Below are 60,948 nucleotides of genomic sequence, written 5' to 3'. Positions count from 1 at the left end.
CAGATAGATTTTAAACCCTGATCAACTGATTTTACTATTGGATTCGTTGGGAGACGACTTGGGGACATTTGTCCACAATTATACTATCATCTCTCTAGTGTTAGACAAGTCTACGCTAGAATCATATTAATTTGACAGCAAAACGACAGCTATCAAATTTGGCGCCGTTGCCGGGGAATTCAATTTGATTTTGGTTATCAGGTTTTTCTTTCTTATCTGCATAATTTTTTTTTTCTGCATATTTAACCTTTATTTTCTTCCTTTTAGTTTTTATTTATTTATTATAGCAATAAAAAAACGAAAAATAAAATAAAAAAATAAAAAATCTAATATTTAGGATATCTGTTATTTTATTTTATTTTGATTTGTTTTTATTTTCTTTATTTATATTTTTATCTTTATTTTGTTTTGATTTTATTTTATGTCATATATCTTTTATCTTTATTTTATTTTTTTTGTTTTTATTTTATTCCTTTATATCTTTTATCTTTATCTTATTTTGCCTTTATTTTATATATTTTCTTTTTTTAGTTATTTCTTTTGTTTTGTTTTTGTATACTGTTTTTATTTTCTATATTTTATTTATTTTTACATAATATTTTATTTATTTTTTCTTTTTTTCTCTCTAACTATTTTTTTTAAAGCATTAAGTGTAGCATTTGCATTAGTTTTTATTTTTATAGGATTTTGCATTTAGGGTAGACACTTCAGTTGCTACTCTTTAAGTTTTTAAATTGAAAGCAATTCAGGGAAGACTCTGGCTAGGAAAGACTTGGTTTTTAAGTTTGTTCGCTTGTGACTCACCTCTCTTTCCTGGGAGTTTACTTGGTTTGCTTTTCAATTAAAAAAAAAAAAGTTTGCTCTGAGACGTCTAATAGGTGTTGGTGTCCATTACATATCTCCCCTGTTTTCAATTCTAAAATGGAAAGGAAATTAGCTGAACAAATTTACAATTATGATAATCATTGTGAGCCATATTTGCAGCAATCTTCACAGTTTTATAAGCAGTTTTTACAGCAATGTGAACCCTACTTTCAACAGCCTCAAAATTATAATTTATATTATCAACAATGTGAGCAGCCTTTGCAACAATGTGAACCCTACTTTCAACCGCCTCAACATTATAATTCATATTATCAGCAATATGAACAGCCTCTGCAGCAATGTGAACCTCACTTTCAGCAGACTCAACGTTATAATCCATATTGTCAACCGTCTTATGAGCAACCTCAACAACAATCATATTATCAGCAAAACTATTTTGATGAAAGTCAAACATCTTTTCAACCATTTGTGCAAACTGATAATACTCCTCGTAATCTTGAAGAACCAACTTTAGAGGAGTTGATGAGGAAAATGACGGAGAGTAACACAAAATTTCAAGAATGGACGGCTGAAAAATTTGCAATTCAAAAGGAAGAACCAAGGCAAATAAAGGAGGTCAACATGAAATATGATCAAGAATGGGCGGCTAACAAAATTGCAATTCCAAAGGAAGAACCAACTTTAGAAGAGTTGATGAGGCAAATGACGGAGATTAACATAAAATTTCAAGAATGGGCAGATGAAAAAATTCAAGAGGCTGATGTTGTAGCAAGAAGAGAGAAAACTGATCAAATGATTGGAGAGATTGCAGATTATGTTCAAGAGATGAAATCACCTCGTGATCCAGATATAACTCTTGATCCAGGCACTGAAGCACCTACCTCTGCCATAGACACTCTCGAAAAGAAGTGGGGCATATCAACTGTTTTTAAAGCTAATCCGAATGATTTGCATGAAGCTGAGCTGGCTGAACCTAAGATTGCTACACCATTGAATGTTATTGTCCAACCTTTACTGATGGAGGAGAAATCATTGCTAAATCATGAGGGATTAAAAGTTGTGACATGAAAATGTGCTTGAGTTTGTAGGAGATTTTAACTTCTCCAATCCAATTAAATGTACAAATGTTGAGATAGAATGCACTAACTCTTGTGATGCAAGTCTTGATAGAGAAGTTGTTGATGCTGATATACTTGCCGAATCTACTAAAAAAGATTGTGCACTAGCAGATGGCTCTGACATAGTTTTGGAGGTAATACAAGAAGAGGAAGAGCAGATGTTACCCATCCTTCAAGTAGACACTGCTAGTGGAGAAGAAGATGATATTATTCTTCCATCCTTAAAGCTTCAAAGAATACAACCTCCACTATTTAAGGTGAAGCCCATATCACTCATTCCATCATCTCCACTGGCTACACCTTCTACCATAATTGGAACGTTTGAAAGCAGCCTTTACCAACCACCACCACCTTCTAACTTACATTTCATTCCATTTCCCACCCCAACTAGACCGTCTACCCTAGCTGGACTGTCTAGCCTTAGACCACCACCCTTAGACGATCCCCAAACAGCAAACCATATCAGATCGTCTATGATGAATAAATTTTTGTCTTCCATCTATACTCTAGAAAGTACCATCATCCATTCATGGAAGAAACTGTACCATTTCACACGTCCTCCAAACCTACCCCAGTTCCATCCATTATTTCAAGGCTTCTTCAACATAATATTTTTGTTACATAGTTTACCAAGGTACTGCATGCTTTGGTTAGATGCTCCAGCTAATAGTGTTTCTACACCACTGTGGATGAAGAGTCTTGGCTTATACTGTAGAGGGGATGGTTGAAACAGCTGCGACTGCCACTTCCCTCAAGTTGAATGAGGGAGTACTTCTTCTCTCACTTTTATTATACACATTTATTTATTGATTTTACATTGAGGACAATGTATGATTTAAGTGTGGGGGAGGAGAATCATAGTTTAGGATTTATCTTTTGTTGATTTGTTTTTGTGTTTTTTGTTTTTCTTTTATTTATTTGAATTTCTTTTTGCTTTTGTTAAAATAAATAAGCTTTTTAGGATTGTCTAATGGCTGACATGTTTTATAATTCTTGAAAATCTTGGTTTCTTGATATTTTTCGTTTGGATTTTCTTTAAAATTGATAAATAAGTTGGTTATGAGAAATTTTGGGTTGAATCTTTTGATAGAATGTCCCTAGTGAGTTTTGAGCCTTAATTGATTTATCATTTAATACTCTTTTTAGTGTGTTTTCACTCATGTTTGCTTATACTCTAGAACTTAGCTTGATTCTTTGTTTTACAATTGTGATTTACGTGCATGAATTGATATGATAGAGACATTCTTTGTTTAAATTAACCCACTAGCCATATTAGCCTACCTTTATGATAATCCATTTGTTAGCCCTTTGAGCCTATAGCCTTTTTCTTATTTTTAACCCTCATTACAAGCCTCAAAACAGAAAAACCATGTTTGTCCATACCTTAGAAGATAAAGGAGCTTTGAAATTATTTGGGAATAGGTTTTTGAATAAGTGTGGGGGTGTATCTCATTTTCATAGTTTACCTCTTCAGTTTTAAAAGGAAAAAAAGAAAAAAAAATGGATATAAAAAAAGAAAAAAAAGGAACACATCAAGAAAAAGAAAAGCAAAGCAAAATAAAGAAAATAAGAGCGGAACCTCTAATACATTGGATTGACTTTCTATTATATGAAAAAATGATATCTTGAAATAAAAAGAGGAGTTGAATTGTCATAATACTTACACTTGTTTTTAGACCTATGCTCTATTGCTCCTTTGTTTTTCTATGGTTTTTAAGCCTATTTTCCCACTTTTTACCTACCTTTACCTTAGCCTCATTACATCCCTTATGAAGACCTCTTGATCTTTGATTGCATGTTTTTTTTCGATTGTTATGAATATTAGAGTCTTGCTAAGCATATGGTAGTGTTTGTCTGCATGGGTGCTGAGTGTAAATACAAACCCTAAACACTTGAGAGTATGAGAGTGTCCAGTGAAGTTTTATCAATTTTGATTCAACCTTTGATTTCAATTACCTACTTGTATATTAAAATATAGGAATTTCCATTCACATTTTTCTTGATTCCTTGATTTCTTGAAATTATATCATGTCTTTCATTATGCATTCTTAGAATTTGCTATTTGTTATTTGCACTGTTTTTCTTTTATTTTTAAACCTTAGAATGTTTTGCCCAGGAGTGCAAAAGAATAAGTGTGGGGGTATTTGATGAGCATATATTTATTCACACTCACTAGCCTTATTCATAGATTATTGGACTATAATAATAAAAAAATCCATTGTTTTAATTAATATTCTTATAATTGGGTTTATTTGGGCCTTAACTATTATTATTGTTAATTTTGTCTTTTTAGAGTAAATTATCCAGAGGAAGCATCTACCTTTGTGAATGGGCCAAATATGCAAAAGTCCAAGTTGCTTCTTGAACCAAAAAAAGGAAACAAATTCTGAGGAGGAGAAGAAAGAGAAAATAAAATCTACAATATCTCAAAAACAGAATTGGAAGCAAATCTTCTGCAAAATACAAGAATTATGAAAAGATAGAAACTTGGAAACGGTTAACAAAATATAAACCACAATATTCTCTCAAGATCCTTGGAGCAGAAAAGCCTATAAAAGGACACAAGCATCAAGGAGAAAAGAGAGAGCTTCATAGGGTTTTCTTAGTTTATTTTCTTCTTAGTAATTCTTTTGTTTCGCCTCCGCATGGAAGGCTAAACCTTTTTGGTTGATTCTTTTGTAATTCCCCATTGAGTTCTGAGGTTTTGTTCAATAAAAGTTTCGATTTTTAATTCTCTATAACAGTTGTTTTTATTGTCTAATCTTCTGGAAAACTGGTTTTTGTGAGAGGTTGTACTTGAACGCATGATTGAGAGTCTTCCTTATCTTAAACTTTGGTTTCTTAGTTAGTTCGCATTGTTCTAATTAATTTCTTGGGCGCATGATTCAAGGGAGAGGAGGTAAGCATTCCCATGGAGTATACGCATGGAACAAAGTGGGTATGGATTAAACCAGTAGACGCATGCTTTACTGGTGAGTTTCAGTTGAATCAGATCGGCGCATGTTCAATCTGGTTTAGCTCTGTTGGAGGATTGAGAAAAGATTAATCTTTAGACAACCTGTGAAGAATTCAATGGTGGAAGAACTTGGGATCAACAACTTTTTATTTGCTATTTTAATTTATTTTATATTTTTTGCACAACTATCTCAAACCCCCTTTTCATCTTTATTGTTATTGCTAACTTTTATTGCTTGCAGATAGATTTTAAACCCTGATCAACTGATTTTACTATTGGATTCGTTGGGAGACGACTTGGGGACATTTGTCCACAATTATACTATCATCTCTCTAGTGTTAGACAAGTCTACGCTAGAATCATATTAATTTGACAGCAAAACGACAGCTATCAATAGACACTTGATGGTTTGAGAAATTGTGTGAGACTTGATGAATTATGTTTGTTAAATTAAAATTGAAATTGGAATTATATAAAATTATTTTATAGTTAGCTTACCCTATTGTTTGTTGTGTTGCGTTTTGTTTTCTTTATATGTGATGATCGTGTTTTTATACGGTAATAAATCTCCTCAGTGAGTAGTTAGAGGATGAGATGACTTTAATTTGAATGTTTTGCTTTTAATCCGTATGAAGAGAGATATTTTTTTTAGATATAATCATGAGATAGTTGTATATATTCATATGTTAATTAAATATATTTTTATTTTATTTTATTTTATTTTATTAAATATGAGTAAAAATAGGAATGTTACCATTTGGTTAATAATTGCTACTGTTAAAACTTTTTAAGGCGAAATCATAAAAAAATTTCTATAATAATGAAACATAGAGTGAAATTTATATAAAATATTAATAGTATCTCTAACTCATATCTTTATTGTAATTAATTTATGGATTTTTTTTCCAACTTTCTCATAATCGATGCGGAACTTAGATTTAACTTGAATTCCTAAAATGATATATGTTCTTACTAGGGAGATGAGACCTAGAGAACTATTAAAGTCTTCTCCTCCTTCCTTCGATCGGTCAGGTTGCTGGGTGATGAATTGGGGTTCTTCTCGTCCTCATGTTACTCCTTCAGCCCTCGGTCTCTGGTGAACACCAGATGGTGGGGTACCTGCAAAGACACTCCGACGGTCAGTAAAGCGGTTGTCAGTACTCTGGTAGGTAGGTGAACAATAATAAATGATGTACCTTTCTCCTTGGGATGTGTGCTATTTATATTATTCTAATTGACTTATTTTATTGGGCCCGATTAGCGAAGTGGATCTCACTTAGGGTTGTATTACCTAATTCTTAATAACATATTAGTTTCACTGACCTTGGTTTGAGCGTTAACGGTAATATGGATCGGTCGGCCGTGGTGATTCTACTCGTCTCGACCAAGCTTACCTGATTTCGACTAAGTCTCTTAGGTGTCGGCCGACTCGATCAGGACTCTCAGGATTCGACCAGATTCCCCTGATCTTGATCGAGTAAACCAAATTTTGGACAATCAAAAGACTCTTGGTCAGAGAGTTCACGTGTCAACCTTGCTCGTACCGATACAATATACATGCAACGGGTGAAAGAAAAAGGTGAGTTGATGCACTGAAAATAAAATGAGTAATTTGTTTCACCTGAGATGGATCTTCCACCCTATTGAGTCGCATCGAAGATTGATTTATTTACATGAAGAGAGCAGATGAGTATTTTTTGTAATATTAGATCTATACATGCATGCGTCAAATCATGGGCAATTCCTTAGTGTGGTTGAATAATAGATGCATCATTTTGGTTGTGTCAGAAATGGAAAGTGGGATGTCTTGAGATGATGAGCTTGAAGTTTGTGGACGGATGCGAATATATATGGTTGCTTATCTTCAATTTTTGTATCAGATATATCTCCTCGACATGCAACTGTTCCCAATGCAAAGACACACTCACATGATCAATTATATGTCTGCCTAACTCCTCTCTATTCTGCAACACAGCCCAACTCGACCAATTTGGTAGCTCATTTTTCCAAACCTTATATATCATCATTAGGAATTGTGAAGTGGTTGGTCGGTGGGCTGTATCATTTAAGTAGATACATAATTTTTTAATTCTTTTGATTTGTATTAGTTCGATCTGTCTAATCTATTAATATAATAATAGTGGGTTATAGATGGTCTAATTCTGTTTGTTCGTCTTTTTTATATGAATTTTATGTTTTTAGAATTAAAATTAGTGGTGATCAATGTTTTGTAAAATTTTTTTTCATTTCTATATTTTCTTCTTACACCTTCATATTAATTGTGAAAGTCAGTTTAAACTTTTTAAAAAATTTAAAGAACTTTAAATAGAGTATAATCTCACATTTTTAAACAACATCTGTTGCACCCGTACCCACAAACCTTTCTTCCAGCTGCATACCTCCTTTCTAGTCGCATATATGTCATTCTTTTTCAGTTGCATCGTTTGAGAGAGCAATCACATCATTTGAGTGTGTGTGAGAGGGTTGACTAGAAGATTCGTTGTATTTGACATTCCTTGGTGCAAAAATAATTTTAGTTTGGCTTTGTACTCTATTTTTACACATTGTTGGGTTTCTTTCTTCTAGGTTTCGTGGCTTCTAAAGAAATGAAAAAAATAAACAAACAAAAAAAACTCACCACTAAAACATCACAAAACTTAAAAATGAAAAAAAAAAAAAATACACTCTCCACTATGCTCACAAAGGTATAGTTAGAATTAAAAAAAAGTATAGAGGTACAAGAGGAGATATGGAGGTGCAAGGATAATTTTTCTAAATATTTATATAAAACTTTATTTACATTAATTTCTTTATCCATAATTTGATTCATTGAAGTATTATTGATATTTATTTTGTTAAGCACTAAATTTTCTATTAGAATATTAAAATTTGATTTAATTTTCTTAATCTTTCTTGTATTTTTATTGATTTATTAAAAAGTGATATCAACAACTACAACTAAATAAATAATCCTAAAAAAAATTTAAAAAAGAACAACTGATTTTTTTTTTAAATTAGTAGACCAAACCTGCTAACTCTAATCCATCATATAAAAGGTTATTAATTTCAGATCTTCTTATAACTATGAAGGGCCAACCCAACCCGACAGAAGAGTCTCCAACACAAACACCTGTATATCACTCATGCGTTAATACCCTAATTTTTTAATGGATTATGTACCTACTTTTAGGGTGCATATTTGGTAGTGAATACACTTATATAAAATATTAAAAATCCATAAAAAATCTAATCTTTATCACAATAAGAAATTATATATTTTTAAAATATTTAAAATTAATAATTAATAAATAAATTTATATAAAAGATCAAAATACTATCTTTAATTTAAAATTTTATTATAATAGATTGTTAATCTTAATTACTTTTTACCAATATAAAATTTTCAACTCACCTTAAATTCATAAGAGAATATATAATATTATAATTTAAATTCATTGTAAAACACAATATGCAAGTTAAAATAATTTTTTCTTATATAGTGTTATGAAAATTTTATAAATTGAGTTAAATTAGATGAAAAATTGTGATTTAAACTTATTTATATAATTCTTTATCCGATATATATAAATTTTGGAATTAAATCATTTTTATAAAATAATAGTTATATTTTTAAAATAAATAATATTATTTCATTAAAAATATTTGTATATATATTTATTATAACTTATAAATCATAGTATCTAAAATTAAAATTAATTATATTAATATAATTTAAATTTAAAATATATATTTTTTATTTAGAATTAGACTGATCAATATTAATTTATTGAGTGGCTTTTTAAATTAGACTAGTTCAACCCATTCATTTAACATATCTGAAAAAATTTATTCCATTATTTTAAAATAATTTGAATTCCGCATAATAATTTTACAATATATAAATATAAAAAATATTTTATAATATCTATACCTATATATAAAGGGGATTCCCTCTTAACTGCTCTTAATTTTTTTTCCTATTTTATCCTTATATTAATATTTAATTTTAGGGATTCCCCTCTTAACTGCTCTTAATTTTTTTTCTTATTTTATCCTTATATTAATATTTAATTTTATTATTGTATTATGGTCATTGTGTCATTTCTTATTCCCCTCTTAACTGTTCTTAATTTTTTTTTCCCATTTTATCCTTATATTAATATTTAATTTTATTATTGTATTATGGTTATTGTGTCCTTTTTTATTTTTTCTACAATATTTGGTATACGCAGTGGGCAATTTTGAATTGAAAGAGAGGTGGAAAAGTAGTTATGAATTGAAAGAGAGGTGGAAAAGTAGTTATGAATTGAAAGAGATGTGGAGGAACAATTATGAATTGAAAGAGAGGTGGATGAACGGTTATTGTGTCATTTCTTATTCCCCTCTTAACGGTTCTTAATTTTTTTTTTCATTTTATCCTTATATTAATATTTAATTTTATTATTGTATTATGGTCATTGTGTCCTTTCTTATTTTTTCTACAATATTGGTATACGTAGTGGGCAATTTTGAATTGAAAGAGATGTGGAAAAGCAGTTATGAATTGAAAGAGATGTGGAGGAACAATTATGAATGGAAAGAGAGGTGGATGAACGGTTATGAATTGAAAGAGAGGGGGAGGAGTGGTTATGAATTGAAAGAGATAATTTATTTTGAAAATTAATTGCATAATGAGAGAGTGTCTGAGAGAGAAATAAATTTAATAAAATATTTGAAATAAATGGAGCAACCGTTTGAATTGGAAGAGATAATTTATTTTGAAAATTAATTGCATATTGAGGGAGTGTCTGTTGTATGAGAGAGAAATAAATTTAATAAAATATTTGAAATAAATGGAGCAACCGTTTGAATTGAAAGAGATAATTTATTTTGAAAATTAATTGCATAATGAGAGGGAGTGTCTGTTTTATGAGAGAGAAATAAATATTAGAAAATGTGAGTAGTGGCCAAACGTGAACAATTTGATTATTACTGAGCGGTTACCACTTTCTTCAATAGTTTTCAGTCACCATTTACATCCACTTTCCACATACTTATAAGGAGTAGTTTTCACCCGTTGCATCCAAAGAAAAAAAAAATGCTCATAAATTTTGACACATTTTGAACCATCTTCCTTCACGCTTCATGTTCTTCTCCTACTCTCACCCATCTTAGTCCCTCTTCAATCTTCAATCACGTACAACAACAACCACCATTGTTTGCTCCTTTTCGCATTTCCCAAAGTGTTTGAAGCAGAGACGTGTCTCATTGTTATAGGATTTGAACATTTCTGTTTCTATTGCTTTCTTAATTTTTTTTATATTTTTGTATGAATCATAAGCCCAGCTTTGCGGGCAAAGTTTTTATGTCTACTTGTGCTTTGATCTATTAGATATTACATAAGTTGGAAGTTTGGTAATTTGTATTTAGTTTATTATTTTATTTTTTTCAACTTCTTTGCCATGGAAGATGTGGATTCAATTGATATGGTGATAGATTCTACAACTTCCAACATACAACCATTTGCATTATATTTTGACATTGTTTGCTGGTCCATTTTTTTTAAACCTTAATTTTAATCTTGATAACCTTACAAAGTTCAAGATTACACCCCATATTAAATCAAAATTTAATATTCAAAAACAATAAAATGAAAATATAAAAAAATTAACATAAAATCTTAATAAAAATATTATTAATGGTGCATTTAGATAATTTACATATCTTCTCATATAATTTAATATTTATTAAAATTATATGAATATATAAATAGTAAAAATGAAAAATGCGAATACACAGGCACTCACGTGCAAGTGCATGTGTTCCCGTAGTATAAATAATGTGAATTCTATTTTATAAATTGAGTAGTATTTTATAGTATGATTATTAAAACTATTTAGATTATATTTTATGGAGAGTTTGGTGGTACGAGTTTATTAACTTTATTGTTTTGGTATTTTTTTTATTTATTTAGGGAAAGTAATTTGTTGCGAAATATACAATAAGTACCGTGACTCTTTAATCAATTGAGTAAACTTCTAAATAAAAATATTATTATTCTGAAATAATTATTCGCATACTGTGTTATTTAACATTTCACATTTTTCTCACAATTGTTGTTGAGACAGTCTCCTAAACTAGTATTGACTTGGCCACAACACAATTAAACTGCAGAATAGTAAGTATTTTGAATAATTTCAAAATTGACTACCAACAATCCTAAAAGCAATGATTGCGATTTTAAGTGGAAAATTTTAAATTCCAAGTTGAATAGAAAAAAACAAGATAGACAAAATATATATAAAAAATATAATCACAAACTCATTATACTTTTAAAAATTGAATCTCTCCAATAATTTTTCCTTACAAGATTAACTTGTTGCTACATGAAACATGGTTTTAGTCCATTCTCGAAATAACCAATAACCATCACCAAAGATAAATAATATTAGTTAATTTTTTTATCATCAGTAAAATATAACTTAGATTTAATAGTAATTAGAGAGTTGTTACTAAATTAATTAATTTAGTAAATCATTCATAAATTCTTCATATAAGGGAAGTTCTACAATCCCCACTTAACTAAATAATTTTTTTGCTGAATATTTCAATACCCAGGGACATTTTAGCATAATTGTCTTGTATCTGACTACAATTTGTTTTTGGTGTATAATAAGTTGTTTACAAAATTTAGCAACTTATTTTATGTCTATTTTCTCATTTTTGCTTCTCGAATTTTTATTTAACTCGAGCAGCTACATTGTTTTGGTTTTTTCTCATGCCTTCATCTGAATTGAAATAGTATAAAATTTCGTTAGGAAACTTCAAATTTAGAAATTCATAATTAGAAGTAAATTCTGGAAGTGCAAAAAGAGAGAAAAAAAAGTTTTGCCTTTTCTTTATCTCCATCTCCCTTTGTGATTTAGGGAAATAAGTATAAGAGTAATGATATATTGATACTTGATCTGCCGGTTGACCAAGCGCAAGAACGATGCCTCGTCACGATCTTTCCTCACCAGCTTTGATACCACGTGCGCTTCAAGTCCACGCTACATATTGTCTCTCTAAGAACTTGAAAACACAGTATAGCGCCTCTGCGGCCGGTGGCACTCTGACGCTCAAGTCAGCAACAGGAACACCCAAAAACTGAGAGAAAATTAGGTGTTGTAGAACCGTGCTCAAGTGTTCTCAACAAAAAAAAATGAGTCGTAATGAACGTACCTCCCAAATTCTGTTAAGTTTACCTTTTATACCTGGGTATTTTCTCTCTCCAGACAATTACACTTTGGACGCGTGGCTCGCATCCAACTCTACACGCGTCATCATCTGGGCTGGGGTAACTTAAGCGTCATTTCTATGTAGCATCCAACTCTACACGTGTCATCATCTGGGCTGGGGTAACTTAAGCGTAATTTCTATGTAGCATCCAACTCTACACGTGTCATCATCTGGGCTGGGGTAACTTAAGCGTAATTTCTATGTAGCATCCAACTCTACACGTGTCATCATCTGGGCTGGGGTAACTTAAGCGTCATTTCTATGTAGCATCCAACTCTACACGTGTCATTATCTGGGCCGGGGTAACTTAAGCGTCATTTCTATGTAGCATCCCGTTACGCGGCCAAGTCTCCTATTCAAGGTGTAACCTAGCACGTAACACGCTCTGGAACGCCACCCGACAAAGCGAGTATCGGATGCAACAAAGTACATCATCTTTGTGATATCGCTTGTCGCAGGTGCCACTGATAACTGTCGTTTTGCTGTCAAATTAATATGATTCTAGCGTAGACTTGTCTAACACTAGAGAGATGATAGTATAATTGTGGAAAAATGTCCCCAAGTCGTCTCCCAACGAATCCAATAGTAAAATCAGTTGATCAGGGTTTAAAATCTATTTGCAAACAATAAAAGTTAGCAATAACAATAAAGATAAAAAGGGGGTTTGAGATAGTTGTGCAGAAAATATAAAAGAGATTAAAATAGCAAATAAAAAGCGGTTGATCCCAAGTTCTTCCACCATTGAATTCTTCACAGGTTGTCTAAAGATTAATCTTTTCTCAATCCTCCAACAGAGCTAAACCAGATTGAACATGCGCCGATCTGATTCAACTGAAACTCACCAGTAAAGCATGCGTCTACTAGTTTAATCAATGCCCACTTTGTTCCATGCGTATACTCCATGGGAATGCTTACCTCCTCTCCCTTGAATCATGCGCCCAAGAAATTAATTAGAACAATGCGAACTAACTAAGAAACCAAAGTTTAAGATAAGGAAGACTCTCAATCATGCGTTCAAGTACAACCTCTCACAAAAACTAGTTTTCCAGAAGATTAGACAATAGAAACAACTGCTATAGAGAATTAAAAATCGAAACTTTTATTGAACAAAACCTCAGAACTCAATGGGGAATTACAAAAGAATCAACCAAAAAGGTTTAGCCTTCCATGCGGAGGTAAAACAAAAGAATTAATAAGAAGAAAATAAACTAAGAAAACCCTATGCAGCTCTCTCTTTTCTCCTTGATGCTTGTGTCCTTTTATAGGCTTTTCTGCTCCAAGGATCTTGGGAAAATATTGCAGTTTAGATTTTGTAAACAGTTTTACTTTCCATAATTCTTTTTATTTTGCAGAAGATTTGCTTCCAATTCTGTTTCTGGAATCTTGTAGCTTTTATTTTCTCTTTCTTCTCCTCAAAATATTTTTTCTGTTTTGGTTCAAGAAGCAACTTAGACTTTTGCATATTTGGCCCATTCACAAAGGTAGATGCTTCCTCTGGATAATTTACTCTAAAAAGACAAAATTAACAATAATAATAGTTAAGGCCCAAATAAACCCAATTATAAGAATATTAATTAAAACAATGGATTTATTTATTATTATAGTCCAATAATCTATGAATAAGGCTAGTGAGTGTGAATAAATATATGCTCATCAGCCACCTTCCTCGCTGCCACGCCATGCATGTTCTAGCTAAGGAAACCTCGCCATCGACGAATGTCCACTCTGGGAATCCCGTCATCGATGAGCAAGCTGTTTCCTCCAACTCACTTAACCTCCATGCTTCATGCTGATGTAACAATCATCTTTACTGAACTTACACGCCTGAACTTACTCGCCTGAACCTCCAACAGCTTCAACTAAGTTTACTGGGAAATCCGGCGATGTGCCTCTTGTGGCGATTCCTGACCACCTGATCTTCCATTATCTAATACGACGATGATACGAAAACCTGGCGACAACCGACTATGTACACTGAAGAACGCCACTTCCACAAACGGCGACTATGTTAACTTCTTGACCACTCATCTCTCTCTCGTCCACGTGTCCCGCCAAGCACGCCCCACGTAGTCACTTACTGTTCACGTCATCACACCCGATGACCTGATCGGTACACAAGCCCCCCAATCTTAAGCTGTGACTTGTCCAACGAAAAGACTAAGAAGTTGAATTTTCGGCGATCTACGTGGCTTTGCGCGCTAGCGCCCATACTATTTACTGATTTGACATTTCGCCAACCCCCTCCGATCAAATGACACGTGGACTTATCAACGACTATTATTCACTGCCGTTTGCGCTTCTTGCAACGTTCAAAACTCTTAAAACCTTCGCGCCACTTCACTGTTTCGTTACCTTCTTCATTCATAACGTTCGAAATATCTTTGCGAATTCTTCATCTCCTTCAATCATCATCTTGCTCAACACACTTTTGATCATCAAAAGGAAACTTTTTTATCTCTCCCACTGACATTTGCTTCATTTTAATCGGTTTACATCATCCATTAACTGTCTGGAGCATACGTTGTGGGCTGTTTTGTTCTTTGCTTCGCTTTTTCCTGCGTTTAGGTTTTCTAGCTTTCTCTCTACGGGCCCCCCTTGTTCGTTCTGTCTTCTTCTTTTCAGTCGAGTCATTCTGTTTATGAACTCTCATCTCTTTCCTTTTTCATCTTCTTTGCAGTTCTTCTGATGGCTCGCACCAAAATCACTCCAAACCCTCCTTCATCTTCTCAAAACCCTCCGTCGAAAACTCGTAAGGTCATCCCTTCCTCTTCTCGCAATCCACCAAGGGATCCCAGTATCCCTTCGAGCCAGGCCGAGAGACCCGCATCCTCTCGACCCAACCAACCGCAACCAACCCCACCTCAAACCAGCGTAGCTGTGAGACCCCCTCCTGATTACAAACAGTTGTACCCTTGGGCCACTTCAGCTTTGCTGGGTGAGACCTCTTCCATCAACATCGACATTGACGTCCTTCGCCTCAAGAAAGGTGATAAAGCTCATCTTCCTTTAGCAAGGAGCATGACGACAAGGTGACCGTTCGTCCTTGTCCCCCTAGGGAGCCCATCTGCACCGACGACCAGGGGAAGAATGGCGAACCCTTATGCTTCGTCTATGCTACCATGTTCAAGAAGGTCAAGCTCCGCTTCCCCTTCCCTCGCTTCGAAAGGGAACTCTTGACCGAGCTCGACATAGTTCCCGCCCAGCTACATCCCAACAGTTGGGCGTTCGTCAGGGCGTACCAGATCATTTGCGCACACCTGGGACACCCAGCCTCCGTGGACGTGTTCCTCTTCTTGTTCGAGGCCAAGAACCCAGGTGATTGTCTATGGGTCAGCCTCAACGGGATTGTTGGGAGGTCAATCCTCTCCATCTTCTAGCAATCCTACAAGGACTGGAAAGACAAATTTGTGTGTGTTTGCCGCAACGACCAAGACCCCACTCTCCTCGACGGATTTCCCTTGTACTGGGTGAACAAGGGAAAGAAGGAGCCCAAGGACAACTTCAGGAGGGCTAGAAGTCCAGAAAAAATGGGAGAGCTTGACAAGGATCTATGCAACTTCTGGAAAGGAGTTGCCTCCTCCAACATAACCCTGGCCACCTCCTCCATCATCACCTACGAATTCCACGAAAGTCAACTGAACTTTCATATAGGTTTGTCTTCCTCTCATCTCCAAGTTTCCCTTTCCCTGAATTCGCATCACTCTATCTTTTATTAATGTTGCTTGTGTTATTCTGATTTGCGCGTAGTCTTGATTGGTTAGCTCACGCATTAGTTCACACTGCTTATTTTCCTTTGCATCATCAACTGCTTGAATTGGACTGTTTTGTGATCATTGATTTCTTTATGCAGATACAATGTTGGGAAAGGAGCGTATGGCGAGACTGCGCTCAATAGCCAAGCTTCATAATCTGGCGACGGGCTCCCAAACCATTCCCAACTCTGCCGCAGAGGTTGCTGCTGCCCAAGGCAGATCTCCACAGGTTGGCCCATCCCCTCCTACCGCTCTTCCTGCATCTAAGCGAAAGAAGCTGCCACTGAAAAGGGCAAAGAGGAAGACCCCCAGAGTGGTGTCAGATGAGGAAGAAGATGAAAGCACTGAAGACGGGCTAATCTGCAAGAGAAAGAGGGTGACTGTAGCTGAGTCACCAGCAGCTGAAGGCACCAACCCCAACTATGCCGAGAACCCCCCAGTGCCTCCACACTCTTCGAGTCTGTTGAGGATGCTCTCCCTTCAAATGCCTCAGTTGTTGGAGCTACACAAGAACAACTTGCAGATACGCAAGCTTCCCCTCAACCTACAGCAGAGCTACCTGCCTCACCACCACACCACGAGGCCCCCCTCGCCATCCAATCTTGTGAGGGTGGTGGCAAGAATCAAGTTACAACGCCTCCTCCAACTCCAGCTCTTCCAGCCCCTCTCGAAGAAGCTTTGAAGGCTTACGCCGTTCACCTCAGCATCATAACAGCTGAGAGTGTGGAGAAGCGCCTTTCCAAAATGGTTGGTGAGGCTCTAAAAGACTCCCTGAGCAAATATGAACTTGACAACCGCATCCAACGGGAAGAGGCCAGCACTGCGAGGGCCCAGGTCCACAAACTTAAATGTGACATGATGATGAAAGGACTTGAGTTATCACGGAATGCCCTTAAAGACGAGTTGCGATGTGAGCGCAACAATAACGTTGACCTGCGCCAAAAGCTTAATGCCAAACTTACAGAGACTATTGAACTGGAAAGCGAGCTCGTGCCTCAGAGGGTGAAAATAACTGAGTTGGAGGGGGCTCTTAAGGCGAACAAGGCTCAAGTGGCTAAGCTTGAGGCTAAGTCAACTGAGGTCGAGGCAAAAAGAGATCGAAAAGCTGAAGAGCTGAGCAAGTCTTCAGCAGAGCTTGCCCAGATGCACGAGGAGAACAGTGGGCCGAAGAAGAAGATTGAGGAACTCGATCTCAGCGCCGCGCATGTTCCACTTCAGGTTTTGGTGCTGCTTTGGAGCAGATTGCCGGCGAATATCCTGACCTCAACCTCTCCAAATTCTCCGTTTACAATGAAGTGGTGGATGGCAAGATCGTGCCTTCAGCTTAACTGTTTTCATCTGCCACTTCAATCTTATCATCTTGAAAACTTTTGCATTTAACTTTTGATTTATCTGTAATAGCTTTCATTCCGTTTAAACTGCTTTGATATATATATATACATGTGGCTTTATCTTTATCTGTTGTGCGATCATCTGATGTAACTGGCTAATTTTGCTTAACCCAATTAACTTAGCACAAACTGATGCTTAATTCTCCGGAAATCGACTTAACCTGAACAAACTGTTAGTTTATAGCAACAACATTTAACGCAAAATCACTTACTGGGCAGTAGGCGTAGGTCAATCTTAGTGCTTGAAATGTCACTTGCCTGATCTGCCGAGTAACATGTGTATTTCTATGTTATCGCCTAAAACTTTGTTGATCTGGTTCTCGCCGTGTAATCTTCTTATTATCTCAATCTCAAAGCCATAGGCTTTCGGCGATGCCATTTTCCTTTTAACTGAAAAGCGTTCTCTGCGGAGCTACCTTATGACTTCATCTTTGCTCAACTGGAAGGAGAGCTGCCTTTCAGATCTCCCTCTACCTCCCAGAGCTTTCAACCTTTACTTTCCTTCACTCATCTGGGAAGGAGAGGTACCCTTTACGGATCTCCCTCTACCTTCCCTGAGTCTTTAACCTAAGATAACTTGATCATTGTTCCCTCATCTGGGGTAGAGCTGCCTTTCGGATCCTTCTCGAATTTTTATTTAACTCGAGCAGCTACATTGTTTTGGTTTTTTTCTCATGCCTTCATCTGAATTGAAATAGTATAAAATTTCGTTAGAAAACTTCAAATTTAGTAATTCATAATTAGAAGTAAATTCTGGAACTGCAAATAGAGAGAAAAAAAAGTTTTGCCTTTTCTTTATCTCCATCTCCCTTTTTTTCTTTATCTCCATCTCCCTTTGTGATTTAGGGAAATAAGTATAAGAGTAAGGATATATTGATACTATACAATCCTATTTTGTTATTTAAAATTTTAGTTTTTACATAAAATTGATAAAAATATTTTATTTTTTATATTATCAATTAAATATTGTATATTATGTCAATATATCACTTATCTAAGTATAATATTTGAAGATGAGATTAATCTAAAGATTATAAGATATATTACAAAATGTTTTCTAGAAATAACTTTTTCCCTGATTTATGGTCTTACTTGTGCATGTGGAAAATTAAATATCTGGTAGAAAAATGTGCAGTGACCTGATTTATATTTTTCTGTCTTTATTTATTTATTTATTTTGTATACTGCTTCCTTACCTTAATAATTTAAAAGTAATAATGAGAGAAAATATTTTTAGAATGAAAGATAAAGTGTGGAAATATTATTGAAAATAATTTTATCTGTTGAGTAGTCTATGAACTAGGCTCCTGAATTGCAAAGGTTATTGTCATGCCCCCACACACCGCCGTCTAGTCTAAGGTCCATGCAGTGTCATCATATTCATAGACTCTGCTCCTGCACTGCACCCACTTTATTCCTATTTTCAACCATGCTCTAGTTCATGACGCATCTTAATATTCCTTCTGCCACCAAATCTTATGTGACCATATACTTTAAAATAATAATACCAATCAAATTGTGTCTCTCATCGATAACAGGGTTGTGCATGACTCCTACGAACCAATGCCAGCTTATTCGGGAATATGTCTTGTTAAATTTTTAGTTTTTTTTTTTGAGCTTCGTGAATACCGGCTTGTCCCCTATTCTTTAATCAACTTCAACCTGAATTCATGGTGGTCCAAAGCACAAGACTTAGATTAGTGTTCATGCAATCTCTTCTGTCTCGTTAATTCTAAGCCCACTTTTATTCAGACTCAACACGGTCTCAAAAGCTTGGTCAAAACTCAAAAGCTGCTGTTAAAGTTGCAAGCTCTGTAAAGCGGGTACTTATTTTTTAAGATTAGTTTCAGAAATCGGATTATTATATATTCTGGGTTCAGCCCTTTGAAGTTTCTAAGGGACTTAATCTGTTTTGTCAGTGGGGTTTTTTTCTCTCTCTTGTGTTTTCCAAAGTTTGATGTTTGCTAGGATGTTTTGTTGTGGCCTTTTATGTATCGTTTCTTCTTTTCGTTGATCAATTCGGTGAAGATCAGGCACGGTTTGCAAAGGATTTTGGAAGTACTTATCTGCTGCTGTTGTTTCCATAAGCAACTTCTCAGCCAGTTCTTTCAAATCACACCAAACTTTTACCTTTACCTTTTTCAGCTCTCGAGTCAATCACAAGTCGAACTAACCTTCTTTTATGTGCTTTTTGGGTGGTGTGTAGTTAGTTGTCTCTGCCAATATAATCCAAATTCTTGAGTTGGACATTCAGTACCAAGGGTAGTAGATTCATAGAAAGTGGAAACTAAAATGGATGGTTGTTATTTTCCACCTGCCAAAATTGGTTCGTGGCATGGTTTAGAATTAGAGGACGTGCAAGAAAATGATGAACTCAAACTGGTCCCATCGTTACCGTCCATTCCTCAGCCACCTACCCCACATGAGCCTATGGAGTTCTTATCCAGGTCATGGAGTCTCTCTGCTGCAGAAATTTCAAAGGCTCTTTTGGAAAAACAGAAGCACACTTTCCATGACAAGAATCAAGCCACCTTGCAAGAACCTATTTTCGCACCTCAATTAGCAGTAAGTCATGCCTCTTCTCATGCATCATGCCTCTTCTCATGCATCATGCTATGCCCATTTTGCATTAATCGTTGACTGAATCTCATAATCTGCCAAAACTCTGAATGATAATTGCTTAATAAAAAATTATCTTTTCAAAATTACAGACTAATCTCTAATTATAAGTTCATATACATCGAGAACGTGTGGATCAATCGGTGTTTTGGCCTATTCTCTACAAGCTCTAACTTCAGTACTCTTACTTTTGTAGACAGGTAAGATCATACCTTCTCCTAGAAAGATGGGTACCATAGGAAAATGGTTTCATCAGAGGCATCATGGGAACACTAATATTACTGTAAGGAAGAAAGATCGGGCACGGTTAGAAAATGCACGTTTGCATTCTGCTGTGTCCATTGCTGGGTTAGCTTCGGCCTTGGCTGCTGTTGCTGCAGCAGAGAACTCTAGTGGCTCTCACTCGAAGTTGAACCTTGCTCTGGCTTCAGCCACACAACTCATGGCATCACATTGCATTGAAATGGCTGAACTAGCCGGAGCTGATCATGATCATGTGGCTTCTACAGTAAAATCTGCTGTTGATATTCAAACCCCTGGTGATCTTATGACTCTTACAGCAGCAGCTGCAACTGGTACTTGCTTTATTTGTATTCGGTTCAAACTTAGAAAAAGTAATTTTCTTTTTAAATTTTACCACCCTTATGAGAGATTTTAGTGGGAAAACTTTTATTAAGTGATTTATTCTTACCAATTTTGGAAAGTAGTTTTTAAGAGTTGATCATTCATGACTAGCTTTTTTTTCTTTGCAAAATAAGCTATGAGAGGAGAAGCAGCTTTAAGAGCAAGATTGCCAAACGAAGCAAAGAGGAATGCATCTATAAGTCCCTATGATAGAGTACTTCTACCACAATCTCATTGGTTTAATGCTTTCGATGGTCAAATGTGTGAACATCATCCTCCATGTGTAGGAGATTTATTGCAGCTCAAACCAAAAGGTGACTTCATTATAGTCAAAATCTGATTCTAAAGATCCAATAGTACAAACATACATGACCAATAAATAATAGGAATTTGCTTATCACTATTTTTAAGGCTGCTTTGATTAACTTTTTCAGGTGTATTACGATGGAAGCATGTTTCTGTCTACATCAACAAGAAGTGTCAGGTATACCATAGTAAAATTCTAGCTTAAACATATATTCATGTGATGAAGTTTTCAGACACAATAGTGATAATAAGGACGGAATTTTTAATTCTTTTACTTCAGGTCAAAATCAAGATCAAAAGCAAGCACGTTGGAGGAGCATTCTCCAAAAAGAATAAATGTAAGCATTAATTAAAAACTCCCACCACCTTTATCCAAACATCTATTTGCATTACTAAATTCATTTATTTTTTTCTATTCCATTTGGAATAAAAAAAGTTCTATTTTCCCCAGTTGTCTCTGTTTTTGGAGTTAGGTAGTCTAATTTTCATTGCATACATTGTTATACTAGGTGTGGTTTATGGAATTTGTGACAAAGATGGGGCATGGCCATACAGAAAAGAAAGGAAAACCTCAGAAGAGTTCTACTTTGGCCTCAAAACTGCACAAGGTCTTCTAGAGTTTAAGTGTGACAGTAAACTCCACAAGCAAAAATGGGTTGATGGGATTGGGTGTCTACTTCGTCGAGTTAACTCTGTTGAGACAACAAAACTTTCACTTGATTTTTTAAGTATTAACAGCGACACGTGACTGGTTTGTTGTAGAGAAAATTTTAAGTGTTGAAAAATAATTGAGAAGACATTTTTTTTAAATCAATAGTAGTGTATGAGGTCACCGAAGTTTTCAAGACATGTTGAGGTGTAAAGAAAAGGATTGGAATGACACTTCAAAAAGATATTAATATAAATCAAGGTTGTAAAATAATTTTTATGTGAAATGCTATTATGTATAGGTAAAAGTTGGTTGTAAAAAACCTTTGAAAATGGGAGAGAAAAAAAAACCTTAAAGGGACTTGAGAAACTACATATCTGAGTAAGATAATACAATTTTTCTAATAAAAGAAGATTAATATTTTTTTTGTGCCGAACAAAGTATTTTCATGTTTGAGATTAATTCTCTTATAGTGTAGAAATAAAATATATAATACAATAAACCCTAAAGTGTAAAAATACAATAAACAAAACAACCAACCAACCAAGTCTTATTTTTTATCCTTTCTTATTTTTTAATAATATAAAATTTTATTAAAAAATACTTAAATGAAGTGAATTCTGAAAAATCTTTTCAACTCAGATTTTTTTATCTGTCAAGCTGAAAACAAAAAAGTTGAATTTATTAAATGTTTTTGAAGGGCTACTTGATCCTAAATTCCTTATTTTAAATCTTAAAAGTTATTTTGTCCTTCCATATTTTTCCTTCCTTTTAAAAAAAATACTTTTCCTCAAAGTATCCATCCATACTCAACATAAGAAATGAATGATGAGTTACGAAAGAAAATAAATTTTGGATCTAAAGTGCATAACTTTACAATAAAATAGGGGCCAATCAAAGTATTTGCCTGTTCCCCTCAGTTATGCACGTCACTGTGTAATGGTTGCAAATGAAAGCTATTTTCTTCCCTTTAACGTTAACATGTCGAGAGAAAGCATTCAGTAATTACAAGTGACAATCAAGGTAACGAAGTCCAGCAAGTTGCAGAATTCATTTCACGGAATTAGCAATGCTACAAGGACCCAAAGAATCAAGCTCAATCTCTTCTTAAGCTCATACTTTACAACTAAAGTGGGAAATTTTTGAATTTTGCACGTAAATGAATGATTGATTAGAAATACAAAAGCACCCCACTTGGTGCGCACTATATTTTGGTTATTTGCTGTTTTCTTTAAAATACAACAGTCTTCTTTTCTTCGTAAGGTAACACTCGAAGTTCACAATAAGATCTGATAGCCTTGGAAAGGCATTGCTTCTCTAGGTTTTCTGATTTCTGTACAAAGCTCTGCAAGTTATCTCTATGGGAAACCCTCTCAACCTGCAAATGAAATTAAACCATTTTACCCACAGATGAATAGTATCGACACATACTTGAGGCCGTGCATTAAGTGTATGTTATACTATACTTGTGCGCAGTTAAAGTATGCTTGATTTACAATGACACAGCAAAATAGTTACAGTGTAAAGTAAGACTCAAATGTATCTGGGAAGTTTGGTCTGCCCATAATGTAACTGAAACAGAAACCTAAAAAATTTCATGCTGCTGACATTCTTCTGCAGCGGTATCAATTACTATTTTATCTATCGGAGGGGGGCTCAGCAAATGTAATCTAGAGCATTGTAGTAGTATTATAAAAATTTATCAATATTTGGACAGATGTCAACCATTGATGCAATATTTTCCCACCATTAGTTCCGTTCCTTTACTGCATTGAAATTGGAATAACTAACCACAAATTGAACCCACCTTCAAAAGTGTGGATGCTCAAGTTGCTTTTATTTTAGAACACAAGAAAACAACAGAAATGTTGAGTAAAATCTAGGAGGAAATTCACCCTCAAAAAACACAAATCTTGCATGGTAATGTGTAACTGAAAATAGCATTGCAATTTGATCACCCTTGTTAATTGCACATATATCATGCTAATTGCACCTGTATTTTCTTCACTCTATGTTATCGTCTCAACTAACTTTAAGAGGCTCCAGACTAGGGTCATGGATGATGGATCAGAATTTCAGAAAGCAGATGCAGAAATAATGCAACTGGGTAATGATAAGTCTCCAGCACAAAGTGTAATAAAAAACACCATAAATAAATGGCACTAAACATGCTAATGTGTATTCCCACCAATGTCAATTCAGAGCAACCTTAGTATTCAAATATAATCACAAAGGAAGCAAGGCAATGTGAACAACAACAAAGCAAGTATGAAAGATTGTATGTTCACCATTTGTTCAATTATAGGTCCAGCATCAAGTTCTTCGGTCACAAAGTGACTTGTAGCACCAATTAATTTAACACCTGCCTCAAAGGCCTGCCAAAATAATCTAGCATATTAAACATGAACACAAATGAAGAAAAAAACTACAAAAAGCATAAAAAATGGTTAAAAGTGATAACAGTTTAACCTATAAAAGTGCAGGAAGACCAACCTGTTTAGATGGACTGCCACCTTTGAACGATGGCAACAGGCCATGGTGAATGTTAATTATATCGTTCCCGTAGCTCCTTAAAAAGTTTCCAGATAATATCTTTGCATACAAATCAATGCTGTAAGTATTAATAGTTCAATACTATCAAATATGAACATTGGTTTACAATCCAAGATAATTATAAACTACTCTCAGATTTTCATAACGAGCAGATGCAGAGAAGAGCCAGTTCTTCCAGAAGCACCCAAATTTCAAGAATGAGTCCAATTATCAAATCTCTTTTAAATTTAGAAATATAATAGATACGCTGAGAACAAGAATTGAATACAATTATTTACCTGCATATATCTCGCAAGTACTAAAAAATCAGTATTCTGAACCAGCTGCAACATCTCCCCTTCTCTTTTATTTTCATTTGTTGTGCATAAATAATGATAAGGAATATCATGCCTTTCAAGAAAACGAATTACATGGGTGTTTGAACCTCTATAATGGTTACTGGTGAATGCATCAGAGAAGACAATAAATAAATAAATAAAAATATAAGACAAAGAAACATATAAATCAATGTAGTGGTGCAGTTACTGAAATTTCACCTTATTACACAAGTGATATCTACCGGAAGTCTTCCATCTTGCCATGCATGTAATAAGTCAACCAGACAGTGGTCCTGCAGAAAAATAAAAATATCTTCAAAATATATTGATCTTCAAAATGAAGGAAAAAAAAAGATGACAAAAAGTGATAATGCCAACCTGCTTTGATGCCAGAACTGCTATTTTATATTTAGGATCCAGGGCTGGCACTCTTACAACAGATCTTATTGCATTGAATGTTTGTGACAGCTTCAGGAAGTCCTCCTCCATTTGCACACGTGGCCATTTAACAGGATCAAAAACAAAATCACTGCAATAATTAACACAAGTTATTGAATCTCTGATCATTGTATTGTTTCCATATACCCATTCCTTCCAGCCAGCCATCCATCCAAACACTACAGTTCTGACGCTTTTTAGCATGCATTGGGTTATGGAGCTCAAACACTACAAACTGGACATCGGTACACGATAAAGCATACACACACGGTATTAGCATTTGTTAAGAATTGTCCTAAGGGAGAAGGCTAAAAAAATTCCTTCATATACATAAGTGAAATAAGATTAGAAGAATTTCGATAGTAAGCAGAACCAGTGTTCGTACTTGGCAACAGAGAGAGAGATTCCTTTTACCCTAAAAGCTTAAAGATAAAAATAATATTGGTAAGGATAAACCTTAGATGCTTTTAGTGTTGTTCACCAACCAAATTGGCATTTCGTCCTAGTAACCATTGCTTTAATATAAAATTATCAATATCTAAAATTGGCAACGATATCTAATTTTGATTAGAGACAATGACTATTGAATTATGTTTGAGTAGACCCAAATGAATCACTGCATGCAAATCATAGTCAACTCACAGGACAGAATCGGTGATATTTTTCTTTGGTTTTACACAAGTATGTTCCTTCAAAGGCAATCTTATTCGAGATAAGGTTAGACATTAAAAGTGAAGACATCTATGAGTAAGGATTCGAACATTGTTATGTGTGTGTTGAAAGCGTGATGGAAGTGAGAGAGGGAGTGTACCTTCTGGAGTAGAAGACTTGTTTATTTTCCGGAACAAAAACATCAGCAGCTAGAATGTTTCCCCCTCTGGAAGCGATACAATCCGATAGCTTGGCTACAATTCCAACCGCGTCCTAATCACAGAACCAATTTCAATTCCCTTTGGAATAATAACACAGTGAACAATACACGAACCAAAGCATGACCTAAAAACCATGAAATGTAGGTTACAGGGCAATGAAAGACGTGGATTCCATGGGTGAGGGAGGAAGGGGGATCCAAAGATTTGAAGGAGATGTTCCTGTTCCTGCACATTTTGGTCAACCCCATAACGCGAGGGAAACTTCGGGCCATTGGCTATTCTCTGTCGGAGTCGCTATGTCAGGGATGAAGTATCAACCACCAACTTTCCACATCTTCAACCAACACCGCACTCTCTCAATCCACCACCAACCTTTTGCTTGTCCTCTCCTCTACAAATGCGAAGAATCTTTTGAATATATAATTTATAATCATATCTATAACATTAATAAAGATTCTTTTTTTTTCGGGCGGAAGCAATTATTCTTTAAATAATTGCTATTTTAAATTCAATTAATTATTTACAATAAAAAATTACTTCATGAAAAAATATTTATAATAAATTGATAAAATTGTTTTTTATAATAATTATTATAATAATATTTTTTATTTTTTGTTATCATAAGAAAAAAAAATAGAGACACATGTTCCCACTACTATAAATTTTCATATTAGTTTCTATTTTATTTTTAGTCATAATTAAATTGTGTGATGTAAGAGTGAGATATTAAGTTTAAGGGAAAATAAACCTCAATCAGTCCATTTTTTAACCAGACTTTTCAAATTTTCTTACAGTTCAAATTAAACAAACTCAATCAATAACATATTGGTATAATAAAATCTCTGAAAAAAACTATGATTTTATCTGAATATTTATGCATAGTCCTTATACTAAAAGTTATATACAACACATTTTGTCGTTAAAGAGAGCTAAATAATCACAAAATTTGAAATATAAAGTAAAACATCTAAAGATGTGTGCTTGTCACTAAAGTACAACCTTTAAAGATAAACAACCTATTTAGAGTATATTTGGTGAAGTTAATACTCTAGGTATAATTTATTTAATTAGTTTATAAGTTGGTTTGAGTAATATAAAAATATTTGGTACATAATTCAAAGTAGTTTACTACTTTATAAACTATAAGTTACTTTTGCTAGTTTGCAATGTGTAAATTATTTTCATTTTTTTTTCAAATTTTGTGTTTATATTTTAATATATTTTATCGTTATTCTTAAATTTGTTTACGTATTATTACTTATTTTAATTTTATGGAGATAATTAATTATTGTAGTGTTTTTAATATTTGATGGGTTTTTTAATATATTATATAATTCAAATTTAAAAATGTAACATTATAAAGTAAAAAATGTTTTATTACACTGTTATGTGAAAATTTCACACAATAAAAATTGTAAAAAATAATTTCAATTTAACAATAATTTAAATTGAGAAAAAATAAATAAATTTAATTAATACCCATTAGGTCAACTAATTTAAATAAAATTTAAAAAATAAGTAAAAGTACTAAAAAATTTAATGAAATTTTAATTAATTCAAAACATATAAAACTATTATTATATAATGATATATTTAATATGTTTTTATTTTAAAACACAACTTTTATTTATATAATAAAAACTTATCTAGTTATTTCCTCTTTATTTCTTTTTACATTTATCAACTAGATAACCAGACTTATAATTAAATATGCTAACTTATCAGCTAAAAAGGTAGCTCATTAGTTAAGAACTAGCTTAACAGCTAGTTTTATCAAACACAATCTTAAAAAAAAATCGAAACATGATAGAAAATTTCATTAAGATAAAACTCAATAGGAAATGTCACCAAATCACACTGGGAAGTATGCTAAAAAACAAGTTTCAAAAGCAAAATTTAGAAATTCTTCAATTTTAAATTTCTCGGCAAATGTTTTGATAATACAGAAAGGGAATAGTGTTATAAATATTAAGTTATGATGTTCATTGGATCCTTTTGCTATTGAACAAAAAATGTAAAAAAAAAAACTGTTTGTATGAATTTTGTTGTTTAACTTGACCAAAATTTAACAATTTATTATATAATCATTTTAACCTTTTAATGTCATGATAATATGATGTGATGTTAACAAATTATATGCTTTGATGATATCTTTCTATATATGATATATGATATGGTGATCTTATCTGATGCTTTTATGCGACTTGCTTTTATGGTGATCTTATCATATGATCTTATAGATCATATGATGTGCTTCAGTTTTTCATAAGTTTAGATACAAAATGTTTTGCGGATTCAATAAATCTCTTAATAGCATAAAAAAAGAGTTCATAATAGTATTTAAATATATTTACTCTCTTTTTAGAAACAAGTAGTGGCATAGACGAATTACACTCTTCAAAAGTTTTGAAAAAAATTATTCATCTCATAATCTACCATATGTTATTATGAACATCTGTGTTAATAAGGGTGAGATTGCTGCATGAGAACCTCTTATTAATAATGGATTAAAACTAAAAAGAGGCCTAGACGTACTAGAAAAGTATATTACATTTGATAACAAAATCAAATAAGATATAGATAAAAAAATATTTTAAATATGATATGATAAAAAAAAAATATATATATATAAAATAATTAAAATTTAATTAAAATGCTTGAACTAATGAAAGGATGTTAGATGGAAGAACTTGATTAAATGTTGAAAAAGTGTTGTTGCATTTCTTAAATCGAGAAACTAAAATAAACATTTCATTAATAAAGCAATACAGAGAAGGTACTTAGTGCATTTATAGTTATAAAAATAAGAATGAAAACAGAAGGCTCCAGAAAACTATTTCCCGCGAGTATCTCCCTCTCTGCAGATCCTCTGCTGTCTCTCCAGCTGGATTTGTTCTACAGCAGAACCTGTGTGGCTATTGATCACATTATCTAACTGTTAACCACCACTGATTCAATGAATGAATGGTCCAGATTTACAGGACCGTGACTGTAAATAAAGTTGACTTTAGAGGATCCCGTTCGCGTCGTACTGTCCACGTTTTGAGTTTAAACTTTAAACCATCGTAGCGGGTAAGTGCCAACACAGTAACGCACATTGCAGTGAATCAATAAAGTATGAAGCATTGATTGAACGATTCAACCTCAAAATCGAAAGCAAAACCCAACAGAAACCGAGTCAAAGCAACACTCACTCGGTCACTCTTCCTTAGTGTTAAGTTTGTGCTTCAAGTAACTGTGGAGGTTAATCGACGATCATTGAATGCGCCCAACCACCCAAACCCCTTCCAATTCAATACCGGGGACACCACCTATCTTGTCTCGTTGCCGCACTCATTCGGTAACCTATCTCACCATTTCTATTTTAGCTTTCGCATTCACATTTACATTCACATTCTTCTCTTCTTTCAGATTCGATTAAATTCAATTATTCTTCCTGTGGAACCTTCCTCTCTTCCCATTCAATTCACCCAGGCCCACACACTTTCTTTCTTCCACTCCTGCGCCTTAGATATTCGTACTTGACATTTATGATTTTGCATCCACTTCAAACTTCTCCTCTTCATACAAAATCATATACCACTCTCCAAACCAACAACTGTGCATGTGCATTCTCACAATTAACGATGACGGAGTTCCGCGTGTTGGAAAAACAGACCCACGCACAAGCGTGCAGGCACCAGGATCACGGAGATTATCGCTACGGCGAAACTCGACACAGGCGATCTAAGAGGTTTTTTTTTTTTTAAATTATTTGTTGCGAGATAAATAATAACGGCGTTGCGAAATACTAATTTGTTTCTTTCTGTGCTTTGAGTAATGTGTGGATGTTAATGTGAACTTTTGTCGGTGGCAATTTGCGGTTTGCTTTCGTTTCGAGTGTAAAAGCAACGTGTAAAAAATAAAAAAGAGTGTGAGAGGAAAGTTTTGCAATGTTTAGAGAAGTGATTTGGATAATGGGAGCTCCATTTTCAAGTAAATATGTTTTCATGAGAAAACTGAGATCGAGATTTTTGGTTTTTTGGGCTTCAGTTTGCTTCATTGGTATTCCTTGCATTGTTGCTTTTTCTTCCTTTAAAATAACTGGTTTGGTTTGGCTAATGGAATTTTAGTTTTCAATGTGTTAATGAAATTTTAGTTTTCCTGAGAATTGGAAAACATGGTGTGAGCTAGATTAGGTCATGGAAAAATGTTGACCTTGTTTCTTTAGATACATTGTGTTATACTTGTTGACTTAGTGTCTTCAGCTGATTCATTTTGTGCTCGCCATTTTTTTTTTTTACTTTTATTTTTTTCAGTGCTTCTGAAAGGAATCTGAAAAACGAAAGAGGTGGAGCCTCGCATCCAGTTGAGAAAGACCACAAGGAATCCTTTGTGAGACTGAAATTTTAATTTGATGTTTAAACTTTCAAATTGTATTATTCGTCTGAACAAACAATTATTGCATTGCAGTTGCACAGTGTAGTCGTTTTGTAACTTGATTTTGAATTTTACTCGGAAGATAATTCACTGGTTTTATCATGATTTGAACAGGTATCACCTTCAGTGAGTGCTTCTAGGTTACGAAGTCCTTCGCATGGCAATCTCTCTTCTGTAAACAATAATACATTTTCAAATCATAGAGCAACCTTAGAAAAAGATGTAAGCTCTTCTCTCCTATTTTGCCGTATCTCTGGACCTGTAGGTTCTTTACTTTATTTTCAATTATTCTCTCTGGTTGTGTTATCTGAATTTCTTTCCTCTTCTAGTCAATACGCATAACAAAGTTCAAATTGAGAATTGGGGAAATCAAATAAAGGGGTCAAAGCCAATCCGCTGGATGTAGAGCTCGGGAACCATCTTTAAAAAGGCGAAAAATATATCATCATGGAACTTATTGAAAAAAAAAACGTATTTCTAGAATAAATTTAGAGCAATTTCTTCAGTCTTCAAAGGAAAAAACTATCAAAGTCCTTTGGTGTGGAATTACATACGCAAGTAGATTTTTGGAATCATCTTCAGTCCAAGAAAACACAACTGAAAACGAACACTATAAGTAGGTATATGAAGACAAGCAAAGTTTGATTTGAGTCCCTCATTCTAATGATTTGCAGGTTGAGCAACTACAGCTACGCCTACAACAGGAGAGGTCCATGCGCATTCTGCTTGAGAGGGCGATGGGTCGAGCCTCAAGCACTCTATCTCCTGGACACAGGCACTTTACTGCCCAGGTAATTTGACATTCATGACTTATGTTCTGGTGGCTTTTCAAGATTTATTCTATAGGTTCCTTTCCTTTAGCTGTTTAACATTAAATGTGACTGGTTATCATGTTAGTAAATCTTTATCCCGTCCCAAGTATGAACCGACAGTCCTTATTTTACTTTGCACCATGTCAAGGATTCATATAGATAAGATGATATCCAAACTGCATTATGAACAATCCTGATGATCTCTGTAAAAGATACTAAATCTGAAAGTGACCGCTTTCTTAATTTTGATAACTTTCCTTATTATATACCGCAAATGGTATCGTAAGTCCCTCCTCAGCTAACTACTTTAAAGATGAAACTCAATTTTATGCCTCTACCTAACACATTAAGCTTCCAGGATGATTTTGCTTTTAAGATATTAGAACTTCTATACCAAATTATCAGAAATTTTATATTTGCTCTGCCACTCTTCTAATCTATTTAATTATGAACCTGTATAAGATTTTATTGGTCCTGTGCTTTGCGTATAGTTTAAGCTATAAAGGTCAGCCACTGCGTGTAGAGATAAAACCTTTCTTGGTCACGATCTTCTACTTAACTGGTCTAACTTTTGGAAAACCACGATATGCAGTTCTTCTGTATGTTATATCCTTTGAGAAATCTGATGCACAACTTATATACTTAGGTTCAATGGATAGGATTCAACATGATTTTTATGAAATGAGCCTCGTCGAAGGGTTATTTATAGGAATCCTTTGAATGAGTTAACTTCTTCCCCAATACTTCCACTCACAAAATAGAAGAGAGAGAAATTGGCTATCGTGAAAGGATCATAGTTAGATGATAACTAACTAAAATGGAATCAATGGCCTGTTCACTTTCACTTGATAGGTAGATTGTATAATTTGATTTTAATGTGAACATGAACGCGAAGGGTTCCTGCTTGATGTCATTTTTTAATTTATTTTATACTTTTTGATATGGCTCATCTAACACATGGTTACAAGTGTATGTTTATTGAATATAAATAACTATTTTTTCATTTTTCCCTCCTTTTCCTTAGACAAAAGACTTGATTGCTGAAATTGAGTTACTTGAAGAAGAGGTTACAAGCCGCGAACAGCAAGTACTTTCCCTCTACAGAAGTATTTTTGAACAGTGTGTTAGCCGGCCATCTTCTCAACAAAGTTCTGCTATTGCTTCACCTGCTCATATTAGGCAAGGATCTAGGAAGCATCCGAGTATAATTTCAAGCGCATTCTGTTCATCAAAAAAATCCCCTCTACGGCCCCTTCAAGCTCTAGTTTCCAATAATGACTTGAGGAATAGAATCTTTGGATCTAATCACACTCCTTTATCACGTGGTAAAGGCAACAATTATTTTAAGAAGGCTTGTTCTGATTCCACCAAGGTATGATACGTCGATATTGATTTTCTGTTATTTATATGCACTTTGATTGTTTTCTTTGCTTTTGCTATTAAAAATATGCCTTTTATCTCAATTATATATATCCTGGTAGATGGATAGCATTTGGCTCAAATATAAATTCTATGTTAAAAGATGTCCGGTGTATACCAGATAGCATTGTTCAGAAAGTGCACCGATACGTGTTCAGTGTCAGTTTAATTGGCATTGAATAATGATCAACCGAAATTTTAAAATCAATATTTTTAAGAGAAAATTGTTTAAAGATGTGGTTGTTGCTCTAGTCTCTCACGACTTGAATTTAGATAGTAGAGCTCAATTCTGGATGACGAGGGGGATTGATATCTTGGTCACCTCCACTGGCATAGCTAGTTGATTAATTCTAGAACTGGTATCAATTTTATGTGGCAGATTCAAAAGGTCCCACAACACCATGCTGGGACATGTAATTGTCTGGTTCTCTGATTTATTGCTAGAACTGAGTCGTTTGGTTCATTTCATACTGGTTTATGAAAAAAAATGTTTTCAAGAGAGAATTAAATCAGACACGTGGGCTGTGCCAGTTCGCGAATTGTTCCGATCCCAATTTCCAATTCTAATGACCCCGGAATTTAGAACACCAGAAGAAATCAGCCTTTTCTTTACACTTTATAAGTTTGGTATGTTTGGTTATATGATTATAAACCAATGTTCAAGTAGTCGAAGCGCTATAATGCATTTTGCCAAATCAAATCCCGAACGAATTGTAACCAAAGGAAAAATAATTCCCATATGGATTCATGCAATCAAGTTATGTGATATTTGTACTGAACATTCTCATTTAAATCATTTGTCAGGCACACGAGAAGTTTTCTTCGATTGAGAAAAGTCCAATTTTGCGTACTTTGAAAGACCATTTGTATCAGTGTCCAAGCAAGCTTTCTGAGGAAATGGTGAGGTGCATGGCCACTGTATATTGTTGGCTTCGTAGTGCAACCTCTGTAAATGCTGAAAATGGTAGATCACCATTATTGTCAAGGTCGTCCACTAATGCTATACAGCCTCGACATGGTATTGGAGACGATCGTGACTGGTCTTGCAAATCATCAGTTGAAATTTCATGGATATCTACTCACAAACGTCACTCTTCTCATGCTTCTTATGCCATCAACAATTACAGGTTGGTTTTGTAAGTATGACAAATTCAATTGAAATATTAAAAAGCAGTAAATAATTTATAGGCAGTGATGAACCTTCAACTTATTTCCTTGCGTGGAAATTCATGGAGTTGGAGTTCTTAGATAATTATAGCAAAAGTTATAAACAATTACATTCTTCCATATCTTTATTGGGAATATGGGATGTGTGTACATTTTTTAAAACACGATTCTCTAGGTACTTTAATTGTTTATTTATATGTAATACTATGTTCACGCACTAAATTTCCTATTGAATTGGTGATCTGACGTGTTTTTTTCCCTCCCCGTTTACATTCAGAGTTCTAGTTGAACAACTAGAAAAGGTCAAAGTCAGTCAAATGGATAGCGATGCACAAATTGCGTTCTGGATCAATGTGCACAATGCTCTTGTTATGCACGTAATATTTATATGACGAAACAATGATTTTGTTTAAAAATATTTCAAGCATACATAAGTTTTATTCTGGAAGTCAGCATGCATAACTTTGATCTCCTGTTGTCAGGCATATTTAGCATACGGAATTCCCCAGGGCTCTCTCAGGAGGCTAGCCTTGTTTCACAAGGTAGCTCGCTTTTTTTATTTAATTTTATTTGTTGTTCAGTTAGAAGAAAATTGTATTTATGAGTTCAGGGAGAATATTTTTCAGATAACATCTGACGGTTAAGAATGTTAATGAAGCTTTGGAAGGTTTGTGTTTTCTCTAAATTATTCTTCTAGCGAAGCTCAGGCCAGTAACAACCAAATAACTTATTTATTTCTCATAACCAACTTGGGAAATCAAAATAAGCAGAAAGAAAACAAAACCCCTCTAATTGCGTTCAGAAGTAGCATTTGTATATGAATTTTCTCTGTTGACAGCATATTCTTTTGGTTTACTAGAAATCATACTCATTGTAAATTGATGAGTACAATTGTATAGTGCAGGCTGCTTACAACATTGGCGGTCATATCGTATGTGCAAATGTCATAGAACAAATGATATTTTGCTTCCGGACGCCTAGGATTGGCCGGGTACTCTCTTTGACGTCATCTTTGAATTTAAAAAGCTCTTAATAGATATTGTCTGGGTATGTTTAAGGATTAATCCTGTCAAACGTGTCCGACTATTAAACTTCACCCCTGGCCAGTAGAGGGCAAATCATAGATTCTTTGTATGATTTGCATCTGCTGCCTCCAGTCCTATGTTATTTTAGAAAGACATCAATGTTTTTAATTTTGAATCTATGTGGCATCATAAATTGGTAAGCACAGCTATGATTCAATAGTCACCCACGCCCTTGTAAACTTGTCTAGGTTTTGCTTCTTCACTGGAATGAGAAGAATGCAAGACAGTAATCAACTTTATTCTTTTTCGCAAGTGAAGATATGCTTAGGCCTTTATTTCGACCTTTATATTGTTTTCTGATATTGTTTTGCTATATTTCAAAGTAAAATTTTCTAACACCTAATTTAGTGCCTAATCAGGACAAAATCAAAATTATCACGCAATTATTCTTGTCTGTTGTTTTATCAATTACAGTGGCTTGAAAGCATTGTGTCTGTTGCCCTGAGGAAGAAAAGTGGTGAAGAAAGACAACTTCTCAGTTCCAAGTTGTGTCTTACTAAATCCGAACCCCTTGTCTGCTTTGCCCTTTGTACTGGCGCCTTATCAGATCCTGTGGTAATTTTTCTCTCACAAGCATATTGCTATAGAAGTATTTTTGAATATAAATGGGAAACTTTTCTCTGGAGCCTTGTCCTGTGGTAAAAGAGACTGATACCCTCATGATTTTTTTTCTCTGCTAAACTAATTGAATTTCTACTTTTTGGCTTATGAAGAATGTAATTGATCATCTTCTACACTAATGATGGAGAACTGTGATAGTAATTTCACTTTTCATATATAATACTCCCTGCGCTCTCTGTTACCCTGATTTTAAAAAATTGATTAAGAATGTTATTATAGTTAAAAATTACAATGCTGCAGTTAAAGGTTTATTCAGCAACAAATATAAGTGAAGAACTAAATATTGCCAAGAGGGAGTTTCTCCAAGCAAATGTAATTGTGAAAAGGTCAAGAAAAGTATTTCTGCCAAAATTGTTGGAAAGATTTTATAAAGAAGCATCAATAAGCATAGATGATCTCTTTGGATGGGTCATGGAGAGTGTTGACAAGAAGCTGCGTGATTCAATGCAGAAGTGCCTTGATTCTAAATCCATCAAAAAGCCATCTCAGATCATAGAATGGTTACCTTTTAGTTCAAGGTTTCGGTACGTGTTCTCCAAGGATATCATAGACAAGCCTTGGTGGGTATGACATCTAACTGTTTGGTAGAGATTATTGTATTGATTAGTGAAGCCTAAAGGGCTTGAGAAAGTGAGAAATTTTAATTTAGGTGACTGAAATTTCGTGCACACTGTAACACGATGCGATAGTTGCTTGCCTTAGATACTGTATTCTTACAAGAATATTGTAAATTCTGATAGAATTACTCGAATACCTTATATAACAAGTGTACAACTTTTAAACAGTAAGCGTAGTAATTATTTTAAACAAACTTTTACAATGATTGGCGTATCATGGTTATTGGAAAGGTGAGAATTCTCTTATCTTTACACAGGCATGTCTAAGAGATGTATTTATACTATTCTTAATAGACAATAAATAGATCTCATGTTTATTAATAATGAAATGAATTTTGTTCTCCCTTTATATCTTTAACCTATGTTTGTTTTGTGTAATTTCCTGTTCATGACATGCATTTGAAAGAAAGTGCAAAAAATAGACGTAATTAAACTTTAAGAAATATTAAACATTAAACTTTCCATAAGGTGAATCTACGAAGAAATTACATACTTAAAATATTTATGGTATAATTTATTATGTTGGAATTATAATTAATTATGTTCGTATTGTTTATCTATTGTAAATATAAGATTTTTTTTTTCTTATGGTTATATTATTAATATATTTTATATTATAATAAAATAAATAATTAACATAATAAATAACATAAAGTAAATTAATTTAATGTTTTAGAAATATAGGTTTCTATATTATAAAAATAATAATAATTAGAATAAAAACATTAATGTAATAAATTAAATAAAAATATTAAAATAATAAATTAAATTAATTATACTAAATTTCGATATTTCCTAAAATAATTTATTTTAATGCATTGTTTTTTAAATATATTTTTTATTAGAAATGTAATTTAATTTTTTAACTCTAATTTATATGTATAAACTGTTATTATTATTATTTTGTAAATTATTTTGATTAGTATTCTCGATTAAGATTTTATTATTATTATTTTTTATGGTTTTCTAATTATTATTATTTTATAGATTTATTTTAAGTATATTATTATTACTATTTGAAAATGTCGCTCAAAACAATCTATGAAAAATATTATATAAAAATAAATTATTCTTAAATTTTAAAAAATTAAATATTTACCTTTTAGTAAACTAGTCTAGTAAGTGTTTCATTGTAAGAATCATTAAAGTTTCATTCATTTCAAGAAGAAAAAATAATTTTAAAAAAAATATTTAGTGAGATTAATATAATTTCAAAAATTGATTTAATTAATAAAAAAAATTAACTTTCAAGAATTTATTTTAAAATTTCAGCAAAATAACGACAGAGGATTTTTTAAGTTACAAATATTTATTCCAAAGCTTCAACAAAATAATTAAATTTTTTTCAATATTCAGTAAATTTGTTTTTTCAATATTCAGTAAAGTTTAAAAATTTATTCTAAAATCTTGTAAAATATTTTAGATTTTTTCAAATCTCAATAAATAAATAATAAAAGTATAATTTTAATATATTTGATAACTAATTTTTTTAAGTATAAATTTAGACATGTAAAACCTTTTTAAAATATTTTTCATCTTAAATATTTATTTAATCAAAACTAATTAATTTTTTTGTTTATTTTATATAAAAAAATTAAAAAATTATCATCTATACTTATATATAAAGAGGATTCTCCTCTTTAACTGCTCTAAATTTTTATCCTATTTTATCCTTATATCAATATTTGGTTTTATTTCAGTATTATGGCTATTGCATCATTTCTTATTTTTTTTCTAAAACATTTGGTATAGAGGGGTGGTTTTGAATTGAACAAACAATTTTAAATTTTAAATTTTAAATTTTGAAGATTCATTATTTCTCTTTACCACATGTAACATTTTCTTTTAACTACCGCTCCCCACTTCTTCATTAACCTCCATGTATTTTCTTTAACTTCTTATTTTAACATTATTAAGAGAAATTGTTCTTGAAGAATAAAAAGAAGGCCAAAAAAAGAGAAACATAATTCTTTCTCTTAGTAGGAATGTTTCTTTCAAACGCAAAAATGACTCTAAATGCTCAACCAATACTTGGAGAGGGACAAAAACTCAAGCCATGATGAATATTAACGTCTCCTTCCATGTCTCACAGTTTCACCACCCCATCCGTGCTGCTACTCGCGATAACCCACCCATCCGTAGGAAGCGCCACGCATTCACGTAACTATCGTGTTCGGATGTTGCCAAAACACTTTAGCAACGCATCGCCGTCACCAGTCTCGGAGATGACAAAGTCGTTAGAGAGTGTGACAAGAGGACATGATAGGTGTGCCCGACAAAACGATGCGTGTTGAGGCCGTTGGCCATGGAGAATATAGTGTGTTCTAAGTTTCTTCTACTTTTGAAATTTATTGTTGCTTCTCTCTCCCTCTCTCTTTGAGCACGGTCACATGACTCTTGCTCTTGAATTAAGATTTTTTATTTATTTATTAGCTATTATCGTAAAAGTATGCTTTGCCATATGACCCTCAAACATTATTTCATAATTCAAATTTATGAAATGTGTGCTCTGTCTCCATGTAACTGTATATAATTTTGATAACTTAAAATAGAGAATTAGACAAAGTTGGCCACACTGAATTGAAAAATTTCTTGGGACTCTGTTTACTTCCTATCAATATAATTCATTTAACAAAATATTAGGTGGATTTTATCAATTACAGTGAAATAACTTTTGCTTGGTAAGTTTAGACAATTGGATATCGTAATAGTCATGTTCTTCGTATAATTATAGTCCATGTAACATGGTGTTTCTGAGGTGCCTATAATATCAATTATTAACATACATATTTTGTGAGGAATTGAGACATGAGAAATTGAGAACAATGTGCATCGAATACAATTACTTAAGTTTGGTGGACAATGTCATGCATTTGCTTTATTATAATTATATCTTGATTTAAGGTTTGCCATTTTATGACCTATTTGTTTTTGTCATTTGCAATGAAAAAATGACTATTTTCCCATTCTAAGATTGTGAAGCAATTAAGTTTATATGTATCATGCTAACACACTATGTATATAAATAAATAAATAAATAATATAAATAAAAATGCAGATAGACATGTATCTATGTTCCCGCTAATAAGGCAATTGCTTCCGGTACCATATAACTGCACCCAATCACAGGGGAAAAACCGAAAATACCCTTAAAAAATAGGGTACATATAAAATTACATTTCGGACCCCTTTTTCAGAACACAATAATCTTTTCCGGATAAATTTTTTCAGAATGCATAATTTTCAGTTCTGGATTTTTTTATCTGGAATGGGATTTTAATATTTTTTCAGAATTTTTATATCCAAAACACAAAAATCTCTTCTGGATTTATTTTTCCGGAATGCATTATTTTCAATTTCGGATTTTTATTTCCAGAATAAAGGGTATTTTCGGAATTTTTGAAATTATGTTGGGTGCAGGTTCAAAAGTGTTTGGTACAGGGAGCATTTGCCCGCTAATAAACTATAAATATTATTAATTATATTTTTAATACACACTAACAAAATAACGATTGTAACGAAAGATTAATATAACCTCATTTAATTAGGAAATATTTATTTCAAAACCTCACATAGATTGATTTGAAAAAGTGAAAAGTTGGGAAAAATTATAATATTTCAATTGAGTCAAAATTGGTTAAAGTTATTGCTATTTTGGAGCAAAATATTATATGTTATGAATGAAAAAATGAAGTAAAACTCACTTTAAAACAATTAAATCACCTATTATATTCTACATAACTGGTCAAATATGTTGAGTCGTTAGTCAAACAAAACTATCGATGAGCGAAATTCAGTGATTTAATCGATAGGCATGCTGACGCCTTTGGTTGGGTGAGCAAAATGGTGGTTGGACGAATCACAATTAATATGTGTTTAATTCGTTGTTTGAACAAGTGTTGACTGAGTGATTTTTTTTTTAAAACTTTGTGAAGACTTGTTTTTAAACATTTTTTGAAATGCTAAATTTTTTTTATCTTTAACTATATTATTATATTTGATCAATATATTATATTTAAATATTATTATGATATAATGGATAATTAATTATAATTAATTAACATTTAAATTCAGTCGATGTATTTCAATTTTAATTTTTACTAATTGTATTTGTTATGAATTTTTATTGCTTGCAAGGATGATATGGTGATTTGCAATGATATATATGTTTCTACACTAGAAAATGGTAATAAATATAATATATTTTTAAAATATTTTGTTGCATATTGTTCTCTATTAACATCTGTGTTCTTGAAAAAAAAAATACCTTGCATACTCGTTTTTAAGTAACGACACTAAAATTAAGAGAGGTAGAAAATCACCTCTCTATAATTTATTTGTTATTTTTTTTTATGTAATTTCTGATATTTTAGGTTACTTTTATTTTTTTATGTGTATGTTTTTTTATTACAATTTTTACTTTTTACATGTACGTCGTGAATAATTTGATATGTTTAACATTCAAATTATGAAAACTGAAGAAGAACACCTCTTTTGTTTCATTTGCTATTATTGTGTTTATTCTTTTATGTTGGGTCACTTACTAACGGAAAAATTATTGTAGTAAGTTTCATAAATATGTTTTTTATTGTCATGGTTGAAATGATTTTGTACTGTCTTATTTCAAATTTATTCGTTTAATAAATTTGATGTCTTATTGTTTGTGTTGTTTCTCTTAAATTTTACAACTTTCATTTCTACACATTTTTCCATTATTATTTAAATATGTACATTATAAAAAATATTTATTTTTTATTTATTCACTTTATCTTATTGACTGTTTCTGATCTCCATTATTTTAAGTGAGTTGACTTAATATTTTAAGTAATCAACATTCAAAATTGAGAGCTACATAAAAATATTTTTATATTTAATGTCTCATTTTATAGCTTCTTATATATTTTGTCAATTTTATTTTTAGTTGTATCATTTTTCATTATTATTTTCACATCTACTTTATTGCAATAACTTCCATATTTATACATTTTAAAAATATTTTGATTGTTTCCTTTAATTATTTTAAATTTTTTTATTTTAATTATTTTCATTTCTTATTAACTGCTGAAATTATGCTGTGCTCTCTCTAATGATAGTATTTTTTAAAAAAAAAAATCTGTAAAGTACCAGTATACATACTTAATAAATCTAGCTCCTTCAGGGATTATATTTTACTTTAATGCCACAAACACACTTCACTTTTTCCATATTTTCATCATTTTTTATAAGATAAACACAAATATTTACTTTGAAGTAATTATATTTATTAACCGTTATTGTTATTAGTTTTATTATTTTATTTCCAATTTTTTTAAATACCTCATTAAATATTCCAACGTATTACTATTCATTAAAGATAAAATTAAATAAGATTTTAATATTTATGAACAATTAAATTTGCCAGTCAATATTAAAAATGCCAACCACTGTTTAACACAGTGATATTTATTAGAAATTTAATACACTGAAATCAATTAAGGAAGGATAATAAAATTTAGCAGTTTCACCTGTAATTTTTAATCATTGATAAACTTATAGTATAAAACAGTTTTAGTAATACCATAATGTAAAGCATGAAGTATATAGTATGTGGCATTTTTTGAGTGAGTAGAAATTATTGACATTGACTTAATTTTTGACATGCCAATTGTATCTATAGATGATGGTGGCACGCACACACAGGCACACCCTAGAATCTATGATTGTGCTTTGTTTGTTAGATATAATATTCAAATTTCTAAGCTGATTTCACCAACTTTGATCTTTCTGTCACCTTCTAATTTTTCTCTGTCTTAACCAATAAATCCACTTGAGACATTATTTCTACCCTCATATCTTTCCAATAATAACCGAATCTAGGTGAAGCAACTCAACCCAAACTAAATCACACAAAATTTAAACAACACAAACATTCTCATTTTGGGAACCAAACAAAGAAAGAATCCTTCTTCTTCCCCCCCATATACTCTTTCAGTCACATTTCTGCAAAACCCTAAATCAGGGTTTTTGGTTGCCTCGGCTTTTCTTTCATTCGGGATGAGGATTCGGGGTTGCTTTTGGTGACGGAAATGGAAAAGGGTGTGTGGAAGGGTCGGTGGTTTTGGACCAACCTGGCTCTGTTGCACCCTAATGGCAAACACGTGTCTTGGTCGATGGTTTGTGGGGTAATGCTATTCGGGCTGGGCCTGATTTCCCTCTTGACGGGCCACGTCGCTTCTCATCTCGAATGGTGCTCTCATCGACTCCACCGCCGCACTCTCTACTCCAAACTGGTTCGTAAAAACGTCAAATAGTACCAATGTGTTTGTTGATGCTACTGATAATGATGATACTCACCGTGTTTTAATTGAATGTTTGTAGGATGGAGGTGATGATGCGCCAATTGATATTTGGAAATCGCAGTATTCTAAATACTACTATGGATGCAAAGAGAGGGGACGGCATTTTGGTCGTGAGTGAAGTGTTCTTGTTTTCTTGTGTTAATGTTGCTGTTGTCTCCTTGTTGTTTTGATGTCTTTTTGTTTGATGTGGTGCCTGCTTGTTATGGATGAAGGTTTGTGAAACCTAACGGCAATTTTGGAATTTTTAATTTGAGATTGTTATGATTTTCCTTCTTGCTATGTGGGGGATTGGTTACGCTTTTTCTGTTGTTTGATTTCATTGCTGCTTTGGGTTGTGTGATATGATATCCGTAGGTTAATTAGAGTTTCTTGCAATTTTGACATGAAGTTCAAACTTCAGAGTCCTGGGGAGAAAAGAAAGAAATATGTTTCATTCTGATATTTCAGCAAGATTAGGATAGCACATTATACTTGTTTGACTGCTCTTGTATATGGTATAGTTTTACTTCCATGTAACTTGTGACAGCTGAATGGTTTCAAAACATTGGGTGATTTCCCCTTTTTCTTTAACTCAGTTTGCCAAGTGTGCATCTTCCTTTATGTGTTTTGTGTATTTGTTTTGCTTTTAGACAAATGCATTCCTTATGATTTGGCTGAACTATCTGATTTTTCTACGTGACACTTTCTATCTTATTTTGGTTATTGGATAATATAGCTGCTGTACGTGAGCGCAAGTCCAATGGCTACTTGCTTATTGCTACAAGTGGAGGACTTAACCAACAAAGAACTGGGGTAAGTAGGACATAAGTTTTATGTGGATATTTTCATTGAAACATCGTAAGAATTTTCTGTAAGATCTGATGGTCACTGGTAGTGATCAGCTGTACCTGTATGAATGAAAAATATTAGTCCATTTGGTGGTCTCTCTCTCCTATTCATTAAATCATGAAAAAACATATTTCTTTTAGCTCATTGGTTCTGTTTCAGTTTTTTTCAGAGTATACCTCGCTCAGATTCTCTTTGTAGTCATGATGATGATTTGTCTTTCTTTTTTTTCTCAACCAAATTGATTCATGAGCTCTTCCTGGAAATGACAATGCTATTCTTGCCTCCAGATAATAGACGCTGTTGTGGCTGCAAGAATTCTTAATGCTACACTAGTTGTACCTGAGCTGGATCATCACTCTTTTTGGAAGGATGACAGGTAAAATGCAGATTCTAACATGCATTCAATATTCTGAATACATTGAACAAAATCAAGTCAATATTTTTTTCTTTTAATAACAACATTTTTGGTTGAATACAGTGACTTTGCCAATATTTTCGATGTGAATTGGTTCATTACGTATCTTGCAAAAGATATTACTATTATTAAAAGAGTTCCTGATAAGATTATGCGGTCAATGGAAAAACCCCCTTATACAATGCGTGTCCCAAGGAAATCAGAACCTGAATATTATCTTGATCAAGTTTTGCCAATACTCTTGAGAAGACGGGTAATGGCACTTTTATTATGGTTGATACGTGTTTGAAATTTCTTAATTATGTCCCTTGAAAATGTTTTGATTCTGTAAATGACTTGCATATTGAATTGTAAGTTTTGATCATTCCCTTTACTTTGGCTGAGGTTGTAACTGACTTCTTGGATATTTTTCAGGTTCTGCAATTGACAAAATTTGACTATAGACTTGCAAATAATCTTGATGACGAGCTGCAAAAATTACGTTGCCGTGTTAATTATCATGCTTTGAGATTTACGAAACCTATACGAGAACTTGGTCAAAGAGTTGTAATGAAGATGCGTAAGATGGCAAGCCGTTATGTAGCTGTCCATTTGAGGTTTGCCCAATGAAACTGATGTGTAAAGTTCAAATTCAATTTCCATCTAAAGCATCATTGTGTGCTCTGGCATGCAATCACTTTAATTCTGTAGATCTTAGTACTGATTTTCTTTCCTTTGATCTCTTGCTCTCCCCATCACACGCATTTTCCACTCTAATCTTTTTTAATATTTTGAGTTGTTTCAATCTGGTTGATTTAACCCCCTTTTCACAATTCCTATACAATTTTCTGAAATTGGTTGATTTGCGTTGAACAATTTGAAATTTTCAGATCTCCAACGCAATTTAATAATAGCAATGTGGCGGCAGGTTTGAACTGCGGTCATTGCCTTCGTGAAAGGTTAAGGATCTAATTCATAATTATTCATGGCAGGTTTGAGCCAGATATGCTAGCATTTTCAGGTTGTTATTTTGGTGGGGGTGAAAAAGAAAGACATGAGCTCGGTGAGATCAGGAAAAGGTGGACAACATTGCCTGTAAGACTGCAATCCTGAATTACAAGTTGATGGCAATTTGTTCTTTTCTCACTTGTGCTGAAGTTCCGAAACGCACTTAAAACTAGTTATTTCTTTGCTGATAAACCATTACTTGTCGTAAAACAGGATTTGAGCCCTGATGGAGAGCGAAAGCGTGGGAAATGTCCTCTTACTCCGCATGAAGTGGGTTTAATGCTGCGAGCGCTGGGCTTTACAAATGACACATACCTCTATGTTGCATCAGGAGAAATATATGGTGGGGATGAGACCATGGAACCTCTCAAAAATCTTTTCCCCAACATTTATACAAAGGAGATGCTTGCTGAAGAAGAGCTGAAACCTTTAAATCCATACTCTTCCCGCCTAGCTGCTATTGACTACATCGTTTGTGATGAAAGTAATGTATTTGTCACTAACAATAATGGTAACATGGCCAAAATCCTAGCTGGACGTAGGTAAGAACCTTTTATTCTACCTTTATGTCTAAAAAGTAATACGATGAACATGTTTGTTGCATTTACTATCAACCTGCTCATATTCTTTTGTGCGAATCAGGAGGTATATGGGTCACAAAAGAACCATAAGACCAAATGCAAAGAAGCTTAGTGCACTGTTCATGTCAAGGCATGAGATGGACTGGGATACATTTGCAAGTAAGGTTAAAGCATGCCAAAGAGGATTCATGGGAGAGCCAGATGAAATGAAACCTGGACGAGGAGAGTTTCATGAATATCCAAGCACATGTGTGTGTGAGAAACCGTTTATAGATGATCTAAGCCAAGATGGCACCCGTCCGCCTATACTCGCAGCCAACAATATTGCAATGGATGGCGAAGAAAGTGCTGTAGGAAGGGGAAATGGGAGAAGGTCCAGCACGAGATAAATAAATGAGTAAACATTGTTAATGGCAAGAAACGCTCCTCACCAACTCCTTCATTTTAAAGTCTGATCTGGCAACTATCAAGTTAGTGGTAATTTAATTAGTCATTAGCCATGATGAAAATCCTCTGGCTCAATTTAGACTCGTGTATAGGGCAAATCGCAAAAGACATTAATGCGTTGCAGATGTTAATAATAGATATGTCTAATACATAATTTGACTTGCAACAAAATTAGTTTTTCCCTCGTGCATATTCTAGCCCACTCCCTTTATATCATTAGATTGCCTAATGAGTCCGTCATTCTCAGGCATTCCACATTGAAAATTCTCGGAAATTTTCCTTTGGAAGAACTTATAATGAAAGTTTACTGTACAGATTCACCTATGATTCCGCCAACCATATCTCTGAATATTGATCCATTTCATTTTTCCAAATTATCATTGCTGCGCATAAGAGAGGCAAAAAGGATAACGAAGTACAACGGGAGTGAACGCAAGTCGACATTCAAGGAAGAAGAGGAACATCACTTTACCATTTGATCATTATCAACAAACCTTTCTATAAACAAGTCAACATGGATAAATTCCATATACAGCCTACAGGATTAAATTAAATCATTTTGTAAACATAAAATCAATATTAACATCTACTGGACTAGTCTGCCTAAAACAAAGGAAACAAGAATTTCCATTCATTCCTATGTTCCCCCTATTATAATAAATATACACATCTATGCCGAGTGTATTGTTTTTTTCAACTAAACCGCACATTGCAACTTCTCGTTTAACCTTGGTTACCTGTGACAGTAAAAAAGTTGAAATGTAATTATATTCAAAAGGTTACTGCAAAAGCAGGCGACTCACTCGAAGAATTATATATTTTACACAAATTCTCACCCCCGAGAAGTATTCCGATTCTGGTTTTTGTGACCCTTTTCATGTGAAACAGAAGCAGAAGGAATCTTTGAGATGATTAAAGAGCTCTGCAATCCTTCTAATAGCTGCCAAACAAAAGTCAAAACCATCAGACTCAGCAAAACACAACGATATAAAAATAGTTATACAGGTCAGAGACAATGGAAATGGCTTTATTATAAATGCAGAAAATAAATAAGATGCATCCTAGAACAACAATTTCAGTTAACGTCAGGCATGATCTTACTCTAGAAGTTGGTTGAATCCTACGATTAGATCTACGAGGCTCAGAGATATCAGATGTTGACTTCACAGGATTTCCATTGAAAGATTTTTCCTCATCAATCTTAGCCAACCTTCCACCACCAGCAGGCGCCAGTTTTCCTTTACTTGCTCTTGACGTTGACGTCTTTTTAGTGGGATGAGAATCAGTTAAAGACTCAAGGGACGAATACAAGATTGGTCCAACCCCAGCTCCAATGTTTCCAGAATAGGACGCTCTTTCCACCTGATTTTCACTCTGAGATACATTCTTAAATTGGCTAGAAGAATCCTTGATCCTTTCTGCACGACTTGTCACATCTTTAGTACGAGAGTTTGTTAATGTGTTTTCTTTCGGTGGGATCACTCTACCCGATACACTCTGCAGTTTTCCAGACTTAATAGCGGGCCTGGAGCCAGCTCCAAGTTTTTCCTTGGTGTCATTTTTTGAGGTGTTTTTCAACACACGTGATCCACCGGTACCTTGAGATACCAGGAAATTTGAAAGCTTAACCGAATCATTTCCATCGTTGATCTTACTTGTCCCATCAGCAACGTAATGCTTGCTTACTTCCATAAATTTCCTTTTCTTTCCAGGTTTAGGAACACCAAAATTCACTCTTGATCCTTCTTTTGCAAGACCAGTCCTTAACATTCTGTGTGCATCAGATTTATTTTGATGCTTGATGTTCTTCCCAATATTGAACACTTTATCATTTTCAGTCAAGTCTAGTAACCTCAACTCGCCAGGATTTGCTGACTCCACAGCATTAGTTCCTTTCGGAATCCTGTCCTTACCTTTTACCTCTACTGCAGGACTACCTAACTTGAGCCGCTTTTCATGAGGTGTATCACCCTGCATGGAATACGCAGAACTCAGTGCAGGCATGCATAAAATTAAAGCATTAACGGAGGTTACAAACAAAGTACCTCATGCGTAAAACTGTCCTTTGCACCAACCTTGGGAGCCTCAATCCATTTCCCATCCTTCCAAATAAAAGACTGACGCAGATGCCAAGCTCTGAAAAGGGATGTTTTTCCACTAACTGCAGCAAACCAATTAGACAGTGTGTTTCAAAGGGGCCGAATCAACATAATTGTAAGCACAATAATCATTAATGTTTAACCAAAAAAATGTACATACCTGGGAAGTGAACAGTTATTGTTTTATCTTTCTTGTTCAGATCTGTTATAACACCCTCCTGCCAGCTGATAACAAACAATCAAATGAGACAGCTACAGTAAAATATAGGAGCATTATATATAACTATGGCCCTGTTTGGATAAGCTGAGATTATAAATTGATTTTAACTTATGGAATAGGCTTAATTGGTTTTATTTTATTTTCTTCACCTAAAAGTGTAATGAAGTTTATCTAAACAGAACCTATGTTGGAAATATTAATTAAAAGCAATGATGCTTCAGTTCAAAACACTAAGATTTTGCAACTTTGAAGTTTCTACAAGACAGGCTAATATTAGGATGAGTTGAATCTGATATTTTCCTACACACTTCAAAAGAACCAAATGTTTAGCAATCCCCAATTTATTCAACAAATTATTTTTCAATCTCATTCTCTCCAGTGTTATCCCATTAAAAAATTCCCAACATTAAAGAGCCAATTTATTGGTATTATCTGAAAAAAATCCCTAGAATGGTGCAATAATGATTATTCTGTGCAATAAATCCATTTTCTTTTGCAAATTTCTTGATCGTATCTGAACTATAATTAATAAAAATATAGCAACTTTACAGTCCCAACAATCAAACATTATATATCAGATACAATCAATGGTCGATAGAATTATTTGTCAAAAAAATCTGCTACTTCATTTATGTTGAAAAGATAATTGGAACTAAATCACTTCCTCTAATTCTGTTGATTACTCTCAAAACAAATAAACCTCAAGTCACTTCCTCTAATTCTTCAGATTAGTGTCAAACAAATAAACCTTAAATGCACTAGAAAGAGTCACAGGAAAATAGATATTAAAACATTATTTATATAAACTATACATTATCAACAACACTAGTTTCTATTCCATAATCATCACTTAAAAACTGTAGAACTATACCTGTCTTCTACCCATGCATCAACCCTATCCCCAACAGACCAGGTATAATCTACCATAGCTGCCCTCTGTCTCTTCCTTGTTCCTTCATTACGCAAACCAGTTATATTACTAGCAATGCGTATTCTGGGAGGTTTGTCTTCATCGCTTTCAAGTGAAACCCATTCCTTCAAAGGCCCTGCACCTGTAAAACAATTTTTTTTCTTTATTTTCCAACCTAAACTGAGAATTATGCATTAAACCTATGACAAACACCAGAAAAATATCAAGGTCCACTGGCTCTTGGAAATAGTACAAAAATTGAAAAAGAAACTCATGTAGTTTCTCTCACATGTCAAGTAATTAAGGTAATTTGTTCTCAAAAACTAACCTTCATCATCTACAGGCAAATCGTAGCTTACATAAGCTTTACCATCCTTCACACTTAATACTTTGGCTTTGTACCATGCTGCTTTAAATCCTTCTCCATCTTTGAAAACCTGAAACATATGCTTGTTTCAAATAGCCAGGAAAAGATATAATTTAAAACCAGTTCTGAATTGGAAATGTCACATCTAATTTTAATAATTAACTATGACATAATCATCACCAAAGATGTTATGCTCACAATGAAACCAAATGCCAATACTAGTTACTCTAATCAAATTCACTATAAAAAGTAACTCATTAAAACAACCTCTACAGGTGAGCCCTCCTTTATGTTATCTTCCTCCACGTCTTCAGGTCTATTGCCAGCAGTAGAAGCAGCCTGTATTTCAATCTCAGATTCCGGAGGCACGTCAATGGGATTGACTAGAGTTGGTCCTTTTGAGCTCTTTTCATAGATATTAATAGAAGAATTGCCATCAATGCATTTCATATGGTCCTGAGATATCTCACTTCGCACTGTATGAAAAGGTGACTTCTCATGTGCAGCAGTCTTCTTCCCCATTTCATCAAATGAAATATCTCTATCACGTATCAGAGAAGTTTCGGGTCTGTCTCCAATATTTTCAGCACTAACCAGACCATTGTTCATGTCTTTCAACAAGCCAACTTGCTGACTGAATTCTCGGGCTGCATTCCAACAACCCTCTGGACCAGCTTCTACTAAGTCATTTAAAGCCAAAGGATCACCCATAGTTACAATCTTTCCAGCCTGGGATACAGCTTCTGCTGCCAGCTCAGCAGCCTTCACAATAGCATCCATATTTTCAGCTCGTTTTCTGGCAGCTGAAGCAGCTTCCACTCTCTTCCTTGCAACCTCCTTTGCAGCTCCGATGATAGAACTAGAGGTATTCGTTCCAATAGTACCCTTCAAGATGGAGGCAGGGGTTGCTTTTCCCAAGTTACTCATACCCTCTGAACAAGAAATTTGGCAAGAACTCTCATAACCAGATGAGACTAATGCTTCATCAGCCATTAATTTTGCATGCAATGCAGCATTTGATGCAACATTGGCGGCAGCAGCTGCTGCCTTTGCAACAGCAGCAGCAGCAGCAACTGCTACTGCAGCAGAAGCTAATTTGGCCTCAATATCTGACACCAGTCCAGAATTTTTTTGTTTATCCAACTGTTTCCATATCTCCAGGCTATGATTCACAGCAGCAGCAGAAAGAACAGAAGCATCCTCGGCATTTTCTCTTGCCTCCTTTACTTTTGCAAGAGACTCGTCTGACAGAATCCTCATCTTAACATTCCAGTCACTTTTGAGGTGATCAGCAAGAGATAGAGGAGTTACAGACACAACTGATTTTTCAACAGTAGTTATGGGCACACTCCCAGCAGGGGTAGTGGCAACAGCAGTAGATATATGGCTGTTTACAACAGGAGTAGGTACTAGTTGAGACTGCAAATGAATGGGTTTCAGGCCAAGATCCTCAGACACCATACTTTTTTTTCTTTTTTTGGGCTTCGGATCTGAAGAATGTTGAGCATTCAATACCATCACATTGTTTGTATCATGCAGAGGGGTAGTAGCTATAAAGACACTTTGTACGACTGCACTAGAAGCTGGCAGACCAGGAGGAACATTTTTAATACTTGGAGGAACAGGAGATCCTTTGACAGAATTGAACTGAACTGTAGCTGTGAGAGGCAAGGCAGAAATATGGGAACTGTTGTTATCAGAGGCAGGAATTGGAGTCCATGATCCACGAAGGGGGGCTTGGGATAACCAAGATGTGTTATGTCCAAGAAAGTTTCTGAGAGGTGGGGTTTGATAATGCGAAGAATTAAGTGCCTGTGAATAATCCACAACAGAACCTCTTGCAAGGGCACTTTGAAGGGAGTCACAGGAAGGAGTTTGTAAACTCCAAAGGGGTGATGAAAGGGGTATTAATGGATTGGCAATTGTTGGAGTAGCCTTGTTGCTGGCTACCCCAAGAGGTGAAGAGATACCTTGAAGTGCATTTTGCTTCACTGCTACATCAGTGGTTCTTTGACCTGCAAATCTCATTTCTGTTTAGTTACACAATCAAATTAGAGAGAGAAAAAATTAAAGAAACTAATATATGTATATATATATATATAGAGAGAGAGAGAGAGAGATACCAGATCTTAATTGCAGAGGAGTTTCTGGGTTCATAGGATGAGTTTTACCATGTTGCCTCTCCATGCAGGAAAACCAGGCATTCTGCCAGATGCTCCTTCCACCATCTGAAAGCACAATGATACTCAATACTTTGTACAAACAAATAAGAGAAATGAGCATGCGAAAAGAACATGATTTAGATAAAAACCTGGGCCCCCAAAAGCTGATATCATATACGCCTCATCAGGTACCATGCCTTGACTGCAGCAACATCAATCAATATGAGAAATAGTAGGCGTTGTTATACAGGAGAGTACAGAATATATCAAGCCACCTAAAAACATATTATTATCTCATGAAGATACACAAGTCATTTGCTTTAATATAGTATATTGATTGAATGAACATAAAATAGGTATAAGGCTCAACACATCAATTAAATCTGAAATCCGTAAAATAAAACAGGTTCCCATTTTTAATTAAGCATGGGAGTTTAGGAGAGAAGGTACGCAATACTTGTGGTTGGGAAGGGATGAAAAAAATACAATTCATAGACGTGTGCATATCACATCCATGTAGCCTCCTTGGCAATGAAGAAATTAAAATACATAATATAGCTAAGATTTGAACTCACATCAATGCCCCATAGACAAAGATCTGTGCACGCAATTGTATTTGCTGAATATCCATGAAAGGCTGTTGAAACAGAACAGGTGGAGAAGCAGAAGAGTTCAAATCTGGTAGGCTAGAAGTGGAGGCATTTAAAATAGCAAATTGCTTTGTACTGGCAGAATCAACATGCCCATACTGCTGCACCTCATTCAATTGCATCACCTGGAAACCAGGTGATGGGTTCAAAGACACGCTAGTTGATCTATCCCCTCTTTCTGAATGTCTTCCCGGACTTTTTCCTTTATTTCCTTTCCTAGAAGTTTCCTTTCCAGCTGTCTTATTAGAGGATCGCCTAGGTTTGCGTTCAGGTGTTCCTTGAGAAACAGTGTGTGCCATGACACCATCAGATATTTGTGGACTCCCAAGGGAGATATTTCCAGCTACTTTGGTTTTGGGAGTACCTACTACAGAAGCCAGTGGAGATTCCTCTCCAACCTTCAACAATAAGCACAGAAGAAAAAGGGGGAAAATGAGTGCATTGGAATTTGGAATGAAAAATGAAGAATTTATTGTATGATGAATTTTTCAAGAAACCTCCCCACGGGAGAAACTAATCATGATATAAATATTACAGAGAACAGATTTCAGATAATAATGCCTTTAGACTTAGATTATGAACCACAACAGGGATTACCATTGAAGCTTTGTTGGCTGCAGCTCGTTGCCTCTTGCCAGAATTTGTTCCTTTGGTAGTCTTTCCTGAAACATTTTTTTTGGACAAATTTGCCACAGGAGCTAAGCTTCTCTCTTCTTTAGATGCATCATTCCCCTTAGGATCATGATTTGTTGACATGTTCAATGCATCCTTATTTATGCACTCAGAAATTGAAGGGTTTAGATGAGCAGAAGCCTTAACTTGATTCACATCCTTTTCAGTTTCAGGTTGGCTTCCAAATGTAACAGAGGCACCACAAGCATTATCAGCATTGTTGGCAGGACTGCCTCCAGTTTCATGCAACTTGGTGCAAGAATCAGGTAAAGAAGATTTGGAACCTTCATTTGCAGATAAATCTTCACCTACAAAATTAATTAATCATCTTATAGGTGTAGAAGCCAGAAGCATTTCAATAAAATGTTAAACAGGAGGAGATGCATGTTACAACTATAAAGCAACTAACACAATTTTCACATGTTACATTTCACAATTCTATCACCATAATATTGGGTAACTCTAAAACAGGACAGGAGAAATCAGTAAACAATTACCAAACATTTCCAACGATCACCAGAAGTTCACTACTACCTTTGCTGTGCAAGGAAACTGCCAGCAAAAAATAAAAAAGAACAGGGCAGGTCCAATAAAAATTCAAAGAGTAGACAAGTAACGAGGAATAAGAATGTCATCATATGCAATAAGCAGAGACCATCACTCTCAGGGGCACATATTAAAAAATAAAGAAATGGGGTGATGCAGAGAGAAATATGGTCATCATAAGTATGGTAAGTCAACATTCAGACAACCTAACAGAAATAATACTTATGACTTGTTGTGACACAAGTATCTGCTAATGCAGTGACATGAGAATCTCAGAAGAGTCATCTCTTAGGTCCATCCCTCTTTTGTACATTTTTACATCTCATTCTTTATAAATGGAGATTTGCTTTTGGAAGGATGTGTTCCTACCTAAGGACCTTCTTTTCATGAACTCTTCTTAACATGTATGAAACAGGGTCCCAAGCTCCCAGTTCATAACAGGCATCATCCATGAATCTTGTTCCGAAAAGTATTTGAAACCTAAAAAGAGCCCTTTAGATTGCCCATTAATCAATATTGTCGTTGTTTGTTGCACCAAGATCATATATTTTACACTCTGCACATTCTACTTTTCATGTTTAAACTTCAAACTAAACAGAATCAAACCAAACCAAAAGCACACTATATTAAATTAATTTTCCTACTTTAATATTAAAATAAACCCAAACCTAAAAGCTGATGAATAATTGATTATATGTAATTGTATATATAGAAACTTGAGATTGATTATATGTATTGTATATTTTGACTTGTGATTTATAATTTTGGTTAGGTTGTGATTTACGATGAAACTTAATACTTTGAACAAGTCTTTAATATTTAATATAGTACTAATCACTAAATGAAAAATTAACCAGAAGAAAAACCCATGCATGTATTAGTTCGGGCCTTTACTCTTACTCTAGATAATGATGTTTCATTTGTTCATTGACCAAGAGACTGTGTTATCACAAGAAAAAAGACAAAAACCAAAATTAAATAATTTGATTCAAACCACAAAAGATTAGAATGGTTACAACATGTTAAAATTCAACCACAAACACCCTTCAAAAGTGGAAACAAAAGTGAAAGTTTCTCATTTTCACTTTTAGTCGAAAAACAGTCCTTAGTTCAATCAAAAGCATTTTCAATAAACTAACAAATGTTCTAGGGTGGTAATAATATAAGAATTTTCAACAAGTCTTCCTTTTTTACTTTTAGTCGCAAAACAGTCCTTATTTGCTTTTCTCCCCTGATTTAACTTCTACTTTTCTTTGCCTCCATCATTTCTGCTTAATCAATCACATATGTATATCACAAGTTAATGTACTACTTTCTAGTTGCTTATGGAGAAAAAACTAAGAAGTCCTATAAGCCTATGCTGAATTTAAGATCAGTTATCAAACCAGAAATTCAATCCACAATGAAGCCAAAACAAGGGTACACTGCAACCTTAATTCTAGATATACTGCAGAGGCTTCTCTTACTCCAGATATTTTTTGTATGGTGCAGAGAAACTCTCTCAAACACATGAAATGATTAAGAATCCCTTGTAGTTTAGAATTAGTTTGACATCTAAGAAACAACAAAATCACTATTTTAGAATAAAATAGTCAAGCATTCTTCAACAACACAACACTGAATTTTTTTTGCTAAAACTTCATTAAAAGCACCAAAAAATAATAAGAGGAAAGAATACAAGAGAAACAACGTTTCTTATTGTGTGCAATACTAAAGAAAACTAAAGAATAATGAGATACACATGATATTATATTTCATGAAATGATACACAATGACAATGCTACGCTCAAGGTTACATAATGTAATCAACATCGTGAGAACATAAGCAAAGATCATTCAATTAAAAAACGTAGATAAATGATCATAATCGATGTTGTATGTTAAATTATTTTTCCCATATTCTACAAGGATGGCCACATAAATCTCATACAACAAACTACAGAATTTTAAAGAATACCTGATATTGTTGAGGATGACTTGTCATGGAACTCTTGTACTGCCTCCTTGTCATCCTTGGTAAAAGAAACGGCAACTTCATCACCCAGCTTCTCTATTGGTTCACGGAGAACTAGAGTCACACCAACCTCTTTTGCACATTCCTGATCAACCTTATCACTTGGTGTCTCTTGAGGTTTACCCATCTTTCCAGAAGCAGTGATCACAGAACTGTTTATTGTCTCGTACAACGGTTGTCTTGATGTATCAGAAAAATGTAATTTTTCAGTTCCAGTAACAGGACAAGGAGCAGTTTCCTGTTCAGAAGACCCAACAGGAAGAGCTGAACTTGCATCATGTGCTATTTTAGCTTCTGAGCTTGCTTCATTGGCTCTTTTACCTTCAGAGCTTACTTCAATGCATATTTTAGCTTCAGCGCTTGCTTCATTGGTTACTGTAGCTTCAGAGCTTGCTTCATTGGCTAAGGTAGCTTCAGCCCTTGCTTCATTGGCTAAGGTAGCTTCAGCACTTGCTTCATTGGCTAAGGTAGCTTCAGCGCTTGCTTCATTGGCTAAGGTAGCTTCTTCTTCTTCATTGGCTAAGGCAGCTTCGGCGCTTGCTTCATTGGCTAAGGTACCTCTGGCGCTTGCTTCATTGGCTAAGGTAGCTTCTTCTTCATTGGCTAAGGTAGCTTCTACGTTTTCCTTTTCATCAATAGAAGCAGACCCGACAAGGATCACTCCTGGAACTTCAAAGTGATCTGTAACTCCAAGTGTCGATACAACTCTGCTAGGTGGTGTAACATCTGCTATCTCACAGGATGTTGAACTAATATTTTCTAATATATATTGTGAGTCTGAAAAATAAGACAAATAAATATGTAGTTAAACCACATAATGACTTGGGTCATATCCTGATGTTTAATCAACTCTATTTTATTACTATACCTGAATTATTGACAGGCTCATCATCTGAAATTGTGGCAGTTGTCGACTTAGTTTCCATGTTACCTGTACTAAGAGATGATGAACTAACTACTGAATCAAGATGATGCGGTTGGTCAACATTGTAATGCTTTACGCTGGAATCAGAAGTGGCCTTTTTATTCGCTAGGTCAATGGCAGAAATATCTTGACAAAAGTTTCCATGGTCACCCTGCTTGTCAGACTCATCGTTTTCACATACTTGTGTTGCCTCAACCAAAATACATGATGTTGTAGAATCCAGGGCACCTAAACTTGCGGAACTACCTGGTTTGATATCATTATTCCCTCTATTAATAGTAGAAGTGTTATTATCCCCAACAGCAAAAATAGATGCCTCCGACTTACTGAATAAAAGCTCTGTATCCATCTGGTTACCAATGTTCACTAACTCATTTTCCTTAGAATCACTGCATTCGCTATATGTAGTCTCAACAGTACCCTCATTCTTCTGAAAACTAGGACAAGTACTATTCTCAGATTTGCTGACCCCAATTATTTGCCCCTCAGAACTGGAATCGTCTTTAATTGCAACAATTCGTGAATCACTTGTATATACAGCAGATGGATTATCCACAACTGTATCTTCCTTTGCATTGCTCCGAGACAAATCTCTGAAACTTGCATCTTCATGGCATCTTCCTGTGTTCTGCAAGTCAGAAATACCATCATATACCATGCCCAAGGAGCCCCCTAAACTTCTTTCAGAAGTCTCCAGGCTTTCAACTACATTGCCACTTTCCAATGCTTCTTCCATAGGAATTGAACAAAGAGGTTTATCAGAATCATGTTCTTCACCTCCAACTGCATTTAAATTCGAAGTTTGAATGTCAACATCAGAATCTTTGATAATCGCAAAAGAATCCAAATATTGCTGATTAGTTTGCATCTGTAAGGAACTTTGCTCCTCGTGACCCATGTCAACAACATGATTCTGCACATTTTGAATCTTTAATACTTCACACGTAGAAGATATATTTGTTATAGAAGTTACAGTAATACTATTCTTTGCCCCAGAAGCAGCTGATTCCTCTTGAGTTTTTTCTTCAAGAGAACCATCAGCCACAATCTCAACTTTTCCTTGATTAGCATCATCACTTTTGTCATCAGTAAAGGAAAACCCCCTGGCCACAGGCAAGTCAACATTTCCAAGTATATCATGTGGTTGCAGAGTACTTAAACTCCCATCAATGGACAGTTCACCTTGGGAAACTACAGCCTGAGATTGCTCCCTTTCTGCTTCCTTTAATCCAGCCAAGTTTTCATGGATAAAACATGGTGGCTGTAAATCAGTAACACCATCTTTATATTCATTTCTATTGTTAGGATTTGGACCAGGCTCCATTTGCTTAGCTAAGCATGCCAGTTCATCAAAGGCATTAGATTCCTGTATATCAGTTTCTCTAGGGATAAATTCCTCCTGTCCAACAGATTTTAATAGCATTTCAACCGATTCCGAGGAAGTGGCCTCAGACCAAACATTATTATGCCTTGAAATAGAGCAAGATTCAGCAGCAGTTGAACCAAACTCTATTCCACTACTCCCACGGGAGTATGCGTCAATCCACTGGTTATCTTCGTTACTTTCAATACCAAGGAAAACTTCAGTTTCAACCAAACTATCAAATCTTAAATGCCCTTGAAGGCTTTCGTCCAGATCAAACTTAGGGAGAGCATAAGGCCTTAAAACAGGAGGAAATTTTGTGCTACCTTCACCAGTTATATGGAGATTCTGGCTTTGAAAATCATTGTCATCATAATCCATGGATGTATCCCTAAAACAAATAAGCATATTAGAATTAGAGAAATAAGTCAAATGACTAGAAATCCATGCTTAAAACTTAACCAAATAAGGAGTGAAAATATAATAAATTATAAAAAAGGACATCAATGACAAAAAAGGGCAGTTACGTCAACTACTAGAGAAAAAGATCAGTGATCTCTTATCATTTCTAATAAAACAAATATATTATGGAAATTCATAATTGGGCAGGAGAAACCCAACTGCACATGACCTGTGCAAAACAAAACACGGAAAGATAAAGAATGCTCCCCTAAGAAGCTTCCATTAAAACAGAGCAGAACAGCCAGAGTAGCACAAAATTAAATACTAGAAATGGGACTTTTGGTTATGAATGCTCAATGGGTTTTCTAATCTAAATCTAGAAACTAAAGTGTCCATTGTCCAACCGGATCTAATCCGGAAACCCCAAGAGTGACTGCTTATGTCCACCACCCATGTCTCTGAAGTGCCAAAATTGAGATGCACCACACCAATATACTAAAAACAGAGTCACAAGCACCTGGGAGCTGCATAACTCCACCCACCTAGCCCCACTCCAGCTGCTATTGATTACTTAGGAACAACCACTCCACATGAAGCAGGTAACATATAGCCTCAATTTACCCACAGCAGATAACAACTTGATCATTAAACATTTGGCAATTACATAATTTAAAATATCATGCCAAATTGCCAATTCAAGAATTCCCTAAAATATCAGAATTAAAGAAAAACCAAAAGTCTTATTACAAAAATATCTTATCACTAATATGGATTAAATGATTAATATTTATGAATATATATTCTCTACAAGTAATACACTTAGAAAGCCACTGGACAGTGAGGGAAGGAGAGCTTTGGCAAATGACTAAATGACTGTCAAGTGGTCTGGGAATGTTGTTTAGAAGAGTATAAAAGGTGGCAAAAAAGGTGTGCATGATAAAAACAGCTAATTGAAGACATCCATGTGGTATCAATTCATTCACTACACAGAAAGGTTAACACAAGCATGACGCAGTAAGACTAATAAGAAAGCTTCTTCTTCATAGATCACAGCGCCGTAGCAACACTCAAGTTATCTTCTTTTCACAAACCAACTTAATAAAAAAAGCACTGCTATACGTGAACATGAACGGTTTGTATAACTAACTTTCTCATACTTTTATCAACCGAAAAACAGAATTAAGTGAAGAAAAAATTAACTTTGATAAGTCAGTAATTTCAAAAAAAAAATTGTTTCAAGACCTATATCATCTTTTTTTTTTCTTTAAAACACACCAGGTTTGCAATTAGATAGAGGACGTTCACTGTGCCAGTTGTGTGATCAGTTTACACTTCCACACACAGCACCAACCTTTCCAACTAACTGAGAAACTATATTTCTTAACAACACATCCTTACAAACCTTCCCAATTAATTTACTAAGATTGAATACCTTGTTTGAGGAATTAAAAGCAGTCAAAGAACAACTCTTCCCGACGTCAATTCATTTTAGTCAATAACAATCAGAAATTAAAAAAAAATCACCACTTCGCCGCAAAAAGAAAATCCACACAAAATCAAACCTATATCTGTACTGAAAAAAAAAAACAGCAATAAACACCAACCGAACCTAATAAAAAAAATAGAGAGAACCCTACATCACAAAAAAAAAAAAAGCTGGACATGAACAGTACCAGAAGAAGAAAGTCTAAAGACGCTACCTCCCTCCATTCGGCGAGGAAATCCAGCCCCTCTGATCTCACCTATTCCTCAATCGTACAATCATCTACTGCATCAACAATTCACGCTATGTTACTGTAACCTCGATCAAAGAAACGAACTTCGAAATAAAAAGTGCAAGAACACCGAGAAGGTCGACGAAGCCTCAAGGAAAGCCAGAGACTCACCGGTGATTACGATTTCCGGCGGATCGAATTAGGGTTCCGGCGAACGACGGAAATATAGAGAGAGTAGTGAGAGAAAAAGGGGTAACGACACGAACACGCGTAGTGTGTGACACTTTCCCAGCAGATTTTTTATTGTTGTTTTTCTTTTCTTTTCCTTTCTTATATTGTTTCCTATTAGCATTAAATTTTGATAGAGGAAGTGTGCAATGTCAATTTGTCATTCTCACTTATACTAATATTATTATCACTTTTATTTAAGATCTTTTAAATAAATTTATCACTAATTGAATTAACAAATAAAGTTGATATATTGATTAAAATTTACTTAAAAAGGATTACAGAGTTAGTAATAGAGTTGTTAAAGTCAAAAGCAGAACCGGCCTTTTATTTATTTATTAGTTATAGATCTTAACCCGTGTGACTCTAAGATAACATTAATTAAAAAATTAAAAATTGAATTACATTATTTTCAATTCCTACCAATGTCTAATTCCAACCCATGGAAAATAGGAAATAGTTGAGAAAATCCACATCCAATATTAGTATTTCAAATTATCCTATTGTTTTATTTCACAAAAATATATATTTATTATTATTATTATTATTTAATAATAGTCACAAATAAAATATTTACAGCATACCACCTCACCTGGGTACAGATTTTTAATACACAATTTCTTTATCACTCAATATCTCCTAGTGTGTTTTTCCTTCAAATTTTCTATTTATTCCATTTTATTTTCTGAATTTACGAGACTATAGTTTAGAAGATAAAGTATATAGTATAAGATTAAATTATGTTATTTATAATAATATATAAAAAAAACTTTACGTCTATATTTTATATTTTTATTTTACTCTTAATTATATTTTAAAATTAAAATTTATAGTCTTAATATTTTCATTTTGTTTTTAACTGTATTTTTTAACTTATTGACATATATTATTTCTATTTAAATTGTTTACTTTCCTTTTCTGTTTTAGGTTGTTGGATTTTGTTTTTTTTTTTTTACTCAACTTTCTTTCTCTAGTTCAGATAGGTCTTAGTATTTTTCTTATATATATACACAATGTATTTTACTATCTAAGATACATTTGAATAAAAGTTTCCTTCACATTTTATTTTCTCTCTCAGTTATGCTTTAGTCATTGTTTATTTTTTATTTGCAATTAGAATTCATCATAATCTCCTTTGCAATTATGTGCTTCATCAAGGAATACTCATCTTTATTAGTTAAGTACTCAAAGTATTATCGTGTAATTATTTTTTTTATGTAACTACTATGAATAAAAAAAATCCTTCAAATATATATAAACAT

At 33.9% G+C, this 60,948-nt stretch overlaps 5 protein-coding genes across 14 annotated transcripts; 3 read left to right on the top strand and 2 right to left on the bottom strand.

The window, feature by feature from the left end:
* Nucleotides 1-18,571: 18,571 nt before the first annotated feature.
* LOC137808088 (VAN3-binding protein) lies at nucleotides 18,572-21,750 on the top strand. The gene is made up of 6 exons (XM_068609000.1): nucleotides 18,572-19,864; nucleotides 20,115-20,493; nucleotides 20,677-20,856; nucleotides 20,977-21,026; nucleotides 21,129-21,186; nucleotides 21,358-21,750. The coding sequence occupies exons 1-6, from the start codon at nucleotides 19,592-19,594 to the stop codon at nucleotides 21,594-21,596; spliced, it is 1,179 nt and encodes a 392-aa protein (XP_068465101.1). The 5' UTR covers nucleotides 18,572-19,591; the 3' UTR covers nucleotides 21,597-21,750.
* A 771-nt stretch (nucleotides 21,751-22,521) lies between these two features.
* On the bottom strand, nucleotides 22,522-26,098 carry LOC137808086 (formyltetrahydrofolate deformylase 1, mitochondrial). Of its 2 annotated transcripts, none has more exons than XR_016519215.1 (8): nucleotides 25,827-26,087; nucleotides 25,617-25,729; nucleotides 24,746-24,896; nucleotides 24,587-24,660; nucleotides 24,329-24,488; nucleotides 23,991-24,108; nucleotides 23,786-23,872; nucleotides 22,522-22,875 (listed from the first exon to the last, which is right to left on the bottom strand). XR_016519215.1 is itself a non-coding variant. In XM_068608999.1 (8 exons), exons 1-8 carry the CDS (start codon nucleotides 25,947-25,949, stop codon nucleotides 22,729-22,731), a joined length of 954 nt encoding a protein of 317 aa, XP_068465100.1. In that variant the 5' UTR covers nucleotides 25,950-26,098; the 3' UTR covers nucleotides 22,522-22,728. The 2 variants fall into 2 exon arrangements, 1 of the variants encoding a protein (XP_068465100.1); XM_068608999.1 differs by having other exon boundaries at nucleotides 23,991-24,089; nucleotides 25,827-26,098.
* Nucleotides 26,099-28,540: 2,442 nt separating this feature from the next.
* LOC137808085 (uncharacterized) lies at nucleotides 28,541-36,020 on the top strand. 2 transcript variants are annotated; one of them, XM_068608998.2, is made up of 12 exons: nucleotides 28,541-29,017; nucleotides 29,089-29,410; nucleotides 29,976-30,051; nucleotides 30,211-30,318; nucleotides 30,771-30,887; nucleotides 31,933-32,280; nucleotides 33,132-33,454; nucleotides 33,772-33,871; nucleotides 33,977-34,036; nucleotides 34,399-34,485; nucleotides 34,994-35,134; nucleotides 35,441-36,020. In XM_068608998.2, the coding sequence occupies exons 2-12, from the start codon at nucleotides 29,208-29,210 to the stop codon at nucleotides 35,768-35,770; spliced, it is 1,893 nt and encodes a 630-aa protein (XP_068465099.1). In that variant the 5' UTR covers nucleotides 28,541-29,017; nucleotides 29,089-29,207; the 3' UTR covers nucleotides 35,771-36,020. The 2 variants fall into 2 exon arrangements, 1 of the variants encoding a protein (XP_068465099.1); XR_016519214.1 differs by having other exon boundaries at nucleotides 28,748-29,017; nucleotides 34,394-34,485.
* A 5,443-nt stretch (nucleotides 36,021-41,463) lies between these two features.
* LOC137808084 (O-fucosyltransferase 29) lies at nucleotides 41,464-45,584 on the top strand. The gene is made up of 9 exons (XM_068608997.2): nucleotides 41,464-42,086; nucleotides 42,175-42,265; nucleotides 42,871-42,947; nucleotides 43,271-43,359; nucleotides 43,462-43,651; nucleotides 43,813-43,994; nucleotides 44,370-44,472; nucleotides 44,599-44,927; nucleotides 45,028-45,584. The coding sequence occupies exons 1-9, from the start codon at nucleotides 41,883-41,885 to the stop codon at nucleotides 45,353-45,355; spliced, it is 1,593 nt and encodes a 530-aa protein (XP_068465098.2). The 5' UTR covers nucleotides 41,464-41,882; the 3' UTR covers nucleotides 45,356-45,584.
* A 272-nt stretch (nucleotides 45,585-45,856) lies between these two features.
* Nucleotides 45,857-59,828, bottom strand: LOC137808082 (protein SWOLLEN 1). 8 transcript variants are annotated; one of them, XM_068608996.2, is made up of 16 exons: nucleotides 59,630-59,828; nucleotides 59,444-59,508; nucleotides 55,922-57,732; nucleotides 54,997-55,830; nucleotides 52,419-52,801; nucleotides 51,747-52,219; nucleotides 51,321-51,373; nucleotides 51,133-51,237; nucleotides 49,277-51,024; nucleotides 48,971-49,079; nucleotides 48,604-48,784; nucleotides 47,673-47,737; nucleotides 47,459-47,574; nucleotides 46,515-47,384; nucleotides 46,250-46,353; nucleotides 45,857-46,150 (listed from the first exon to the last, which is right to left on the bottom strand). In XM_068608996.2, exons 3-16 carry the CDS (start codon nucleotides 57,720-57,722, stop codon nucleotides 46,147-46,149), a joined length of 6,846 nt encoding a protein of 2,281 aa, XP_068465097.2. In that variant the 5' UTR covers nucleotides 57,723-57,732; nucleotides 59,444-59,508; nucleotides 59,630-59,828; the 3' UTR covers nucleotides 45,857-46,146. The 8 variants fall into 8 exon arrangements, with proteins under 8 accessions (XP_068465097.2, XP_068465094.2, XP_068465096.2 ...); XM_068608993.2 differs by having other exon boundaries at nucleotides 59,417-59,511; nucleotides 59,630-59,777; XM_068608995.2 differs by having other exon boundaries at nucleotides 59,417-59,508; nucleotides 59,630-59,770.
* Between the last annotated feature and the right edge of the window lie 1,120 nt (nucleotides 59,829-60,948).

The sequence above is a fragment of the Phaseolus vulgaris genome, chromosome 3 (genome assembly GCF_051622355.1).
Source record: "Phaseolus vulgaris cultivar YP4 chromosome 3, ASM5162235v1, whole genome shotgun sequence".
Classification (NCBI taxonomy): Eukaryota; Viridiplantae; Streptophyta; class Magnoliopsida; order Fabales; family Fabaceae; genus Phaseolus; species Phaseolus vulgaris.
The sequence above is the reverse complement of the archived record's forward strand: the minus strand, read 5'-3'. Positions and strand labels throughout refer to the sequence as shown.

Bases quoted from the DNA above. Each gene is read 5' to 3' on its own strand.
- LOC137808082 (XM_068608992.2), bottom strand. From the start codon at position 57,722: ATGGATTATGATGACAATGATTTTCAAAGCCAGAATCTCCATATAACT. The intron at 49,080-49,276 runs GTTGTTTTAATG...CATATGTTTCAG, and splicing joins AGGAGGGCTCACCTGTAGAG to GTTTTCAAAGATGGAGAAGG. The intron at 46,354-46,514 runs GTAAGATCATGC...TTTGTTTGGCAG, and splicing joins GGATTCAACCAACTTCTAGA to CTATTAGAAGGATTGCAGAG.
- LOC137808085 (XM_068608998.2), top strand. From the start codon at position 29,208: ATGATTTTGCATCCACTTCAAACTTCTCCTCTTCATACAAAATCATAT. The intron at 29,411-29,975 runs GTTTTTTTTTTT...TATTTTTTTCAG, and splicing joins CGACACAGGCGATCTAAGAG to TGCTTCTGAAAGGAATCTGA. The intron at 35,135-35,440 runs GTAATTTTTCTC...ACAATGCTGCAG, and splicing joins GCGCCTTATCAGATCCTGTG to TTAAAGGTTTATTCAGCAAC.
- LOC137808088 (XM_068609000.1), top strand. From the start codon at position 19,592: ATGGATGGTTGTTATTTTCCACCTGCCAAAATTGGTTCGTGGCATGGT. The intron at 20,494-20,676 runs GTACTTGCTTTA...TTGCAAAATAAG, and splicing joins TACAGCAGCAGCTGCAACTG to CTATGAGAGGAGAAGCAGCT. The intron at 21,027-21,128 runs GTATACCATAGT...CTTTTACTTCAG, and splicing joins ACATCAACAAGAAGTGTCAG to GTCAAAATCAAGATCAAAAG.
- LOC137808086 (XM_068608999.1), bottom strand. From the start codon at position 25,949: ATGGCCCGAAGTTTCCCTCGCGTTATGGGGTTGACCAAAATGTGCAGG. The intron at 24,897-25,616 runs GTACACTCCCTC...TAATTATTGCAG, and splicing joins CAAGTCTTCTACTCCAGAAG to TGATTTTGTTTTTGATCCTG. The intron at 24,489-24,586 runs GTGAAATTTCAG...TGCATTCACCAG, and splicing joins GATATCACTTGTGTAATAAG to TAACCATTATAGAGGTTCAA.
- LOC137808084 (XM_068608997.2), top strand. From the start codon at position 41,883: ATGGAAAAGGGTGTGTGGAAGGGTCGGTGGTTTTGGACCAACCTGGCT. The intron at 42,266-42,870 runs GTGAGTGAAGTG...TGGATAATATAG, and splicing joins GAGGGGACGGCATTTTGGTC to CTGCTGTACGTGAGCGCAAG. The intron at 44,473-44,598 runs GTAAGACTGCAA...GTCGTAAAACAG, and splicing joins AAAGGTGGACAACATTGCCT to GATTTGAGCCCTGATGGAGA.